This window comes from Conger conger, chromosome 5 (genome assembly GCF_963514075.1).
Source record: "Conger conger chromosome 5, fConCon1.1, whole genome shotgun sequence".
Taxonomy (NCBI): domain Eukaryota; kingdom Metazoa; phylum Chordata; class Actinopteri; order Anguilliformes; family Congridae; genus Conger; species Conger conger.
In genome coordinates this window covers 36960283-37022704 of record NC_083764.1, presented here as the reverse complement: position 1 = coordinate 37022704, position 62422 = coordinate 36960283, and the positions used below count along the sequence as shown (strand labels likewise).

The 62422-nt window shown below is 40.5% G+C and overlaps 2 protein-coding genes across 3 annotated transcripts; one reads left to right on the top strand and one right to left on the bottom strand.

The window, feature by feature from the left end:
• The first annotated feature begins 8266 nt into the window (after positions 1-8266).
• On the top strand, positions 8267-14634 carry rsph9 (radial spoke head component 9). 2 transcript variants are annotated; one of them, XM_061243962.1, is made up of 5 exons: positions 8267-8824; positions 9223-9391; positions 9518-9647; positions 10932-11078; positions 14389-14634. In XM_061243962.1, the coding sequence occupies exons 1-5, from the start codon at positions 8598-8600 to the stop codon at positions 14544-14546; spliced, it is 831 nt and encodes a 276-aa protein (XP_061099946.1). In that variant the 5' UTR covers positions 8267-8597; the 3' UTR covers positions 14547-14634. The 2 variants fall into 2 exon arrangements, with proteins under 2 accessions (XP_061099946.1, XP_061099947.1); XM_061243963.1 differs by having other exon boundaries at positions 8647-8824; positions 9267-9391.
• Positions 14635-14683: 49 nt separating this feature from the next.
• Positions 14684-26663, bottom strand: mrps18a (mitochondrial ribosomal protein S18A). The gene is made up of 6 exons (XM_061243964.1): positions 26337-26663; positions 25812-25843; positions 21171-21275; positions 19215-19338; positions 19045-19117; positions 14684-14906 (listed from the first exon to the last, which is right to left on the bottom strand). The coding sequence occupies exons 1-6, from the start codon at positions 26497-26499 to the stop codon at positions 14762-14764; spliced, it is 642 nt and encodes a 213-aa protein (XP_061099948.1). The 5' UTR covers positions 26500-26663; the 3' UTR covers positions 14684-14761.
• Positions 26664-62422: the final 35759 nt, after the last annotated feature.

The window sequence follows — 62422 nt, the reverse complement described above, 5'->3', positions numbered from 1 at the left end:
TTCACTATCAACCAAAAACCTGAACTTTGGAACGCTAGTACATAAAATAAACTGCATTTGGAATTGTTTTTCACTCTGGATCACACAGTAGTCATGAATGAGAGTTCACAGGTAAGTTGTCCTGGTTTCATCATCTTGTGAGTTGGGTGTGCTGTTAAGGGGGTTAGGGGCATGTTGGGTGAGTGTAACTGCACCATTATGAGGCCGTGGGGGTAGTTTGGCAATGTCCTGACAGTGATCGATGGTTCTGACTCCATGAAAGGGTTTTACTGGAAGAGCCTATCAGAAGCCAGGGTTGAGGAGGCACAGTGCCCTGTTCCCACATCATATCCCCCTCTCATGTTCTCCAGGATTAACTCCTTTGTCTGTCTCTGACAAGACTGCAAGAGTGCTAAGTGACTCCAGAGTTTCCCAGCCTGGTACACAACAGAACGAAAACCAGTGCCAAGTAGTGTAGGAGGGGCTGGCCCGGGTGAGTTGTGACCAAAAACCAAATTAAGAGGTCAGGCTTAAGAAAACCTGAGCCATCTCTTTTATCTTTCTCCCTCATCTCCATCTCTTCATAGCATGAGCATGTTGTGTCCACATAGATCTGTACCCAGCAATACCATAGATACATTTGTTATGTCATGTCTTAAGCCCAGTGGGGAGTGATGCTACAGGAAACTGAGGATTGTATTTGTTTGGGAGTGGCCATATGAGCAACTCTGTACTCGTGCATGTCATGTACAGTATGCATATGTGTTTGTTCAAGCATTCCTTGTGAAATTCACTCCAGCAATGAGTGGCTGTCCTCAAAGCTCTCTATTCCAGTTTTACTTCACTGCAAGGACAATGCACCCCTCGTGTACACAATCAATATTGTCCCTATATGGAGCTCTTGCCTGTCTGTGTATGTGCCTTTGTATGACTCATCCAGAATACTTAAACTGTGATCTTTAAAAATATATATTTATATATATTTTTTAAGATTCAGGAGTTTAGAGAACGATATGCCTTCTACCAGCTGCAACCATGGCTCTATTGTATACGGTGATCCCACAGCCCCTGCCGAGTCCCTCCCCCAATCCTCGGAGCGGCAAGCCAATTATGCCGCTGCCAGCCAACCTCGGATTTGGCAGGACAAGGGCGTGAACCCTTGTCTTTGGTGTGCAACTGCAACTAACTGATGCCTGCGCCAAGGTCCATTGCTTTAGCCATGCGCTGCCACAGCACTCACGTAAAAATATAAAATCGAGCCAGGTCCAATCATATTTCCTGTTGGTCCTCCATGTTCTTCTTTGTGGGTGCATCAGCTGTAACGATGCAAATGAAGTGGTGACAAAAATGTTGTGAACGTTAGGTTTATTGACTGTTCCTAAGCCCCAAACACTCTAGCAGCCTCAGTCAAAACATTCCTAATAGCATTGCCCATACTATTAAGTCAGCTACCGAAAGCAATAATAGATTGTGACTGGATGCCAAAGTCAGTTCAACAGCATGACTGTTCAACAGTAAGACTTGCCGTCAACTTGATGAAATGGTATCTGATCTCCAGCGACAAAGTGCTTTGATAATGACAACATACATTTCAATAGTGAATAAAAATAACTACTTGGAAGAAATAGTGAACAAAGTAACATTATGGTATGACTGAATAGGCCTGGAAATTGAATGTCTGCTTTTGGCTGAAATTTCAAATGTCTAAGTAATTGGACGAACTAAATAGATTGAGAGACTGAATCAAAAAAGTTTTTTTTTTAAAGTTTTAAACTTGAGGCTCTCTAACTGATGCCCCTCTCAAATTTGCAAATGGTTTAGTCCATCCCTGCATGCACAATTTTGTCCGACACATGGGTAATGACAGTTAGAATGCCCCCTTTTCTCATTTGAACTGAGTGTTACTAAACATGTGTATAAATAGCCTGTCTAAACTATGTCCAATCAATTCAATTTGCCACAGGTGGACTCCAATCAAATTCTAAACACATCCCAAGGATAATTAAAGCAAACAGGATGCATCTGACCACAATTTGAAGTGCCACAACAAAGGGTCTGAATACTTATGTAAATGAGAGATTTCAGTTTTAAATTTTTAATAAATTTGCTAAATAATCACTCTGTCATTATGGATTATTAAGCGTAGATTGATGGGCAAAAAATGGCAATTTTATCAATTTAAAATGAAATCTCCCAACATAGTAAAGTGTGCAAATATAGAAGGGTCTGAATACTTTCTGAAGCCACAGTATTTGTTATGCTCAATACAGACCCTGTCTGACCTGCAGGGGATGCTGTTGATCTACAGATTTTATGTCTGAAAGCCTCGTGTCAAGTGCCTAAGTAATCAGTCATAGACCTCAAGAAGTAGCTGCATCAGAAAGGGACCAAAGGCCAAAACGCGTCTGTTTTCATATGAAGGAAAATAAAATTTGAGGGCAGCAAAAACATGGCATATTGCTCAATGTTCCCGACATTTATCTTGTATGGCAGGGGGTGAGTTCTGTTCCAGGACACTCATTGGTCAAACAGCGAGAGCTAGAGCACTAGAGGAAAGCTGATAGGAATTGCACAACAAACTTTGGCTAAAGTTCAACACAATTAAAAATGTATCATATAATGAAGTGGGTCAAACTTGTGCAACTGAGTAGCTGCGCTTGAGTTCACAGAACTGGCCCCCTTACAGGCCTTGGTGGTCAAGAGTAAAATGTAAAACCCCCCTCCCCCTTCATCTCTCTATCCCATTTCCTCTATCCCCCTTGCATTTCTTTTTTCTCTTGCTCACTTTACATAAATACAGAATTTTACAAATATAGTAAAACATTTGACATATAATAAACAATTTGTAAATCTTGATCTGAGATAGACTTGAAATAACATATACAACCGTGAGAAGAACAGTCTATAGGCCTTGATATTACAGTTTCTTAACCACGTTTTAATCCAGAAAAAGCTCACTATGGGACCATAACAAAATATATGTTGAATAGATATGAATAGATTTCATCTTGGCATAATCTACATACTGGAGATCCTTCAGTACCCCAGCATTGTAACATTTCTTTGGTGGCAAAAATTCTAGACAATAGTTTCAACTGGAAGGCTCGCATAAAGGAATCACTATTCATCTTATATATAGATTCATTTATCACATTCTATGGGAGGGGTGCATCATAAAGCTGTTCCCATTTGTATTGAATTTGGTATATCAAATTCACATTTATTTTTTCTGTAAAAAGATTTAAAAACTTTATAAATATTACATCATTTATAATTTTTTATACAGGGTCTGCAGACCATTAATTTTCCAAATGAACCAGTTCCCTTTCCCAATTCTGTAGTAGGGATGAATGTAATTGATTATAACTTTGCATAGAACCAACCTGTCCATAAGTAGTTTCATCATATGACATAATTTTACCTTCTTCTTCATTTAAAATATCCTTTAAAAACATAATTCTATTCTCAAACCATTGTTTCATAAATGTTAATATACTTGTATCGAACCATATAACCTGTTGGGATATTAGGTGAACTGTGTCTGGTGGATGATATTGGAATTGTATCCAGCTTTGTATGAATTCACCAAGAGATTCAGACAAATTGAAATGCATTTGTTTTTGCATTTCTGAGGCCTCCTTCCTGTTCCTGCGCATCCTGGCTCTAGGAACCCTGGGAAGGTGTCTCTGGCATACAGTATATACAGTCCCCTCAAAAAATATTGGAACAGCAAGGCCAATTTTTTTGTTCATGCTATACACTGAAGACAATTGAGTTTGAAGTCAAAAGATGTACATGAGATGACAGGTTTAATCTAGATTTGTTAAACAACTTAGAAAATATAACCTTTTGGGAGTGTCTCGGTGGCGCAGCCTGTAGAGCACTGACCGCATGCTCATTGTGAGCCGCGACGTCGATGGTTCGAATCCGACCGTCTGACATTTGTCGCATGTCTTTCCCTCTCTCTCGCTCCCATTCTTCCTGTCTCTCTATACTATACTGTCCAATAAAGCTGAAAAAAAGAAAATATAACCTTTTGTATCAGACCACCCAATTTTTAGGTGGGCAAAAGTATTGGAACATGTGACTAACAGGTGTTTCTTGTTGCCCAGATGTGTCCTGTTAATGTGCCCAAATCTATTGGTTAAATAATAAATAGTTTGGAATGTCTACTCTTGGTTTTAGCCTTGGGTTTTGCCTGCAAAGACTGCATTTGTGTTAGAAAAGATAAACCAACATGAAGACCAGAGAGCTGTCTTTGGGAGAAAAGCAAACAAAAAAAACAAGCTTAAAAAAGAAAGGAAATTGATCAGAGCCATTGGCTGAACATTGAACAGGTCAACCAAGGACAACAACAGCAGTTGAAACATTGTGAGAGCTGTGAAGAAAAACCACAAAACATTAGTCAGTCACATCACAAACAATCTCCACAGGGCAGGGGTGAAGGTATCTCAATCAACTAAGAAGAAGATTTAGAGAGCAGCAATATAGAGGCTATACCACAACATGCAAATCACTCATCAGGAAGGCAAGATTACAATTTGCAAAGAAGTAGAGATGAGTTTTATGGACTGATGGGACCAAGATTAACCTCTACCAAAGTGATGGAAAAGCCAAAGTGTGGAGAATTAAGGGATCTGCTCATGATCCAATATATACAATCTGTGCTTCACAGATGAGGAAGTGTCATGGCTTTGGCTTGTGTGGCTGCTTCTGGAGTGGTTTCACTAATCTTTATTGATGATGTAACTCATGATGGTAGCAGCAGTATGATTTCAGAGGTCTACAAAAACATTCTGTCTGCCAATTTACTGAGAATTGTGTCCAAACTAATTGGGAGGAACGACATCATGCAGCAAGACCAAAGACACACTGCCAACACAACAAAGGACTTCATTAGGGAGAAAAAGTGGAAGATTTTAGACTGGCCAAGTCAATCAGACAGACCTTAACCCAACTGACCAATTGAACCCCCCCCCCCCCCCCCCCCCCCAAAAAAAACAAAAAACAAACAACAACTGAAAGAGACAGCCGAAAAAACCTGGAAAAGCATCACAAAAGAACAGTTTGATGATGTCAATGGGTCTGTGCAGCTCACTCATTACATTTAGTTGGAGTGCATGCTGTGGAGTGCTGCTTAGAGGCTAGGAGTTATTGTGACACATACAGTCTATAATTTTTACTCATTATCAACCCATCGATGGGGTATGATCTTTTGCAGTACTGATGTTAACATTGACATGATGTTAAAGTCTTTGTCAACAACACGATGGAATGCCAGAGCTGACTAGAATTTCAAATATAGAAACCGAAAAAAGGGAAACAAAAAATGAAGTGATGGTATTGTGTGCCAAGTTAGACACACTCGAGATTAGGGGTGATCCGAGTATTCGCTTCATCCGAGTACTCATAACGAATATCAACTTTTTTCCGAATATGATTGTTTTACAAGTAATTGGATTCATTATCCGTAATGGGAGAATTGGCCTGCTTTATTTATTTATTTTTTAAATTGTCTGCAGTAGCTGTACATCAGTGATGAATCCGGAACATAAAATGAACACTGTGCACCGATTTTCTTCAATTTATTGTGTTATTAGAAAATAACTTCAGGGACACATCAGGGACAAATTACGTTGCTCTCTCTCACACGCAAATGGAGGAGTTGCATCGGCTTCATACCTACCTGTCTGTAGTCTGAAAAAAATTGTCTGCATTCTGAGACGTTTTTATCCAGCCTCTTTGCTTTCTTAAGCGACACTGGGTCCACTGAATTCCGATGCCGCTTTCCAACAAAAATAATTATTTTGCTAGCCAAAAAGCTTGCAGCACCGCACATATTTTCTGCATTGCAGCTTGTGGTTCCATGAGAAGGGTTCCTAGCTAAGCCAATGTGACCGTCAGCCAGCAAAGAAATTAATAATAATAATAATAATAATAATAATAATAATAATAATACATTTTATTTATAGATGCTTTTCAAGGTACTCAAAGACGCTTTACATAAAAGTGTTACAATGATTAAAATTGTGGTACAACAAAAAAAGAAAAGAAAATTACAATCAAAGAATAATCAGAGACATTAAATCAGGCAAATTCAAAGCAACTTTTCAAATAACTTAAGGACATTACCAAAGAGAACACCAACTATGATAAGAATGAAGACTTATGTTAAGATTAACCAGATAAAGATTTATTAGAGATTTACCAGCAAAACTGTATTAGTTCTGCTTCAGGTGAAAGTCTTGGTTTCAATGTACTACAAATCGGAATGTAGTACGGGGGACTGTTTAATCGACACTTGTCACACCCACCTCCGGGTTACGTCATGTCCACTTCCGGGTTAAGTCACGCCCACTTCTGAGTACAAGTAAAGGATAGGGATACAAGGAATTTAATTGGTTTAACGGATACGGAAACGAATACAAGTAATGCACTACTCACTCACCCCTACTCGAGATTAGATTATTGTCGAACTTCTGGAATGCAATTGTAGAGAGTTTCAGAACCACTAGTTTGGAATTGCAGAACAATGATGTGAATTTGCTGACTGCAGTGTGATGCTAGATTGTTGAGTGCACTAGCGATAAGAGCAGTTTAGGTCCTTATCAGCCTCTTATTTGCAAAGCATCTCCAGCCGCCCCCTCACCAGGCTCACATTTTATAACCCACACCTCGCCAGACTCAGACAATAAAAGGCATATTCTAACAATCCTTGATACCATTTCTCTACACCATTACATTACATTACATTATTGGCATTTGGCAGACGCTCTTATCCAGAGCGACGTACAACAAAGTGCATACCCATAACCAGGGATAAGTTCGCTGAAAGACCCTAGAGGTAAGTACAATTTCAACTGCTACCTGTACAACAAAGATAAGGACAAGGGCCATTTTTTTTTTTTTTTTTTTTTTGAACAAACAAACAAACAGAGCAAAAGTCACCAAAGTTAACTATCCAAACACTGCTTACCTAGCCAACTAAAATACTGATACACAAGTCACAGAGACAACAATTAAGGTTCACAGGGAGGTAGGGAGGGATGGGGAGAGGTGCTGTTTGAAGAGGTGTGTCTTCAGCTTGCGCTTGAAGGTGGGGAGGGATTCTATAGTTCTGACCTCAACGGGGAGTTCGTTCCACCACCGTGGAGCCAGAACAGACAGTAGTCGTGAGCGTGAGGTGGAGGTTCTGAGAGGGGGAGGTGCCAAGCGGCCTGTGGAGGCTGAACGAAGAGGTCTGGCAGGGGTGTAGGGTCTGATGATTTACACCAAAAATAAAGTTAAAGGTTTTAATATTGTGGCTCATCAGTGTATCTTAAATTTAGTTTATTTCAACAAATATGTATTCTATATTTCAGACAGAAGAATTCTCTCCATAATAAAGAAAAATCCCCAAACACCTGTCTGACAGATCAGAAACACTCTTCAGGAGTCAGGTGTGGATTTGTCAATGACCACTGTCTGCAGAAGGCTTCATGAACAGAAATACAGAGGATACACTGCAACATGCAAACCTTAGCTGCAAAAACATGATGGCCAGGTTACATTTGCCAAGAAGTACTTAAAAGAGCAACTATAGTTCTGGAAAAAGGTGATGTGGACAGATGAGATGAAAGATTAACATATCAAAGTGATGGCAAGAGCAAAGTATGAAATAGAGAAAGAACTACTCAAGATCCAAAGCATACCACCTCAACTGTGAGATACAGTGGCGGGGGTGTTATGGCCCTTATCTTCATTGATGACATAACTGCTGATGGTAGTAGCAAAATGAATTCTGAAGTGTATAGACACATCCTATCTGCACAAGCAAATGTCTCAAAACTCATTGGCTGGCGGTTCATTGTACAGCAAGACAATGATCCCAAACATACTGCTAAAGCAACAAAGGAGTTTTTCAATTAAAAAATGGTTAATGTTGGTCCATGAATCAGACTTCAAGCAGTCATTGCATGCAAAGGATATGCAACAAAATACTAAACATGACTACTTTCATTTACATAATATTGCTGTGTCTCAAAACACATTGCTGTAATTTCTATATGGTGAAATGTATAAAAATGCCCTTTATTAAAATCTGACAATGTGCGCTTTAGCCACGTGTAATTTTTTTTTTTTTATTTATGACAAATGTCAAATTGTGGAGTACGCCAGCGTACAAATCGGGCAGACCCACTTTAACTGGCCCGTAACAGTGACCACGTAACTTACGCAAACATATTGTAGCTAGCTCACATCTAGCCAGGTAGACATGGCCACAACTCATTCCCACAAGGAAATGTAAATTAGCCTAGCTACACGGCTTAGGAAGTAGACTCCTTTTAAACTTTTTTATTTCGTGTTGCAAATAATGTTGAAAACCTCTCTTACGTCAAATGATTCACCAGGTTTCCAGGGTGTTGCACTTTGATGCGAGTCCTATCGTTCACGATTCACACCAACCAATCACGGATGCTTCCGTATGTATTGTGCGGTTTTGGTTATAGTTGTTATGGTAACGTTTCATTTGTTTAGGTCTCTAGCCTTACAGGTCGCGTCGCAAATAGCGGTAGCTAAATTACGTGTTACTTATTAAATTCAATTTTATGTCTTGTGTTTGCGAGCAAGTAAATTAAATGGATTCGAATACATTATACTACTCATTGGATTTGGCATCGGGCCACGGTTTAAGGTTGAGCAATGAGCAGAAGGCTGCTTTGCAGACGTCCTTAGTAATTCTACAAAGAAACTACCGATTTAGTCGTGTGCTATTGTGGGGCAAGATTTTTGGTGTAAGGGGCGATTATTTTATCGCACAGGGTGTTACAGAAGATGAGCTTAAAGACAAAAAGGCATTGTACAGGTGAGGATTGATCACATTGCGATTCCCAAGGTAGACCTGGTTCGGACAACTAATTTACGTAACTTATATTTATATTTCGACTACTCATGGTGTAGTTACCGTACGTGTATTCCCACTATGCAACTAGCTGTCTGTATTTAACGTTTTTTTCAACAAGATAAGTTAAGTTTTGTGGATGTTTACCCACCGCTGGACTATATTTGAAAACATAGTCTGAAATGATTATGAAATCCATGCAACGTTAATCAATGAAGCTGGTTATCACTATCGAGCTAAACCACATTCATCATCTACATTTTCCACGAGTTTCCAAATACTCCTGGTGGTAGGTGATTGATAGATGTTCACAATCTGTTGTGTGTGCAAATCTGAGACTTGTTTCGCTCCTCCTTCTTTAGCTTAAACTGCATTGACTGGCACCTGCTTCCCCTCCCCACACCAGTCTTGCTGGCAGAAGTAGCAGCAGTGGCGAAGGGGCGTTTCGTAGGGGACCCCTCCTTTGAGTATGAGCTCACAGAGACGCGGCAGCAGGGGGAGGGGGATGAGGCCGTCAAGGAGGAGTTCACGGTGAGGGTCTGAATGTCAGTATTTCCTGATTTATCTGCAAATTCACTGCTGCATAATGCCGATGTATGTTGAAGTTTGGGTTGCAATGATTGTGACAGGCTTCATTGTGGTGTTGGTGTGTTGCAGATGAAAGTGACTGAAGAGAAGAGGCTGGCAGCCACAGTGTTCAACATTGAAAAGGACGTATCTGTGGTGCCACGGGGTGCTTTCATCAGGACCCCCCATGACACAGTGCAGGTCAACCACAGCTTCCAAGGTTTGCGGCCAGGCCTATATCTGTGTGTGTGAGAGACACTTCTTAGAGGCAAATCCCTCTTTCCAGATATCAGCGTTTTTGCGTGACTACTTGTGACACAAACCCGTGTGTGACTTACAGCGGGAGTTCTGGAGTGCCAGACTGTGAGCTGGATTTACCACAATAATAATGACCTTAATTTTAGTTTTCTGACAGTTCTATACATTACACTGAAGAACAGTACAAACTTGCAGTGTGTGGCTGTAGCTGGTGCATATGTCCGATCAAGATCTGATTTAGCGAATTAAATAATTAAGAGCAGAAATTGGGACAATTAGAGACAGAGATCTGGGCCGGTATGTATAAAGCAGATCAGAGTAAAACTTTGGTCTCAAGTGTGTCGGAATTCTAAGAGTGATGCAATCTTAATTGTAATAAGTGTAAAAAGAGTAAGTGCATTGTATAAAAATTCTTGTGTGTCTAAAATGGTCTTATTATTTAAGAGAGTTTGGGAGCTGTCTTAACTCAGTTAAGAGTTACCGTCAGATGGCTGTGGTGCGAGGTGAAGACCAGAAAGGACGTATTTCAAATGTCTGATGAGACGGAATTGTTGAAAAAGTATCGTCTTGATTGTGTTTGTCACAGATCTTGTAAGATATGTATATCATGACAGTATGGTTCCTGGCGACTGAAAAATAAAACGATGCACAAGTGATGACTTGAGCCCACTACAGTCATGAATAGTTTGGAAGATTTCTTGCCATGCCTTTACATTCTTCTGTTTCAATACTCCACTTGAAGTAACTTACAATTTCTTGCTGCGTCCAGTTAGATTTTTGCCTTGTTGAATCCATTAACCCTGCATTGCTCCAGGGGAGGATTGTCTCTTGCTTAGTCTAATCAACTGTACGTCACTTTGGATTAAAGCGTCTGCCAAATGCCATTAATGTAATGTAATGAAAACAGATTTTAAACCTCGGTGAAAATACATTTTGTGTCTCTAAATTCTTAATGAATGGAGGCACAAGCGAATTGGTAATCATTCCAGTTCATGCAACAAGCTGTTCTATGAAGGTCTGTTATTGGCTGATTCCTGGGCACCATCATTTTAGTTCCTCTTTTTACGGCACAGTGCTGTGAGTTAAACTGAAATCAGCACCTAAGAACAGTTCCTACTTTTTGGTGAGAATTCTTTAACCCCTAAATCAAAGTTTAGGCCATTCTTAGGAGTAATTCTGAGCGGCTTAATACACATGGCCCCTGGATTTTGACTTGTATGTGGTTGTATATCTGCCTCTAACACAGGGCTGTCCACTTTGGAAGCTCGGAATCTTGGCAACTACCTGCACTTCACTGAGCCGCAACAACTGAAGAAGAAATCAATTCTGGAGATGGCTGACCTGGACCCCTCCATTGACTTCTTGGACCCCCTGAGTGAGGACATCCTGAAAGGTGAATATTCCTTCTCTTCCTCTGCCAGGGAATGTCCTGACAGTAACTTTGTTTAAGGAATAGTTCAAAGCAGCAGAGCAACATACACCCCTGTAATAAACTTCTCAACTGTCACCAGTCCCCTTGATGTTGTGTTCGCTCTTGAGTACATTATTCTGTAATAATATTTGAGTAGTTATTGCCATTTCAGTCTGAGAAATTTAAACCCCACTTGTGGATTTTAAGTAAAAACGGGAGAACATGAAATGGGATCTGAACATGAAATTGTTACCGTTTTTTTCTGTTACTGTAAGCCAGCCTCTGAACCTGGCCATCTTCCCAGAACTCCGATTTGATGTAATCTGTAAGCAGTCACAGTCCTGCTGGCAGAAATTGGAATCTGTCCATGTCTGAGTGCTGATGAGGCCTTCCAGGGTGAACGAACTAGGACAGTAGTCAATTGTTCAATCTGATTTTACTTACTTCAATGGCATTAATGGCACTTGGTAGACGCTCTTATCCAGAGCGACAAACAGTTGATTAGACTAAGCAGGAGACAATCCTCCTGACCTTGCGGGTCCCAGTCATGTACCTTAACCACTATTGCTGTTACAGTATTAAGGCAGCTCAGATGAAGGTCAGCAACAATAAAATCTGAGCTTTGCTGCTGATGTCTGGTCTATTCCCTTCCAAGTATTCTTTATACTACTTAATAGGGATGTAACACCTTGCCATTATCTGTATCTGTATTGCAGAATTATCTGTATCTGTATTCGGGAATATTGGGAACTGGAATGTTTGTGGTTTGACCAGAAGTTGGCGTGGTTTGATTGGAAGTGACTAAATGCATCGACTTTCTGTTTTTAATGGTTTACTACTGCCATGCACACGTTCCTAATAGTTAAATCCAATATTCTGATCTATTCATCAATTGATTACAAAATATCTAAAATATACAAATTGTCCTTGCAATGATTAGAATTACAATTCACTAATAATAATAATAATAATAATAATAATAACAATAATAATATATGTAAATATCACTTCCAAATTCAAACTTCCATCTATCACCCGCAAAAAATGTAATGCAATGTAATACAGCTGTCCTCAAGCAAGTGTAGTCTCCCTGCTCTGATAATGATCATTCCAATCCTCTGACATTTAAATACAGTCAAGTGCAGTAGCTTAATCTGTCTCAAAAAAAAAAAAAAAGGTTTCTGATTGGCTGGAATAAAAACCAGCAAACACACATCCCTCCATCACAGTTTGAGACCACTGCTGTAACTGAATACTGTTGTGGTGCCTTGTCCTGTGGCTGTAGGGGAGTCATACGTACATAGTTCCCATGGGCAGCCCCCGCTCTTCCGCTGTCTTCATTGTTGGCAGCTCCCAATAGTCAGTTGCAGCAGTTTATTTATGACAAATTCGATTCTCCTTGTTCATGTTTCTGAGGGATCTCAGAATGAGTAAGACCACCAACTGCAGCGATAGTGACCTGTGAGTGGGTTCAGTGTCTCCAGTAAAATGTATATATGCAGTGCAGCCGCCCCTCTGTGCAGCTGCTAGATTTATTTGTTGATGTGCCGCCAGAGTGTGGTTTTCTCACACGAACATTCATCTCATACATCTGTTTCCGTGACCAGATAACGCTATGTCTAGACTGAATGTTCACAGCCAACCCCCTTAGCAGCCACTGAAAAGTGACCGAGTTCTCAAGTCCTGGCCTGCCCAGGTCACAGGGCCCTGCCAAGCATTGGCTTCTACCCCAAGCCCCCTACACGCACCCTTAATGCTTTTTCACAGATTCACCCATTTAGTCATAAGTTGTTACCCTTAGATGGGGGGGGGGGGGGTTCTAGGAAGGGGACATCAGGGACCACTAAGACTCTCAATAGTGATCTCCTCAGTCTGAACACAGTGCATGTGTGTTATGGTGCTATCAGTAATGAAGATATTTTGTAATATACGCCTGTAGCTAAGTGGTTAAGGCACATAACTGGGACCCGCAAGGTCGGTGGTTCGAATCCCCACTGTAGCCACAATTAGATCCACACAGCCGTTGGACCCTTGAGCAAGGCCCTCAACCATGCATTGCTCCAGGGGAGGATTGTCTCCTGCTTAGTCTAATCAACTGTACATCACTCTGGATAAGAGCGTCTGCCAAATGCCATTAATGTAATGTTATCATTTACATTCTCCAGGTTAGGGATCAGTACTTGATGATATATTGACATGTAACATTGCTGAAATGTAGGCAGTGTGCTTGTGCACCATGTTTTGAATGTGCTATACAAATACAGATTCATAATATTATAGTAAAGTAAGCACCCATCTTTTGTTCAACATAAAAGCCATTCTGAATGGACTACATGTCAGCCTGGAAAAGGGAGCATATTAATCAACAATATCAAGAATTATACAGTTTCGGTGTGCTGCAATAAAAAAAGACAAGGACAAAACATTGAGTACTATTCAAAGTGACAGGATGAAAGTTTATGAAGACGTTTTATGAACTCTGCTAAGCTCCGCTAACTTGTAAATAATGAAAATGTTGGTGCTGCACTCTGCAAGTCTGCGTACAGCCCTTGATGTGGACTGCATGGAAACTTTGTGACATTCCAGTTACGTATGAACTTTATTTTTTTATCACAGTCTACCTCTCATCTTATACCTGTGGTGTGCTGTTCCAAAGAAGTGGTGTATATGCATCTCACTACTCATCTCACTACCGTCTAACCAACATACGTAGGACCAGAGCATGTGAATGTGAATGTATACCTGGGTATCTCCAAACTCAAGGTCTTTTTCAGTATAAAGACTGAACAATGGGAAATAACATTTAACTATCTTAAAATGGGCTTACCATGTGTAAGATCTGTGATTGGCTATGGGAATATTTGTGGGCTCTGGAAAAAGTAAAGCTTATTAAAGGGCTATTTCTTCAACATATGATGACGGCAAAGCCGATAAGCTTGTCCCGATTCTCTTCACTCCCACTGGTTCTCTCCTTTGCTCTCCTTTGCAATGGGACGCACCCTCAGGGGTCACACCAATCCTTTCGTATCCTTTCCGCACTCCTTAGTTCCCAACGGAGGACACAAGGAAAGGACACAAGGACAAAGGAATCGAGGAAACAAGGTCCTCATTCTGTCAAGTGTCAATTTGAAGACGTGGCAGATGGGGAAATTATTTTTGAACATGTACTTTAATACGTGTTTGTTTGGTTATGAAGAATTTACTAAATTGAGGAAAAAGTGAATTTAGAGGACAGATAAAATAAGCAATTGGAATAATGCCCGTCTCTCACTGTCTCTCTCCTTGGTCCCAGGGTCTTGGAGCCTGCAGATGGAGGGCAGCAGTATGTGTGTGTTGCGCAGTCTGCTGTGGCTGGGGCTGACCTTTTTCCATGTTCCTGCTACCCCTCAACATGGCTACATCTACATGGGTGATGGGCTGAAAAATCTGGACCTGCCCTTCATGCTGTAGCAGGTTTCCTTACATAATCCAAATTCTGGACTTAGCTTTCATGCTGCAGCATGTTTCCTTTCATAATAAAAAATGTACATGCACTTTATGCTGTAGCAATTTCTTTTCATAAAAAAACCTGATACCCAAGTCACGGATTGATGGTCATGGATGGGAAATGTTTTATTTACAGAACCGGGATCAAGAGGGACAGGAAAGGACAGGCAGCCTGTCCCTCAGTGCTTCAGGTAATAAGGCTTCTTTCCATAGTTTACATTGTTCTCCAGTGCAGGGTGTCCCACTGGCATTCGAACCTTGCACCACTTCAGGCCTTTCTTCAAAATGGGCTTTACCGTGTTGATGGACCAGCGTGTCAGGTACCTGCGATGGAATTTCAGATGAGTGTGAGCAGACAGAATCATATAATATTCTCAGAAACACAGTAACTAACAGGCTCAGTGCCCCATACGACAGAGCAGTTGAACATAATGCTCCAGTGCCAAATAGCAGTTACAAACTCAATGACCTTCATAAATACACTTAGTGACCACTTTGTTAGGTTGAATAACAAAACGGGTCAAATAAATAAAAGAATGGACTACTTAAGACAAAGCTATGGTAAAAAGGTACAGTCAGATACAGAGTGCAAACACTTTATTTTGATAAAAAGGGTTATATACACTTCAGTAAGCAAAATACAGTATTTTACATGCAGCTCAGGCTGCTCCAGGCAGTGCCCACTCTGGAGAGGGCAGCGGCCCCATCTGGTTGGATGATGTGAGCTGTTCTGGAAGGGCGGCCTGTAGCGTAGTGGTTAAGGTAAATGACTGGCATACACAAGGTCGGTGGTTCTAAGGTAAGTAAGGCCCTTAACCCTGCATTGCTCCAGGGGAGGATTGTCTCCTGCTAAGTCGAATCAACTGTACGTCGCTCTGGATAAGAGCGTCTGCCAAATGCCAATAATGTAATGTAATATAATGTATATGACCCATAATGTCATTTAGTTTCCATGTGTCCTTTTGGGAAACTGCCTAGAGATATCTTAGAAAAAACACATGCTCATTTCTTGTGATATTGTCATCAAATTTGAAAGGGGATTTCAAAGTGTGCCAGACACCACCACAATAATCTGTATCCACTAAAAAAGAGAAAATCTTTTCATTGAGAGAAAAAAAAATCTACTTCCACTGTGTTTGAGCTTCTGTAACTTTAGTAATTCTGACTCTTGGAAAACAAACCCCAAAGGGTGACCTTTCAGAAGGCACCAGGATCATGCCTGTAGTCAAAAGGGTTCAAAAATATTAGGCATTTTATTTTGGGTATGTCATTGTCATGCTTGTGTTAAGAAAAGGGGTGATACTTAAGGGGTTAAGATTGACTGAGAAAAATCTACCATATTATGTGTACCGTCGGCCACGTTGAATCTCCAAAAAATGAAATGGTTCATCATCCGCTTTTATTATTTTATGTATTTATTCATTTACAGTGCTAAAAATATATATAGCCTACAAATTCATTCACACATTTTTTACTTTTAATGATTTTGAGAGACAGCAGTGAACTTGCAGACTTGGGAAAGTCCAGGGTCTGGTGTGAATGGCAAAAACCTGGGACATTCCCAGGACTATTGTGTGGTGTGAATGGGTCAATCCTAGGTTCAATATCCCATATTTATACAGGGTTTTCTGTGAAAAAGGGGCATTAGTCATCGTTATATTGTCCAGCTGGACAATGACTCCAAACTAGTGCGGAGGGATTAGTGTTTTTTGAGTTTGGTTCGATTCAGTTTGGAAAACAATCACGGTTTTCAATTTTAAATGTCTTTCTTTTTATACACCAAGTGAGCACTTTATTACTTCTTTTTTAGACTTTACTGCTGTAGCCTATCCACTTAGAGTTATGATGTGTTGTATGTTCTGAGACACTCTTTTGCATGTGTGGATATTTGCATTACTGTCACCTATGACCAGTCTGGCCATTCTGTCTCCTCTGACGTCTCTCATTAACTCTGTCTGCAGAACTTACTTTTTTTTTTTTGCACCATTCTTTGCAAACTATAGAGACTAGTGTCCGTGAAAATCCCAGGAGATCAGCAGTTTTTGAGATACTCAAATCACCCTGTCTGGCACCAACAATCATTCCACCATCAAAGTCACTTGGATCACATTTTTTCCCCCATTCTGATGTTTGATGTGAACATTAACTGAAGCTCCTGACCCGTATCTATATGACTGTATGCATTGCACTGCTGCCACACAATTGGCTAATTAGATTATTACACCTATTCATTCATGTGATTAAATAAAAATGTTCCTAATAAAGTGCTTGTTGAGTGTATATGAATATACCATGAAATAACAAATGTTATTATTTTATTGACATTTGAAATACTAACTTTATTAAAAAGAGCTTTAAACCCATTTTCAAAGGTTCCAATGTTAGCAAATGACTTGCCTAAATGATCAATTTAGTCGGTCCCCTCCAAGTACTGGAACAGCAAGGCCAAATCCTTTGTTTTTGCAATACACTGAATACATTTGGGGTTGAGATTAAAAAGATTAAATGTGATGTCAAGGACTGATGTTTTGGTGTTTTATTCATAGGTCTCAATGTTCAACTGCTGTTGTTTTCCTTGATCAACCTGTTCAATGTCTGTTGCTCAGTACGCCAGCAGTTTCTTTCTTTTTCAGGACATTCAAAGTTGTTGTTCAAGCTATCCCCAATGCTTGTGCAATGGCTGTGACTGATTTCCCCTCTTTATTAAGCTTCAAAATGGCTTGCTTTTCACCCAAAGACAGCACTGTGGTCTTCATGTTGCTTTATCTTTTCTAACACAAATGCACTATTCACATGCAAAACCCAAGGCTAAAACCAAGAGCAGACGTTCAGAACTATTTATGGTTTAACCAATCAATCTAACAGGACACAATAATTTTGCTCACGTAAAAATTGGGTGGTCTGATAAACAACTTAGAACATATCACTTTTTGTAACAAATCTAGATAAAAATACCAGGAAATAAAAGCAGAAATTTGGATCTCTTGTACATATGTTGACTTCAAACTCAATTGTCTTCAATGTACTGGTTGAAAACTTAGCTCATATCTGTAGGCACAAAGGATTATGGTCATTGTAGTTATTGCATTCTAACTGGGTTGAGTAGCTGGCTTTTAAAAACAAAAAAATGAGCTCAGAGAGCTGTTTATCCACCGAAGTAATTCAATTCAAATATCAATTTAGATTTTCAATTTCACCAAAAAACAGCAAAATGTCAGTTAATCACTCAGCAGTACTCCACACATACATCCACACAGAAATGTTAAGTGAAAAAGGCATCCTTGTTCTGCAATGACCATTTATGTCTCCAGCCTTACATCATAAAACCCAAAACCCTGCGGTTTGAACTGAAGAGGGGCGGGCGGACGGGCGGGGTGCAAACCCAAGGATATCAATCTCGATCTTGAAAAGTTTGTAAACGTTTACTCTAACCGTATCACAAATGATAGGACTCTCAGCTGTCATCTTTACCAGGGGTGTTTGCAGGGTGAAACTGGTTTATTTTACTTTGGTTGATTCCACTGAATCATTAAAAAAGCATATTAAAAAATAAAGCTTATGTCATTAACTAGCCTATTTTTACATTTACAGTATTTTTGTGCATTTATCAAGCGTACCAATAACTCTGGAGGCCACTATATCTACACAACCAATCATGTGGCAGCAAATAAATACATAAAAGAATGTAGACATGGTCAAGAGGTTCAGAACGTCACATTAACCGTGGAATGATTTTTGGTGCACTCTTTTTGTGCCAAAACTGCTGATCTGGGATTTTTCACACAGAACAGCCTCTGAAGAATACAAACAATGTTGCAAAAAATAATAAACAAGCAGCAGTTCTCTGGGCAAAAATGGCTTGTTAATGAGAGGTCAGAGGAGAATGGCCAGACTGGTTGAAAAGTAATTCAAATAACCTCAGATTCAGGAGCATGGTTTTCTAGCAAACAAGTTAACATGCACAGTTAACATGCAGTCCTAATGGCATTTATTGGTTTCGGTAGCAGCTAGGGCATTTCAGCAATAATAAAATTTGATGGCATAGTTTTTTGTTTATAAACACAAGACTATTCAATTGGGCCAATCCAGTCAACATAAAAGCACAGCTCAGTCCATCTATCCTTCTAGTAATTGATGAAAGGCTGGTGAAAACTAAGCAAACACATAGCCATTTCAGTTACTTAAATTGCTGCAGCTTGCAGTCATCTGCAAAGAACAATAGCCTAATCATACTTTAAGACAATTCTCCAGCTTGATATAGTGTCATTATTTAACACAAGTTGCTGGAATGCTGTCTATATGCAAATTAAATATACACTATGGCTAAATTCCCATCATTATAGTCGTAGACACTATACATATAGGCCTATAATCCATTATGGCATGCTCAGTCAATTTCAATATTCTACACTTTCCTATTCAGCCTGGCAACAAGCATTGTGCTCCCTTCCCACGTGCTTACCTGTTAAGCGGTTGTTGGGTTCTCTTTGATGTGTGACCATCTGGGAGGGGGGGCTTGTGGTCCGGGAGAAGACCTGTGAAAGGAAATGGGCGTGATCACATCGGCAAAGGCACGCTTGCAATGATACGACACCCGCCGTCTCACCTGGGGGGTGTGGGGGGGGGGGTTACCTGCGCGGTGGGCCATCTGGACACAGATGGAAACTTTCTTGTGTTCTACGGCACAGAGTCCCGTGACCCTGCGTGGCAGCATTCCTCCATCTGAGCGGATGAACTGCCTGAGCAGGAGAACATCCTGAGTAGGAGAGACAAAGGGGGGAGGGTTTTATGTTTAATTTGGTGCTTCTGCCTTTGCATACTTTAGTTCTGCCACAGTAACTACTTGTTGTTTGCACATCCACCACCAGGTGGCAAATGAGTGCACTCTAATCCAGAGAGGTCTGAAATAGGTGCAATGTTCAGACAGTGTCGTATTTCTAATATAATAAATAATAAATTACATGCTTAAATATAGACATATACTTCCGCTTTTCACAACAACAAAATGTGTGACATTTAGGGCTGATTGTCTACAGTTGATCATTTGTTCATAAACAAACCGTATTTGTTCAAAATCTGTGAACGCCATTTTGCGCTAGCATTAGCAACCAAATACATACAATGGATACATTGTTAGCAACCGGGTCCCTCAAAAGGCAAACTAGAGGCTGGTCCATCTACAAGCTACAAACATCAGTGTGTGACACTAAAATAAAAAAAATAAAAAGCAGAAACCAAATGAAGAAAATACAGCAGGGTTCTGTGTTCAGATGTCTTGTCGATGAGCCATTGAAACAGACTAAACTACATTGCCACCTAGAGACCAAACATGGAGAGTTTGTGTCGAAGCCTATTGCCGATTGAAACTGTTGATTGAAATCGGGGAGCTGAACGGTTGAAGAATCCTATCGTGTAGTGCAGCTTATAGCAAAGTCTGGAGAGCCACATACAATTGGCGAGAATTTGATTCAACCAACTACCAAGGAAATAGTTGGGGTGGTGACGGTAGATTTTGACACATTTACACCTGCATCGAGGAGAGTATTTTTCTATTGTGGTCATCCACTACAGTCTTCCTTAGTCTACTGGGTCTTTTAACATAATTGAGTTCACCAGTAGTTTTTTCTTGCTAGTAATGAACCAAACTGTTGACTTGGGCATGCCCTGGGTTTTTAACAATATTTAATTTCATTTCCTTATGACGGCCAGCTTAATTTACATTAACAGTGCTGTCTACCTCAATCTACAATGGCAATTTCAAAGTCTAGAATTAAGACTAGACATCAGAGACCACAGGACCAAAATAACAAAACATTTTATGTCCTATGAATTATGGTGCTCACTGTTTATTACAATATCTAATATATACAGAGATAGTGTATTTTATTCACCTTATTAGATTGATGCATGTACAAATGTCATTTCACATTAGAACAACGGGTTAGTTTGTACTATGTGTAGCAATTAGAGTGATACCAAAACAAAAAGACCCAATTAAATGATTATTTTGTTTAAGTTGATCAAGGATGTGTGCAGCTATAGATTACACCCCCTTTACCCTTTTAAAAATAGTCCACAGAGGCTATACTGCGAACATGCAGTCACAATCCACCTTCGATAATAGCAGTGTTACGATAAGTACAATAAGTATGCGAAGATATATGAAGTGAGCACAGTTGGAAGTGTTGACCAAACAAAAACAGAGAGGACCAAAGCTAAATCTTTCTAGAAAAGTTGATTAAGGATGTGACATCAACATATCTAAAGTAGAGTGTCAGGTGAAATTTCCGATGTTGCTTTCTGGGCAGGTCTAAATGTATCAAAATGGTCCACGTATTTACACAATGACAAAGCCCTCTTAGATGACTCGTTTACAACAAAAATAAGACAAAAGCAAAAAAAAGGCAAAAATTCTCAGAATTACAGCGTTTCCTTACAAAGCTATGACCCTCTAAAAATCACATTTTGTGTTTTTCATTGTGACACCATGTCTCTACTGGGTGTATGAAGAGTTCTCATCATTATCTACCATTATCTACCAATACAGACAAATATCTAATTTACTTGTTATGTAGTAGTCTTACTCACAGTGTAGTTGTATTTATGATTAAGGTTCCACTGGCAGATGGGACAGTCTCCTTCAGGGTTGGGAGGTTGGGGCCTCTCAGCGGTCGCTAGGATTGTACCCTCCATCTGCAAAGCACCCACTTATGTCAGAGGTCTCAGCCAATCAGCTTTCAGACAGAAACATCAGTTTATGGTTTCTATTGAAGCCGGAAAGGAATGTATGTAAAGAAGGGTATTCTAAGGTTGGCATGGCAGCTGGGTAGAGAACTGATTGAGGCAACGTAGGTGAGAGTACGTGGATGGAAGGCTTGAGATTTTGAATATTGTTTGATGGATTCTTTGGTTTAAGTTTTTACTTCCCACCGCCCAACCACCTGTCCTCTTGACCCCATCCCCTCTCCCCTCCTACAATCTATATCTGATGACATTCTCCCTTTTCTCTCCTCTCTAATCAACACCTCCCTCTCTTCCGGCACCATGCCCTCTTCCCTGAAGAGGGCCAGAGTCACTCCCCTGCTCAAAAAACCTACTCTTGACCCCTCTGCCCTGAACAACTACCGGCCTGTCTCTCTTCTTCCCTTTCTCGCTAAAACTCTGGAACGGGCGGTCTGCTCCCAACTGTCCACTTATCTTCTCCAGAACAATCTCCATGACCCCAACCAGTCTGGCTTCAAGAGCGGCCACTCCACTGAAACCGCCCTGCTCGCGGTCACTGAGGCACTCCGCTCTGCTAAAGCAAAATCCCTCTCCTCTGTCCTCATCTTCCTCGACCTGTCGGCCGCCTTCGATACAGTCAACCATGACATTCTGCTCTCATCGCTGTCTGGGATGGGTGTCACAGGTTTTGCACTCGCTTGGTTGTCCTCCTACCTCTCTGGTCGCTCCTACCAGGTGACTTGGAGGGGCTCAGTCTCCGACCCTCACCCCCTACGAACTGGAGTCCCGCAGGGCTTGGTTCTTGGGCCTCTCCTCTTCTCGCTATACACCATGTCTCTTGGTTCTGTTATCTCTTCCCACGGCTTTTCTTATCATTCCTACGGTGATGACACCCAACTCTTCATTTCCTTCCCCCCCCCCCGACACCCAAATCACCACACGGATCTCTGCCTGCTTGGCTGATATCTCTGCGTGGATGACTTCCCATCACCTGAAGCTCAACCTTGCTAAAACTGAGCTTCTCTACATCCCTGCTAAGTCCTCTCCGTCAATCGACCTCTCATTGACTGTTGAGGACTTTGTAGTTTCCTCCTCCAGCTGGTCCATAATGCTGCAGCCCGCCTGATCACCAGTCAGCCCAGGTCGGCTCATGTCACCCCGCTTCTCACTGGCCTCCACTGGCGTCCTATTGCCGCACGCATCCGTTTCAAGGCCCTAGTGTTGGCATTTCAGGCTGCTAAGGGGACTGCCCCACCTTACATACAATCCCTGATCACTCCCTACTCCCCAGCTAGACCACTCCGGTCTGCCAGCTCTGGTCGCCTTACGGTTCCCTCTCTACGTGCACCTGGCGGTCGAGCTGCACGTTCACGCCTGTTTTCCGTTCTGGTTCCTCAGCGGTGGAATGACTTGCCTACCACTGTCAGAACAGCAGAATCCCTCCCCCTATTTCGACGCAGACTCAAAACCCACCTTTTCAAACTCTACCTTAGTCCTCCCTCCTGATTTCCCCTGCCCCTCCTTTCTGATATCCCTATCCTTGTCTAACCCCCCCCCCCCCCCCCCAATTTTTTTTTAAAAAAAATAAAAAATTCACTTCTGATGACAACTAGGTTTAGAACAGCATTTCATGTGTATTTTGCTAGTTTCTGGATGTGATGCTTTGACTTATGGTAGAACCTATGCACTTGTAAGTCGCTTTGGATTAAAAGCGTCTGCCAAATGACTAAAATGTAAAATGTAAAAATGCATGTTTTTTTTAGAAAGAAAGAGTTTAGAAAGAAAGAGATAGGATTACAGATGAATGTCATCCTAACTCTTATACTTGTACTATGAGTATGTCAAGTGGCTGAACGTGCTTAGAAAGGAATTTAAAAATAATCGCGATCCCCAAAAATGAGGGAAGGGTGCTACAGAAAGTAAGTATGGGTGTTAGTATGTGGACGGTATGTGAATGGGTTTGATGTTGGGTCCATGAGATACATTTTGGAGGTAAAACAGAGTGTGTGGATATGTGTATGGATGCGTGAGTGGCACTAATTAACCAATTAAACTGTAAGTTTAGGCAACTTATGATGGGTGTCAATGAAGTTGATGAAGTTTTCAAGTTGATTCTTTAAAGCCAATATTTTTTCATATGTATTCTGAGAGAAGGTTCAACCATTGCATAGTTGTTGATGCAATGGCATGTGGAATTTATTGTTGAATTTATTGTCGATAGGTGTCCAAGTAGTCAGAGGGAGGGAGATAGTGGAATGCTGCAACCCAAGAAACTGGATAATGTTTAAGTGACTGCGCGGCAAAAAGGTTTTTTGGATGGGTGGGTATAGTCAAGTAGTGTGGAAATCATTGTCCGGGGTGTTTAGAGTGCAGCGTGAGCATATGCAAGTGTCTGCTGTTTATACATCTTGTGCAGAGTAATCTCTGTGGAGATATAATAAATTAATAAATAGTAAGTTAGTGTTGTTAGTCATTGTGAATGTGTTGGTGCATATTTGCTTCCAGAAGTCGGCGCTGGGAGAGACGGCCAAGTCTAGTTCCCGTCTTGTGATGGGGAGTGTATTGTAGAGTCCATGTGTTAGTAGTTTGTATAATTCAGAGAGAATTTTCTTTGGAGATGTTATTTAATTGAGTTCAGTTATGAGTAATCGTTGCTGCCAGTCAGCTTTTAGTTGAAGATATTGAAGGTATTGGTCTGTCCCGACACTATCTCTGGATTAGATCTTTAAAAGAGATTAAAGTGTTCTCTTGAAAAATGTGGTGGAGACATGTAATACCTTTTTGTTTCCATGTGGTTTAATGAAGAAATCATTCCCAAATAAATTATTACATACATTCAGTCGGTGGTGGCAATTGTAGACTTACTTATGTACAAGTTGATCTGCTTTTAAGCTGCAAATGTTTAATTCAAAAATTACATCTTTCCACTACATAGCTTTCTTAACAGAGCATTTTAATGACTCACTATCTTTGGTACATTCGATTTACTTCTGTCCCTTCTTTATATCAAAGTGTTTATTTTCCCACAGTATATTGCAGTAGTATGAAAACACTTTGTTTCGCTGATGGCATTTGACATTTTCTCTCAGCCTGTGACTATTATGCACCATTAACCCGCCAGAAGCGTTGTCTATTACATTTCAACCCGGACTCCAAGGGTTGAAGTTTCCCCGTTATCCATGGCATGTGCATTTAAATCTCTAATTCTATACCATGCATAGTGTCATTTCAGTGTAGTAAAATAGCGCACACAATTCAAGACGTTGCAATGCAATTCAATATTGAGATTGCTAGACAGTTATCAATATCATTGTATTCAGACAATGCAATGGATAAAAAAAAAGTAGAACAGAGGTAGGCAATGAGCGCCGTATCCGTTTCGGGTTTTCATGCCAACTGCTGGTCTTCATTACTCAATTGGTTCCAACATTTACTTCATCGTACATTTTAGCTACATTTCTTGATGAATGCATTAATAACAGTCAAAGACTGTGCTTGTGTCCCTGTATGATATGGTTTTACTGCGCTCTAATTTCAGTGAACTAGTGCTTTACATTTACATTTACATTTTTGTCATTTAGCAGACGCTTTTAATCCAAAGCGACTTACAAGTGCATAGGTTCTTCCACAAGTTAAAGCATCACATCCATAACTAGTAAAATACACATGAAGTGTGTTCTAAACATACAGTCATCATAAGTACAATTACTTCATGGGACAGGGATATCAGAAAGGGGGCGGGGGAAATCAGGAGGGAGGACTAAGGTACAGTTTGAAAAGGTGTGTTTTCAGTCTGCGTCGAAATAGGGGGAGGGATTCTGCTGTCCTGACAGTGGTAGGTAAGTCATTCCACCACTGAGGAACCAGAGCAGAAAACAGGCGTGAACGTGCAGCTCGACCGCCAGGTGCTCGTAGAGAGGGAACCATAAGGCAACCAGAGCTGGCAGACCGGAGTGGTCTAGCTGGGGAGTAGGGAGCGATTTAGGATTGTATGTAAGCTGGGGCAGTCCCCTTAGCAGCCTGAAATGCCAACACTAGGGCCTTGAATTGGATGCGTGCGGCAATAGGAAGCCAGTGGAGGCCAATGAGGAGCGGGGTGATATGAGCCGACCTGGGCTGACTGGTGATCAGGCGGGCTGCAGCATTCTGGACCAGCTGGAGCTGGGAGACCGGCTAGGAGGGAGTTGCAGTAATCCAGGCGGGAAATGACGAGCTGGATGGCTTTCTCCGTCAGTAGATGACGGATACGGCGTATATTGTAGAGAAAGAACCTGCAGGTTCTGGCAGTGGAGGAAACTAGTGTTGGTGTATACGGCCAATTAGCTCATTTAGCCAGAGTAATTGGTGGAAACAATAATCTGCATACACACCGTCCCTCCAGGACTGGAATTGCCCACCCGTGATGAGGAAGAACTAGTCAAACTGAAACTTAGTTTGAAGTCTGAAGGGACTGAAAGTTGCTGCATAAGACATGGGACGTTTGATAATTTAATAAAATGTACTTACAACAGTTGTGTCACCTTCTCTCTTCTCCACGACTACAGAAATGGAAGAAGAAAAAAAAGCATTGCAGTACAATTCCCCATTACAATGCCTCCATGGCTCCTTTCATACGGACAAAACACATCATGTCATAACGCTGGTACGCATGCCGCCACCGCCAAAAATAAAACGCATTTAAGTGGAAAGCTAGCTACATTTTGAACAGTTAACTTTAGCTAATGATAGAAGTCTTAAGTCAGGTAAGTTATACTTTGCTAAGCAAGGGTTCATAACTCTTCATAAACGTCTAGATAGCTGTCTAGCCGGCATTAGCTATGATTTGGGATCAGTTTAGCCGATGTTGACAGATTAACGTTAGCTACATCCCGAAATCGTCACGACCGCAAGTTAGCAACATGCATGGTAGCAATATCTTTATTGATTATAATAGGTTGCAAGTAATTAACTCAGTAAACTAAAGAAAAATGTTACGTTAGCCAGCTAGCGACTCCACATGCTATTATCCTAAGTACGTGATCCACGACTCACCTTGTCGTAAACCTCGACTTTGAACATTCCCAAAGGCAGAAAACATAGGCGTTGTAATTATCCTATTAAAAATGATGTTGTTTGAGTTGGCGAAAACCAGGCGCTGTACACTTGATAGTGACATAGACCTCCAGACGGACCCCAAAATGTAGCGCGCTGCCATTTTGATTTCGACTTCGACTTCTTCTTGTGGCTTTCCGCAGACAAGATGCTAACATGCGTATTACTGACATCCACTGGTCAAACAAGCAATAGTAGAGACAATGAAGGAGCGAGACGGCAAACTCAACCAACAGGGTCTGGCGGCGGACTGAGGACGGCTCCAACTCCTCCCACCCCCTCCTACTCCCACTTTCAAGCGTTATCTCTAAGAAATTGAACGGCAATGCGTGCTCTCATCGAGATATATGGGTGTACAAGACACTCGCAGCAAAGAGCTTAGAAGGGAGAACGAGGGTATGGTTCCAGCCATTGAACTGTTCTATTTCAGTTCCAGTAAAATTAATGGGAGGAGATGTCATCATAATTGCACTTCCCACTGGAAATGCAATATACATCTGCCTCAAGGTGTATATTCCTGTTAATATTCCACACATTTCTTAGTTCCTAGTGGCTCGGTGAATCTGTAGTATTTATTCTTCGTGCAATGCATTGCTATTTCTCACATCATGTGGCAGATATTTTAGCTACAATTGTGAGATGATGTAATACAACCCAGCCCCAGGATGAGCTCTGGCTCTGGAGTATGCTTGTAATGTTGGATTTAATTCCATCTGTTACTTCAAATCAAGTATAAAATGCCATCAATTGTTGGTATTTATTAACATCTACTGAGAGATGGCTGCTGAAAGTATAGACAGCTGGCCACACTATTTGTGGATAATGTAGAGTTCAAAGGAAAACTTAAAAAAGATTGACAGTTTTCTGTGCTTCATTTGAAATCTGTGGAAATGAAATTCAGAATCACAAAGGGTACTTCAGCAGCATGTTTGGGAACCGCTGACTGAATGCTAGGATTTTCAGGCTGAGTTCTATGGAAAAGGTAAGGCCTTCCAAACCTTGGGAACATAAGTCCACCAGTCCCCCAGCCCTGAGGGGGAGGGTACAGAACCCCTGCTCAGTTCTAGCACCTGTCAATCAGTGCCCTCCCGGCCTCCCCTTCAGGCGTGTTCTTGAGCTGCTCTTCCATTTTAGTCATTTGGCAGACCACCACCACCATCACACTGTGCTTCATATGGTCCCCCATCTCCTGCCTTTAAAGGAACACACAGCTCCCAGAGCCAGTGTGAGGACCAGTGTGTACATAATGCTTCATCACATGCTTTGGAAATCTCCCCCATAGCTTTCATTTATATATTTTGCCTGAAATCTAAAATCTGAACTTCCATCCTATTCATTGTATTGTACATCTGTAGCTTCTCCTATCTGGTCTTTTAAATCATAGATAACTCTGTATGCTATAAATAACACTGTATAAAAGGCGAAGTTCAATTTTGTGTTCAATTTTGTGTTTATATTCAGAGAAGTGGCCATTCACTTTTTTTTGTTCGATCCAAAAATAGCTTTGGTTAACATGCACATGTTGCTTTTGTGTTAATATTTGGATACAATTCTGCACCAACCAGATTTCACCTGTAAAAAAAACAACATCAAGAGCTGTGACACATCATTCTGTATTCCAATCTGTGTTGTCCAATTAATTCCTTTTTTGTATCCACTCTGATCACTTTATTAGGAATTAATTAGGCTTTTTTTATTTTACTTATTGGTATTCTGTTGCTGTAATCCATCTTCAAGGTTCGACGTGTTGTGTGTTCAGAGATGCTCTTCTGCATACCACTTTTGTAACGTGGTTATTTGAGTTCTTGTTGCCTTCCTGTCTGCTTCAACCTATTTGCCTCAGATGTCTCATTAACGAGGCATTTTCACCTTGTTCTTCATGGCATGGATTCAAGAAAGTGCTGGAAGAGACATGTTCCTGTTGACATGATGGTATCACACATGAACGGCTGCCCATTCATCCTGCAAATCTCCCATTCGCCAACATTCCAAAGATGCTCTGAGTGTCCATATATAGTATATATATTGTTCTGCATATGTGCCAGTGTAATTTGCTCAGATGAGGCCAGGGCTCATACAATTACACACAAGGTAACAGGCTATACTGTTGACCTCAGATTTAGTATAACAGTACCAGTGTGTGATGATAGTATATGATTGAGAGGTCAATTAATTATTTGCTATACTGTGGTATTTGTCTTATCCCCCTCTCGTAAATATTGAAAATGAATAATTGTAACCTGAGGGATTTCCGAAAACACTGGCCTGTTCAGGAAATTACAGTAGCTCTGATTTAATTACTCAAATCAGCAATGCTTTAAGAGTAATGTAGCCAGCATATTTATCACCAACTGAATCATGTACTAAATTGTCACTGGGTTAACAAAGTGTAGCATTTAAAATAGTCTATAAAAATGAAAATGTTTACTAAACAGTGCAAATATTAATTGAAATGCATTTTACTCAGATCAGCTATTTTTAAATGGATAGTTAAATAGTTTTATAGTGAAAGCTGCAAAGTATGTGTGTTGCATGCCACAAGACAATTTCATACTGATCTTTTCAAGTCTGAATTGCTTTATGTATTCTTATTGTAAGTATTCTGTCTGTTTAATGAGCTGGCAGTCAGAAATACACTTTGGGTGAAATCTGTGCCTTTTCAGTCCTCTCTCTTCAGTTAGAAATGTATATAAACATGAAATTATTTCGATATAAATGTTGTTACATTTAGAAAATGTATGCATATTTGTCTTGTGGCCAGGAACTTTAAATATAAGAGGAATTTGCACAGGGTCCTGATAAGTGTACAGGACTAACGAAGTATTTCATGCTTAGAACGGAATTTATTAGTTCAAAAGTGGGAAGAAACTAAAATACAGTTGGTGGAATGTATAGTAATATGTTTATATTTTTAAGCATACTGTATTGTGTTCCCTTTAGCCTAGAGGTGTCCAATCTCATCCTAAAAGGGCCGGCGTGGGTGCAGATTTTTGTTTTAACCCAGCAGTAACACACCTGATTATACTAATGAACTAATCATGGTCTTTAATCAAGACCTTGATGAGTAGAATCAGCTGTCTTAGTCCTGTGCTAAAACAACAGCCTGCACACACACCGGCCCTTTCTGGATAAGATTGGACACCCCTGCTTCAGCCTGTGCCCATTCAGTAATTGCAGATAGCCAGGATAGGGCCAGGTACCACAGGCTCTACAAAGTAAAAGAGCAACAACTAGACAACAGACAGGTTGTCATTCTCTTTTGGTAATTTGAACACATGCATAAAAGTGGTATTTTATTATTTGAAGGTGGCAGCACTTCTTTCTACATTGTTATGCTTCCCCCCTTGCCTACTAATCGGCTAAAGAACGTAGCTCCATTCTTTTCATATTTATTTGTGAAAATAGAATGCCAATGTAATTCTTGAACATTGAACATCTTGTAAGCTTCAGCAACTATCCTTCATCTAATAACTATTAGGTAAATTCATATTAATTGCAAAAAACTTGTTAATTTTATGTTAAAATGCAAAATTAAAACCACAAGACAATGTCACCCATATGATAATTTTTCCTGCTGTTCTGTAATGCAGAACCTGTCTTAATATACCAGCCATTCAGAACAACAGACAGTAGATACCACACAGGGATAGGCTGTATCCATATTACAAAGCACTCACAAGTGCATGTTGTTTATTATAATGTTAGGGTTGGTAAGACTGCTTCCTCAGTCAAAATAACTTGTAAATTTTGTGTATTCTAGTGTTAGGGCCAGTGTTCCTGCTTTGTCAGTGGAATAGGAGACAGGATGTCTTGTTTGTCTTTCATGATCACTTTCCCATTCCTGGTCCTAGGTATCCTATGGCACAGTTGGGAGCCTTCATAGTTTTCCTCCCTGGCGCAGTTTGTGTAGGCTACCTATCTCATACTTGTCTTACCTTACACCCACCGTAATCAGTAAGATGAGTGGTTGAGTTTTCATATTGTTTATCATTTCCTCTCTGGTTTCAGATTAAACATGGCGACTGGTTTTAATAGGTTATTTTCTTCCTTGGCTAATTGCCAGGGAGTTATTAAGTCCCTTTATTATTTACCCCTTCCTCCTGTGGGGTGCCATCGGAGCTTCACACTGTTTTACTGGCAGGAACGGTAACTCCTGCCAGTAAAACGCACTATATATACACTTGCGTATATATATTCAGTGTATAGTGTAAAAAATATAAGTACCTTGGCCTAAAAGGCTTATGCAGAAGTAACCCAACTCCATAATCTGCCAAGGGAATCTCCGATCTAGATCCCCAACCTATAGGGCGTGCGCAGAGGTCTCTAGTATGGATGTTACAGTGGCAAATTGCTACTTAGTGCTGTATATCCCATGACAGACAAAGACAACAACAAATGCATTTAGAAAGTAACGAAACACCTCGCTATACTAAAGTAAACTTCAGGCAGCTGCCAAACTGGGAAACCGCACACTACGGGAAAAAGACACACAATGACGCCAAGAATAAGAGTGTGAACCAGTCTTAATTACCAGAGGGTCTCAGTACTCCAGGGTCCGCTCAGCCTAAAACCTTTTATTCTAAAACTAAAAATGTAAAATTTAAATTTGATCATAAAAAAAACAAATACATTTAAGTTGTCCTAGCATCCTGAACGATACAATTATTTTATTTTAAAAAATACATAAAAAAGAAACTGGGTTGCCTGGGTTCATTTGGAACCATGTTGTGCATTCTAGGGTTAAGCCACTAGGTCCAGCCCTTTTGAAACTTGCAGTTTACTTTACAGTTGAACTACCTGCCATGAAACTAGGAATAGTCCATCTGACCACACCCTAAATGGACTTATAGACTCTGCATTAAGACCATGAAAATTGAGCCCCTTGATTAATTTCCAGGTCAGTCAAGTAACAATGAGACAAGTCAGGATAAAGTAAGAAATTGAAATGAGCTCTGGTTATTGTAGGGCCACCTGTAGGGCAGGTGGATTTTGGATCCCAACAGCTTCATTATGCTCTGTCACTAATAAAAAATATATATCACTGAGCTGCAGTGGCGCAACAGGCTAAGATGCAGCAGACTTGCGGTTGCAGTGTCGTGTCTAGGAAACGAGTCAAAATCTTCAATTTGTCGAAAAACATCTTCACGAGGGAAAAGACGACACCACGGCAGAAAGTTCTTCAGGAAAATCAGACTTTATTAGCACACGTACATAAAGCCGGATCAGTTCTCCAGAACTGAACCCCGACTGTCATTTTTACACCCATTTTATACACAGTTACACCACCTACAACTCCTCCTCAAACCTCATTCTGGCAAATCACCCACACTGTTCTTATCGTAACTCCTCCCAACGCTCCTCCCACAACGTCATTGTGGCAAATTGCCAATGGTCCTTATGCTCTGCCAACTCTGTACAAAGTTCAGGGCGTTCTGCCAACTACGAACAAAGTTCAGGACTCCCCCTGTCCTCACTTCACCCCGCACCTGCTCTTGGCAAACTACCAGACCTCATAAAGTTCTGGATGCCACCCCTCTAACACACACGTCATCCATACACGTCACTCTGTATCTTTCGCTTTTATAAGACGAACTAAGCAGCAGTAATCATTGAAAATATACAGACAAACTAAACATTGAATTAATATTCACTTCTAATATACTTTTCTAATATACAGACATACTAAATATTTGATTAATTATTCAGGGATTATTAAGGGAGTAAATGTACGTTTCATTCTTTGCATTCTTTACTCTCATTTCAACAGTTTTCACTGTGGTTTCTTATGTTGTTATAAGCCCAGCTATAAATAATGTTCTAGGTCAAATAGATACACTTCTGGCATAAAACATCGAGAGTCCCGGAGAAATCAGCTGTAAAGTCATATCTTGCTTTGCCCGTGTCCTTGACAGTTCGAGACGCCTCCCCCCCAGCTGGCTGCTGTATATTCCAACACAATTTAGCAGTTAATCAGTTTGAAACTATACAGGGTACATATCATACTTTTATATGGTTATATTGATACACTTTTAGCATATATCGTCGAGAGTTTTGGAGGAACCAGCCTGCTCACTAAGGTGGAGTCTGATTTTGACTTGGTTATCATGCCACCGAGGGACGGGCCCATGAAGATCAGAAAAAGTAGAGTACTGCTCTACCATTGTATTATATTGCATTTATTGGAAGAATTTTAGCTTGTTTGGAGTAACATATAGATTCATTTTTCAACAAAGATTGTACATTGACACCATACTTTTCATGCAAGCAATGCAAGCAATGAAACATTTCACTTAATTAAAATCTGATCGTGCAATGGTAATTTGGCAGGTATTAATGGAAGGCAATTCACTGTTCATAGATACAAGAAAGAAAGAGTTGCTTGTGGGGAAGAAAATGAAGTGGGAAAAAAACCCCACAAAATTGAGTTTGGGGGAAGAAAATTGAAGGCCTAATTTTGGATAAAAAAGTATCAGAGTAATTGCAGGAAAGTACTGACTTATCCAAAACAGCTTCACAGTGATTTCATTGGACTCACAGACAAAACGTTAATAGATTACCTCATTGCAGCTAATGTCGTAATATAAATAGAACATAATTATCATTCATAAGTCATTTTCAGAGCCCTGAAGTCTCTCTTTCTGGCTACGTTGCGCCGACAGTCATTAGCTCTTATTTGAGGATTTAACCCTCAGGAATCCATTGACAGTTGAGGTGTGAGGAAAAATCCCAGTGTGTAACGTGTAAATACTCTGTAATCTGTAAATAAAGATTGGGGTTGTGATTTAATGTGTGCTACAGAATCAGGCCAAGTTGGAACTGAATTCAGTGTACTTTCACATACACAATCAACTGTTGCAAATATATAAAGTCACATTAAGTCAGTCATTCCGTGTTTCTGTTGTTGTCCCTGATTTTATATATTATTCCCCATTCCATAATTCTGTCAAGGAGGACTCATTCATTTGGAATTAACAGTAACTTTCACCATACAATTGAGCACTGTATTAGGAACATTTTTACCTTATTACACCCACTTAAGCAACCGCTTCAACCAGAAGTTAACGTCCATAAACTGGTATTTTTGATGAATGTAATCTATGATTAATTGGACCAATATGTATAGAGAAAAGGACAAATAACTGTTGGGAAGACTGTGTAAGCTCACGAAGGTCTTGACACCTATTCACTCTGCCTATAAACGTGCCCAATTCATATTCTCTTGTTAGCAACAGCTTCACCACCACAATGGTGGATCACCATTACTGTGTCGCTGTATGTTAAAATGGTATGAGTCACACACACAATCAAAGTTTTTAATGAAAACGGAAGGATTTAGACCAAAGCTGATCTGGAAGTAATTTTTTATTTATTCAGCATGAAAGTTGCACTGCTCTGAACACCAAGTTAACTCACTGTTTGCTGAGTTTCTTACACATTTTAGCAGTATTGCATTGTCAGCTTGTTGTCCATGTACAGCAGCTAATCGTAGTTTGATTTATAAAATACACTGGCGAGTAGATGGGGTCACTAAGTCTAGGCCTATTTTTTTATTTTTTATTTTTAAAAAAAATAGAGAATTGAGTTGAATGTGCGGCACTTTTTATGTCTTAAGAGTGGCTCCACTTTTAGAAGGATCGCAACTGGTGGTCGATACACGTCGCAGCATTGAACTGAATTGGTAAACAAGCCACCTGCGCGTGGCTCCCTCGGAATATAACCCAGTCTAGTTGCGGAATTGATTTAACATTCATTACCCCTCTTTTAGACAGCATTCATTGATGCCACTTGTTGCCCTGTTGTAGCCTAGCCAATTAATCCGAGGAACATAAAACTAAAGCAATATTAGTATTTTTTGGATTGCGCCCAGTAAGCGACTCTGGGTCGGATCTGGCCCAAAGTCAGCTGGTACCGGCACGGATCCAGTCCGGAGTGACTTACTTTGCGGACATCTGGTCAATAAATTGAACATCTGTTTAATTATGCTTTGCAGAATGGATAATACTGCACAAAAGCCATCTGCTTAGTAGCCAAAATAATACATCAGCTATGAATAGCATTAATAAACATTTTTATTTTCCAAGGCTTCATTTAAGGTTGAAATATATTATTGCAGCCTACACATAGCTAGCTACATTTGAATATATTACCTACAAAAATAAAATTACATGATGTAGCCTATGTTGTGGTCTTTGCAAAATCATTAATCACTTTTATTGCATAGCCTAGCAGACTATATTACAGAGAATATAGTCAACGTGATTTAGCTAAATATCGTCTGTGATATCCTAACTGGCTCAGTGGTTCTTTCGTTCGTTCACTCCTTTCTGATGTACTAAAATTGATGTAGAGCAATTTGTTTTATTTGGAGCATTTTTGAGAGAGAGAGAGGTGAAGGTGTGAAGATGCCAGCAACATGCGAAGGGGAATAAACTGGAACATGACACCACTGTAGTTTGAATACAAATTCATTGTCCGATTTCATATCAGTCACAATAGCCGAATCGCACCAATCTTCAACATCTTCATCACTAGGCCCATTGCAGCAGATGCATTTTGAGTGCTTTCAACAGCGTTATTGCACAATTAGCTTCAACGCGTCGGCCATTACATTGCTGAATAGCATAGCCTACCCATTCGACCCTAAAAATGCAGAAACTGTCTTCATTTCTTTTATGAGTCAAGTTTTTTCATTTGAAAAACACAAGTATTCAGGAAAAACCATGGAAGGAGGAGGGCATTGCATTCATTGTGTGGCAATCCATACAATGAAGGGATATGAGAAGAATTTCAGGTATTGTGGCCTAAGTCATTTTTGTCATGTAGGCTGCAGCCTAAATTAGATTCACTTTGTTCCGAACAGAACACAGGAAAGTGGCTGATTACATAATAAACTGTAGATTGGATCATTAACTTTTTTCTTTTTTTTAACTAAATATCATAGCACTAGTGCAAGCAGGGCGACATCCAACCTATTTCATATCCGCCAAAATAATGGATAACAAGGGCATTTTCTTTTACAGAGCTAGGTACAGAGTGCTACCAATATTGTGGACAGCACTTTGTGACTGGACACCCAAATGAAGAGTTCAACAGCGTAATGTAAGGCAGTCAGCTTGAAGAAATGGTATCTGATCTCCAGCAACAAACTATTATTTCTTGCGGTAGCTGGCTTAATGGAATTATTTTCCAAACAGTGCAACATGACAAATAAATACAAAAATACTTCAATATCAGATTTGGTTTTTGTGTGAGTAAAGTACCTCCGTTCTCATAAAAACTTGGTAAGAGTGACATACCTTGCCCTGAAAAGGACTCTGACATTGCCTTATTTCATGTAGTATTACAAGTAGAATTTCCGAAGTGCAGTGAAGACGAGGTCCTCCCATGCTTGTTTTGCTACCCTCATGTTACAAAATAAGGAACAGTTGTTGCTAAATAAATGGCATTCTATGAGACTTAAGGTTAATATGGTTATAGAGCCACATTCACCTTCACTTTTGGGGGTACAAAGCAAGATTTGAAAAAAAAAAAACCTGGTTACTTTGCATCGGCAGGTATCCCAAAATGCCTTGTCGGCATGAAAACTCAGCTCCCATTGGAAATGAATGGGGGTGATGTCCTCGTCAGAGGATGTGTTGCTTCAGCCTTCTGCTCACAAGCCAAATCTGATGACGCACATGGCGATGGATCAAACCCCCTAGTCTTTTTATGGGTGATTCTGTAGGTGGATTCTGTCATATACATGGCTCCATGGGATAAGTACAAAGAGGGACACTGTCGGCAATTGATTGGATAGCACTGCGTTCGTTTGTTTTGCCAAAACAGAACAATATGGTGGACTATTTCTAAACTTTCTCTTCGCTGGATCAATTAATTGGCATGGGCAGATCACCATATGCAAATACAGAACCGTTGAACTTGCACAGCACTCAGTGGACTATGAAAATCACACATCCGTAGAAAATGAATGAAATGCATTGCGTGCCAGATTCGTTGTGCACATACCTTGAGCCCTTTGCTATAGACTTCTGGAAATTTCTTCTCATAATGGTTGTAAAGTCTCCTTTGTTGAGCTCCAGTCACCAGGTGCAATTGACAAAGCAACGGGGCTGCAATTGCCTGTTGGCCGACACAACACTGCCTGCACAGATCAACAGTCAGGAGGCTGTGAAAAATGTAACAATTTTTTTAAATGTCTGAATATAGAGAGGCCTGTGCGAGATGCAAATGTGCCTTCTAATCACTTCATGAAAGGGGGGAAATTTTGATTACTGTTAGCCCCCCAACAAAGAGCACATTGTGCCTCCAATCCACTCCCTCCATCGTAGACACATTAGCAGTCACAATTCCTGAAAGAAGCTGAAGAAATGGGATTTAAAATGTCTGGCCACCTTCTTCGGGGCCTTTGATATTCAAATGAAACATGGTACTATACAAACAGAGTCTGCCACTGGGAGCAGAGGATAAACCGTGAGGAATTTCTAGCAGATGAAAAGAATGGCCTGACATTTCACAGCGAGTGATGTTAAGGGGGACAATGGGGTGATGTTGGTTTAATGGGGTGGAGGGAAGTCCTGCCCTCCGTAGACATACAGCAGTAGCAGGGTAGATTCCACACCATGAGTGTTGAGAAAAGCATTGGATTCTGGGGAAAAAAAGCCCTCCTGGCCAGACCTGTTAGAAATCATTTGTAAAACATAAAAAGGTGCTCAAAAGGCAAAGTGCACAAAACTGAAAAAAGGTTACATTGTATTCCTAGTGCTTTCATTGGAAATAAAGCAAGCGGTTTTGGGATATAAGGGTTGCACTACTTTATTGTGATAAATGATTTGCCATTCAGGAGAGAGCAGAGGGAATATATTTCCCTGTGATAGACAGGGCAAGGCCCAGAATGTTGGCATGCTAACAAATACAGCAGCAATGTAGGGCAGTTCTGGGAGAAAAAAATCATATTGGTCTCTTAATCCCTTTTTATTATGAGTGCATAGTGTTATGCATATTATGTGAAATATCAAATTGTGATTTATAATAGCAGCTGGGAAACAGTGGAATAACAGAAAAAAATTGGCTTTGTGTAAAACAGATAATCTGATGAACTGAAACTGCATCTACATGCTACCAAGGTTATGTGGCTGGAACAGGTGGGGAGTCCAGTTGGAATCAGTCACAATATCGTGTGTAATAGATCCAAGTAGAACCAATGGACTGCTTCATCTGTGTTTATTTTTCTCCAATGTATTCATTCAGCACCTCTGTGTTTCATACAAGTGAACTGGACTGATGAAAAAATTCACCCTATACAGACAAAATACCTGAATGTGCCTTTATCTGCATACACAGATGGATATAATGACCTATCATGCTCTGTGGCATGTATAACATTTCTGAGCAGGCCCAGTTGACTTCGATTTTGGATCAAGATTTTTTACATTACATTACAAAGCATTTAGCAGATGCTCTTATCCAGAGTAAAGTACAACGAAGTGCAGATCAAACACAGGAACAAGTGTGAAGAGGACCCTAGAGGACAGTACGGTTCCGAGTCCTAGCGTGGCCATACAGATTCAATTGGAACCCTTGAAGAATACATCAACTTACGAAATGGCATACCATGGTTGGCAGCTACAATGCAGGATGTAATCAGACTGTGTCAGCAAGAACAGTCCGTCAACAGCTACAGTCCCCTCCAAAAGTAATGAACAGCAAGGCCAATCAATGTTTTTGCAATACACTGAATACATTTGGGGTTGAGATAAAAAAATGAACAGAATTCCAGCTTTTATTTCCTGGTATTAAAGGTAGTAAGCAGGGGGGTGACGTGCGAGTATTTGGGAAGGTTGAAGACCAGACGAGCTGCTGCATTCTGGATAAGTTGGAGGGGTCTGATGGCGGATGCTGGGAGGCCAGCCAAGAGGGAATTGCAGTAGTCGAGGCGGGACAGAACCATCGCTTGGACCAGGAGCTGGGTCGAGTAGGGGGTGAGAAAGGGGCGGATTCTCCGTATGTTGTATAGGAAGAACCTGCAAGACCGGGTCACCGCCGCAATGTTCTCGGAAAGGGACAGTCTGCTGTCCATCACCACGCCGAGGTTCCTTGCACTGGGTGACGGCGTGAGTGTGGTATCCCCGAGGGAAATGGAGAGATCCAGATGGGGAGAGGTATTAGTAGGGATGAATATCATTTCAGTCTTGCCTGGGTTGAGCTTTAGATGGTGGTTGTCCATCCAGCTCTGGATGTCCTTCAGGCAAGCAGAGATACGGGCTGAAACCTGCGTATCAGACGGCGGGAACGAGACGAAGAGTTGGGTATCGTCCGCGTAGCAGTGATAGGATAGCCCATGTGCAGTGATCACAGGGCCAAGGGAGCGAGTGTAAAGAGAAAAAAGAAGCGGGCCTAGGACTGAGCCCTGGGGAACTCCTGTGGCGAGGGGCCGAGGTGTCAATACCGAACCAGCCCAGGCAACCTGGAAGGAGCGACCAGAGAGGTAGGACTCAATCCAGTCCAGGGCTGTGCCACAGATGCCCGTTGCTGACAGGGCAGACAGGAGGATGGAGTGATCCACAGTATCGAAGGCAGCAGAGAGATCTAGAAGAATGAGGACAGAGGAGAGGGAGGCTGCTCCTGCTATTGCTGCCATAGTCTCATTATGCTTTCTACTGAGTTCCTGCTGTTGCTGTTGTATCTCATCAACCATTGTGATTGAGTCTTTAATCTGCATCCTAACAGGTAAAGGATACACAGTTGTTTTAAGCTGGAGACAGTCTCTGGCAGACTGTAACTCAGTAGGGAGTTGATTCAGGGTGCAACAGGGCCTGTTGACTGTCTGGCAAAGGACCCCCCTTGGACTTGACAGCAGTCTGGTCCTCGTCCAGCAGTCTATTCGGCCGCAACTTCTCACAACGGCCTGGTCCCTGGACCTCCACAACGCCAGGCACCCAGGCCGAACTGGTCTTCACCACAACTGTATTTCATTTAAAACTAAAACTCGACTCCTAACATTCAGATACCCTACTCCTGGTACCATCCTTTGAAAATAATACATAATCTCACTACAACACTTTTTATAAAGATATCTAAAGTGATTAGATAGTGTTTGCAAACCTTATTTTACAGGATTTATGCACAGTGATGAATATTTACCACGTTTGTAGATACTGCACTCCCTAATACTGTCATGAGTCCTCCTATCTTTGCGCAGACTCCCTCTAGATGTTGCACTAACATGACATCACTACCCACAGTTGGGTTTTAGTGATGCAGAGACTTTATGGGTATTGAACAAGAATATACTTTTTAACCACTTGGCTACATTCGCATAGTCTACAAAAAATGAAAGCTGACACTTTTCTTTTTTTTATGCATATGCTTCCACCCATCTGAAAAAGCTTTCTGCATGCTGTTCACATGTCACTATGAACTATAGTAAGTATCAACAAGCTAGATTTGCAAAGCATAATGTGCACAAGTATCTAAGCTAATTATCCAAGTATTAAAAATTGGGGATGTTTCCTCAATAACTAGTACACACTGCGTTCTTGGAGGAGTTAGCACTTGAAAAAAGAATGATCCTACCCTTTCACCAGTCAGTCACAACGTACAGGGGATGGACCAGGAGTGGACAAGCAGACAAAGGATACTATTAGTCAAACAACCACTCATTCACATAATTTACCAGTGAATTTACTTGTGAACAAAAAGTCGTATGGCCAAGCCATACTTAAGAAAAGTTGTATGGCGAATGCTATACTGGCCTTGTTGCATTGATTTACTAAGCCTATCTACAGTACTGAAATTGCACAAATTACCATAGGCCTACTAAAGGAGCGATGCTGGGTGCATTATAGACAATTTTTCTCAGAAAATAATTAATGTCTTTGTCATTAGTTAACTATATAACACCTTCGCTTTGCAGTGGAAGTAATTAAATGAAACAGAATTGGCCGCATTGTCAGCATTTTTCTTTTTTTTAATGTGAAAATTGGGGTAAGACGAGAGTCAAGCAATGATTGTGTTATATTCAAAATCACGGTGTTGGTGCCACAAATTATTGTTGGGTTTTACTTTGTTCAGAATTACTATCATTTCCTTGTGGCCCAGTAGAAGATGTCCTGGTGTTTGTTAGGACAAAGTTGTGTGTGATTCACACTGCTGCTGAACAGATTAAGATATATTTATGACACTGAAACTGAACCATGTGGCAATGACCCCCAGAAGCTCATTCAGTAGCTCTCGGGCGGTCCCAACCCCCAAATTTGGAGCCTCTGCTCTAGCAAATCATGGATCACACACTATGTCAACCTGTCATATGGCACATGAGTCATACAGATGGTGTTGAAAAGAGTAGCCCAACAAATGAAAAATGACTGCACTTAAGATAAGGTAGTGCAGGTAAAGATGAGACATCTTGCTGTCTCTTTGGCCCTCTGAGAGAATATGTTCAGAGAATACCAAGAGGCAGTGAGAGGGCAGATTGAGAGACTACATTCAAGCAAATGTTGTGTCCAGGATGGCCAGCAGGGGGCAGTGATCCTATTGCTGTCTTGGGCAGCTGCGGTATGCAGTGGGGCCAGCAGGGTGCAGGCATGCTTTGGGGCTGTAAATGGCGTGCCCAGCAAGTGGCCACTCTCTTGGGCAGGTACTGTGTGCGGTGGAGCCAGCAGAGGGTGGTGCTGCTGCTTAGGTGGAGGCCTGCTGTTGTAGGATTGAGGCAGCCCTGAGGTCAGCTGAGCTTCCTGCAGCTGGTCAAACGTCACACAGTCAGCCTAGCCTTGTCGAGCTGGAATAGGGCCAGGGATGGGGCAAAGGAGAGGGTAGCAGAGGGTCAGACTCTGAGAAAACACCTGAGAGGGTCAGCAGTACTGGGATTCTCTTATTTTTATGCTCTGGGAAAAAATCTATTTCACTGCTATCAGAAATGTAAACTTATGACAATAAAAAGTAGGAAGATCTTTTGCCGTTTACATCGCTATTCCTGGAAATCTAGAGCCAGGCAATTTTGTTACATTGTTAGTAGGTTAGTCGAATAAAAGCAGAGCTTTACACAAAATGGCCATTTATTTTTTTCTACTGTCCCTATCCTAAAAACTAATGTTGAAAAAGTGGAAGAGTACATCAAAATTGTGTTCTTTTTTAAAGAACTCCTATACAGAGTGGGTAAGATTTATATACACCAGTGGTAGACCTGTACCAACTTGTTAATGCAAATATTTAATCAGCCAATCATGTGGCATGCATACAAGTGACTTTAACCATGTTGGTGCCAGACAGAGTGACAGTAAGAAAATAACCACACATTGAAACAATGTATGTAGAAGAGCATCTCTGAACACACAACGTCTCAAACCTCTTAAGGGGATAAGCTACAGCAGCAGAAGACCAGTTTGTATAAAAAATAAGTCTAATAAACACCTAATAAAGTGCTCATTGAGTATACATTGTTGATCATTCTAAGAGTAGGGAATGCTTTTAGAACAAGCAATATAACAAGGAATGAAAACCAAAAATCATCATCAAAAGAAACATTGGTCCCTTTCTCCCATTTTAAAATGAAACCCTCTCAAAGTAGCCTGCTTCCTCCAGCTGGAGAGCACTTCAGTCATTCTCTTGAAAGCTTTGTTCATTTTACTTCTGGGGCCTTGTCTGTGAAAAGCTCCAGAAGAAGCCATTCTGTTCTTTTCTCATTAGCATTCATTCATTTTATCAACTTGAGATTGCTTCTTTTTTACCACCATCCTCAAGGGCTGAGGACTTTTAACACTGATTTATAATGGTACCTGTAGCACAGGGGGACAGAGAGAGGAGAAATCCTGTTAGTCAAGAACTTGTCTAAGTCTGAAATACTGGCCTAATGAGGGGCTATGTCTCCCACAAAAATACAAAAGAAAAAGTCTGAAAGGAGCATATCTGACTCCTCCTACTAAGCAGTCATGGAAATGTACAGTAAACTTCCATCAGTAAAGTGCTACGTTCAGGAACAAAATGCACTTACTGTGGATGGAGCGATTAATTTGTTGGGAAACCACAGACAGATGTAGGCAAATTACTCATTCTAGTTGTCAATGAAAACAATATGAAAATACTCTTTGAGTCAGATAACTTCAGTGATTGTATTAATATGTGTGCAATGGAAGGCGGCACGGATGGTGCAGTGGGTAGCACTGCCACCTCACAGCAAGGAGGTCCTGGGTTCGAATCCCCGTCGGCCGGGGCCTCTCTGTGCGGAGTTTGCATGTTCTCCCCGTGTCTGCGTGGGTTTCCTCCGGGTACTCCGGTTTCCTCCCACAGTCCAAAGACATGCATGTTAGGCTGATTGGAGAGTCTAAATTGCCCATAGGTATGAGTGTGTGAGTGAATGGTGTGTGTGCCCTGCGATGGACTGGCGACCTGTCCAGGGTGTATTCCTGCCTTTCGCCCAATGTATGCTGGGATAGGCTCCAGCCCCCCTGTGACCCTGTTCAGGATAAGCGGGTTCAGATAATGGATGGATGGATGGATGGATGGATGTGTGCAATGGTACAATGACAAAATCTTAAAAAGTAAATTCAAACATCTGAAATGTTGTATACGTGCCACTCATCTGTGTTCTACTTTGCCTTAAGATAAAAAGGTAAGAGCTCGAATTAACCTGCTTTTTTTCCTTGGCTTGTATCTTACAATAGCACTTACAATAGATGACAATAGATGACAGTACTTATGGTTATTATAGCCTTGTTAGCTTTTGGGTCAGAGTGAGAACATTTTCATCCAAATCACAAATGTACAAACAGAACCCCCTGTTTATATTCAATGAAAAGTACTGATCTGCTTCACATAAATATTTGAGTTGGAAGCAGTATCTTGCTGAAATGACAACATCCCAATTGATATAGACTGACATTGTCATTTTGAGGCTTATAGTTTCTGGAATTAAACTATCATTTAACATGAGAATACCCTTCAATCTTTTTTCACAACAAAATATCACTGACCAAGTACTGTTAAAAAGCAAATTGTAAGGGGTTAATGCTATTGGCTTATGCTACTAACCTCATATGGGAACCAGTAATGGCACTTACTACTTGTAAGTTTTATCACCACTGTGAAGTAAAAAAGTGGACAAACTGTTTTCTGTGAGAAATGTATTTTTCAGTTCACGTGCAGACACAGCGGTCTACATTTTAAAGCTGAATTTTGGCATCCCTACATGAAGTAACAAACTTTATGATATATTGCTTGTAACGTTACATCCCTGCCTGGCTTTAGAAGCGAATATCAACAGCTAACTTCTATGTTTAAAAAACATTTGTTTACTGAATTTTAAACAAATGTTTAAATTGCAGTCTGGACCAGCTCCACCCTGCACCACACGTTTCCAATTTGATATGACTTTCAGAAAGAGGCTCAGCTAACTCATAACCAGTACCAGCCTTCTTGTAGCAAAGCGAAGCTGTAAACTGTTACTTATGGCCTCCTTCACCATCATCTTACCTTCCGTGGGGATAATATGCACTTGTGTCCTCTTCCTGGCCAGTTTTCAACCATTCCATATGTTTTGCTACTTTTTATTATTGCCCTTACAGTGCTTGGTGGTATGTATATCCGTTTATGTATTTTTTTGTACCCATTACCAGAGTTTTACCATCTGTGTACCAACCCTCAAACAATGGTGAGAAAAAACTCCCTGATAAATGAAAACATTGAAACATGACAGAAAATGTTTTGAAATAAATGTATATACACCAATGAGCCAAAGCATTATTACCATTCACAGATTGACTGAATAATTGTGATTATCTGATAACAAGGGCACATGTCAATGTCTGGGATATAGTAGGCAGTAAGCGAACAGTGGCAGGAATGTGTCACAACACATTGCACCCTGCTGCATATGGTGCTGCGTAGCTGCACACCAGTTAGAGTGCCCATGCTAACCCCTGTCGACCGTCGAAAGCACTGACAAGATGGCATGCAAGTATCAGAACTGGACCTTGGAACAATGGAAGGTCGCCTGTCCAATGAGTCCCATTTTCTATGACATCATGTGGATGGCCGGGTGCATGTTCTCCGTTTATTTGGGGAAGAGATGGCTCTAGGATGTACAGTGGGAAGACGACAAGTCGGTGGAGGGAGTGTGATGCTCTGAGAAATGTTCTGCTGGGAAACCCTAGGTCTGGGTATTCATGTGGATATCAATCTGACACGTGCAACCTACCTAAACATCTTTGCGGACCAGGTTCACCCCTCAATAGCAATGCTATTCCCCAATGGCAGTGGCCTCTTTCAGCAGGATAATGTGCCATGCCACATTGTTCAGGAATGGTTTGAGGAACATGATGAAGAGCTGTTTTGGCGGTATGCAGAGGAGCAACAGCATATTAGGTAGGTGGTCATAATGTCCATTGGTGTAGTTTTCCCATATGTATGAACATAACATATAGATCATTATCCATGTTGTTTATTATATGCAGTCTTTTCTCTCCATTTTTATTAAGGGTGCCACTGTAGAACCCAATAATCCAAAATTGTCAAACCTGTGAGTACCTGACACCCAAAACCTTGCTAAATTAACTTCTGCCTGACTGTGCTGAACCATCTCCCTGGTGTGTATGCTCAGTTTTCTACAGCAACAGTCTGCTCTCCCTTTCCTTTGGGAAAAGGAAAAGCTATGCGGTCAAGTGAGTGACTAAATGGCAACCAGATGTTTCCGATTTCTGTGTGTGCGCATTTTTTTTTTTTAGCTTTGAGCGGATGGGCAGAGTGAGGAGGTCAGCCAAACAGCAGGCCCAGCAACAGGGCTGATGGAAGACTCAGGACCCAGCAGGGCAAAGCCAACATAATATCCAGTCATAACTTTAGAACAGCGAGGACACAATCAGCGCAGGAATGAGTGAGATGTATACTGTACAGACTGTATCGTAGCAGTTTATTTTCTATTATGAATTCTATTCTAACATGGTCAGAGAGGGTCAATGGTCTCAACATTGACATAGTGCTGTGGGCAGTTAATACAAGAATTGAAGTAAAAAGGCTCTAGTTCACATAAAATAGAAACAATCAATATGTAATATTTGAGACATTTGAGACATTTACCATTTGAGGCATGTACAGTACACAGTGCAGAGGGCTACATAGTCCCACATGACAGTGTTTTATAAAGTCTAGTATCACAGTACTTTTATGTAAACTCACTCCAGAGGAACAGGCTACCTGCATACACACACACCCACATGCAGTGCAGTCCGTAAGTAGTTTGACAGTGATAAATGTTGTTGTTGTTTTGGCTCTGTAATCTAGCACACTGAATTTGAAAGAAAACAATGACTATTTTAAAGTCCAGATTTTTAGCATTGAGGGTTTTTACATCCATATTGGGTGAACAGTGGAGGAATTGTAGTCGTTTTTACACATAGATATATACACTCTGTGAGCACTTTAGTAGGTATTTTTATGCATAGATATATATTAGGTTTGTATTAGACGTATTGGTCTTTTGCTGCTGTAGCCTGAAGAGGTGTTGTGGTTATTTGAGTTACTGTCACCTCCCTGTCACATTTGACCAGTCTGGTCCCTTCTCCACTGATCCCTCTCATTAACTAGGCGTTTTTGCCCACAGAAGTGCTGCTCGCACGATTATCTGCAACTCTAGAGACTGTTGTGCATGGAAATCCCATGAGATCAGCAGTTTCTGAGATATTCAAACCACCCTGTCTGGCACCAACTATCATTCCACAGTCAAAGACACTTAGATCACATTTCTTCCCCATTCTGACATTTGGTCTAAAAACAATCTGGTGTATAGGTCTACTTAATAAAATACTCTGTGAGTGTATATAGACATTTTTAGGTGATCAAAAGTAACTGGACAATTGGCTGCTCAAATGTAACCTGCTCTATCAAAATCAGTCGTATAGACCCCAACACATATTTTGAGTTTTAGAATGTAAGCTTTTTAACGATTCTAAAGTTATCTCTCTACTCCAGAAATCAAGTGAGTCCCATTTAATTTCATTTTTTAGAAAGCGGCTTAAAGGTTTTGCCGTGAGAATTCCATGAGGCTGGGGGACTACCAACACTGGGCTAACAGAACCCCTGGGCTATAACTTGTCACCTTATGTATGAACCCATTAAAACTATATTTTTACTCTTAACATTTACTCTTGACATTAATACATACAGACCATGAAAGGAAATACATTAACATGTAGCCACAAATGCATGATGATATTGTTCTACAAAATTAAGATGAAAACTTCAATAAAATAAAAAGAATTACATAAACATTGATTTATGTGAAAATGGCCATCACAAATTATGACTGATTATAAATAGAACAGGTCACAAATGTTTCTTGGACAAGTGTCTTAAGTTTCATTGTTAGTTCATGCAAAAGGTTGAGAGCTGATTCTGGGAGTGCCATCTGCATTTGGAGTCTGTTGTATCTCAAAATGAGGACCAAAGAAGTATCAATGCTTTGAGCTGAAAAATCAGAATAAATCAATCAGAGACATAAACTGTTTGGTACATTGAGACGAAGTAAGAATGCACTGGTGAGCTCAGCAATGGCGAATGACCTGGGAGACCACGGAAGACCAGTGTAGTGGATGACAGAAGAATCCTTATCTGTAGTGTTATGGCTTGGGCATGTATGGCTGCTGATGGAACTGGCTCACTTGTGTTAATTGATGATGTCACTGCAGTAGGCAGCAGCAGGAGGAAGTATACAGAAACATCTTGTCTGCTCAGATCCAAGCAAATGCATATGAAAATGCTTCACTGGCCAAGTCAATCACCTGACCTCAATCCAATTGAGCATGCATTTCACTTGCTGAAGACCAGGGCAAATAGCCCCCGAAACAAGCAGGAACTGAAGATGGCTACAGTACAGGGCTAGCAGAGCATCACTAGGGATAGATACCCAGCAGCTGGAGATGTTTATGGGTTGTAGACTTGTAGACTGGGTTGTAGTTGTAGAGGTTGTAGACTTCAGGCAGTCATTGATTGCAACAAAAAATTGAATATGATGACTTTATTTCGGTTTGTGTTCATTGTGTCCAATTACTTTTGGTCCCCTAAAATTGGTGATACTAAAATAGATCTAAAAGCCCTCAGATTAAACATAACTCCATTAGTTCTTGTGATTTTGTATTTCAGCAAGGTCCATTTGTAAAGGAAAAAGTAATTCTTGCTTTTAATTGTTTGTCAAGTTAAGGACAACGTTTGTTTGAATCTCAGTCTAGGTCTCTAGGCAGTATTCATGTGCAGTGGAAAAGCAATATGAAAGGCAGTGTTCCTCTTTTTAGATCAGAGATCTGAAGTCCTGAAGGGCCACAGTGTCAGCAGGCCTTCAAGGCTGCCTTTCAATCAGCAGCCAATTTAGATTTACCATAACACGGTGTTTGGTCTTTAACAAAATAACTTAAATTAGGCCCTTAAGTACTGAAACACACTAGAGCCATCCGGATGTTTAATTTCAGAACCATTTTTTAGATAGTCTGACTGCAGACAGACCCCACTGTTACTGTAAAACACTTACAGATGGAGGGTAAGTGCAGTGGGAGTAGTGGTGGAGTTGGGGGTGTTAGTCCTGGCAGAGTGTTATATTGACAAATCCTTCAGCAGTTTAATAGTTTTCAATAAAATGGTCTTCCATGAAAGCAAAAGCAAAGCTGTTTATGTGGGAGATTCCCAGAATTTAGGCTATCTGCATTTTAGAGTTCAGAATGATAATCCTGGTTTACTTCAAGACCCATCTCCTGTAATGATGTGCAGTATGGGAAAGGAAGCTGATGCCGCTCATGAATCATTTTGTTAATCCCACAATCATCCCACAAGTGTGACATCTCCATGCTGTGTGCGGTAAAGCAGCTGGATGATGGCCAGTCCTGTTTGTGGCATTTTCCGCTCTCACGAATGCACCTGCCTGAGCTGTGGATCCAAGGCTACAGAAACCTCTGGAAGCTAAGGTGATTCTGCTTATAGGGAGAGGATGTAGCGTGTGGTCAGTATTTAATACTCTCACATCACACAAGTGGTTCCCAATGGGTGGCTATTTTGCATTTCCTAGAACACTAAGGACCCCTGACCCTCACCTAACAGCTGGGACATAAGGAAAAAGGAACACAGTTGAAATCTGTTCAGGTGCGGAGGTGAAATAATTGACTGCTCTAAGCCCATTGGTCATGGCTTAGATTTGAAACAGAACATCTAGGGTGGGCACATTCCTGGGATGACCACGTTTACAAAGCAATAAGAACCTACAATTATGGCATGTAGAATCAGATTAACCAATTAAAATGTGGGGGGCGACATGGCTCAGGCAGTAAGAACAGTTGTCTGGCAGTCGGAGGGTTGCCGGTTCGATCCCCCACCCAGGCTGTGTCGAAGTGTCCCTGAGCAAGACACCTAACCCCCAAATGCTCCTGACGAGCTGGTCGGTGCCTTGCATGGCAGCCAATCGCCTTCGGTGTGTGAGTGTGTGTATGAATGGGTGAATGAGAAGCATCAATTGTACAGCGCTTTGGATAAAGGCGCTATATAAATGCCAACCATTTACCATTTAAAATATGCAATGACTAAAATACAGAAAATATGAAAAAATATTGGTTTGCCAGTCAGAAAATTGTGAAGAGATAAACACGGCAAACAATTGAAAGTCCCAGGTACCCGATGAAGTAAAAGCCTTTTTTTCAAAATGCCACTGAGTCAATACGTTGCATGCATCACATGTTCCAAATGCATCAGTGACACAATATTCTTTATTCACTACCGTCAAATGCTGTAGACATAAACTGATAGAATAATTTGGGTGTGACAAGTGATAAAACAAAGATTGGGTGCAAGCAGGGACACAGAGCTACACGCTGTCTACATGCATGTCTTTAGGGTGACAGAAACTTGGACCAGAGAAAGCAGAGCAGCGCTTCTCCAAATGGTAAAATGAGTAGACCTATGCAATGTGATCCCACTGATGTTGGACAGTTTTTTAGTGCCGTACAAATAAACATCGGAAAGGCATAAACTCTTGTGCTCTAGCTTGCAAGCTACAAGCTACTGAGTGCGGTAGAATGTTAAAGTTTACTAATGTTCCATAGCAACTGCCTGGCACCATCTACGCTTGGCACTATATTTTCTTGTAAATTATTCTTGTAATGAAACTGTTCATAAAAACTTTTCATTGGATTTTGTCTATAATATCTATATTATTATGTTTGGTAACCATTTTATAAAAGCAATAACTCCTCCACTGCCCCTTAGCTGTGATAAACTTTCTGTATACCACTGCCTGTTGTGAGTTATTGCTCAATTATTAAACGTAATTGGGGAATAACTCAAAGTGATCCTGCTTTGCATGAGGTTTTTCTTCAATTTCCAAAGTTCAGTTCGACAAGCACCTACCCTGAAGGATCATTTGGTCCGGAGTTAATCTTCCTGCCTCAACGAAGTCTACTTGGTTGCAAAAACCTTTAGGCAATTTCCTGTGTGGAAATTGCAATCATTGTATAAACATTGCATAAACATATGAGATCAGAACAGGGAATGTGCATTATACACTGGCCAAACATGGTAATCCTGATTCCTTGAAAGCTATAGCTATTGAGGTTGTGATGTGCTCCATTAGAGGTGGAAATAAGCTTAAATGTTTGGCACAACGCGTAGTATATTGGATTCATCAATTAAAAGCTGCTACTTTTCCAGGGATCAGTATAGATATTGACTTTTCCTGTTTCTTGTGTCATAAATGTATTCCCTTTTGGTTATTCTATGAGACCTGTTCTATCTCAATCTATCAGGTCAAGTCTGTCCCAACAGCCATTTTCACATAAATCAATGTTCATGTAAAATTTATATCTTCATTTGTCTTCTTGTGTTCAGAGTAAAAATAGAGTTTTTAAGCTTTTAAATACAAGATGTCAAAGTGAAAGTAACACTGGAGTTGTGCGTTGTTTGGAGACTAGCCACTGCAGACAGCTTATCACCGCAGAGTAAGAGACCCAATTTTTGTGAATGGAAAGGAGAAACTCCACTTGGATCAGTTTCAGTCCTCATGAAGAAACATGTTTGGCTACTTCATTACAAAAGCTGCCCTGACCACTGCCCACAAACACATTCCAGGGCTCTTGGATCAGTTAGGACTATTATGAACAATTTCTCTGTACTACTTAGTTACATTGTGGGGTTTTTTAGGGTTTTTTTGGGGGGATTGGGAAATTAACACATTCTCTGTGAAGGCAATTTGAGAAATATAATTTAGCATATCAGAACTGTCTGCTTGTTAAAGTAACACAAAACATTACATGTTATAACTGTCACAACTTCCTGGATGGTGAACTGTTACAAGATGAGGCTTTCCTTCCTGTTCGTCACCAGCCACACTTCCTTCAAGTCTAAAATTGCAGTTCTGGCATTGCTATGAGATTAATTTTCACATTTCCTGCCAGTTGTCAGTTGTGAAAACATTTAATTATATTAGAGTTAAAATCTCTAGGAGAGGGAACTTTGATACACAATAGTGTTCAGTTTAAAATAGTATATAGAATAATCCTCTATTACCATGTATGGCAGGACATTTCTTCTAGGGTTTCCGTTTCCTCATTTTCCGACAGCTCAAACACACCTAAACAATGTTACCCCTTCATCACCTTTCTTATTTCCCCTTTTCCCTCATTTATCTTTCTGTGTCTGGTTTCTCATCTCTTCTTCGCCTATTCTTCTCTCACCTCCCTCCCATTGCTCTTAGTTCTCATTCATTGTTCTCAACTCATGTTTCTCAGCCTTCTGTCACCCTTATTTCTCATTCACATCACGCATTTTTCATACTTGTTTCACTCTTCCTGCTTCTTTTCCACCCTCTCATGCTACCCTCCTTTATTACTGTTACCTCTTTTTTCTCTGTCTCCCTCAATCTGCCCCCCCCCCCCCCCCCCCACAGTTCCACCCCTTGACCCATAGTGTGAGTAAGGATGTTTCCAGCTGTCACGGTTTGATCTACAAGGAAACTGTAGGAAATTAAATGACCCCGAACATACCCAACTCAGTGGAGACCTACACAGAGACACTAAGAGCAGCAACAATGAAGCACTGGGAAAGAACAAGGGCTTTATCTGCCCTGCAGTCAGTGAGCCATATGTACCTACTGTGGGGAAAAATAACAAAAACATCAAAAGGCTTTCACTTCACTTTTAGATGAGATCATAGTATTCTCCCTTTAAATGTTTGTAACCTTACAACTGTTGAAAAGGCAAGTGGTTCTCTGTATTTGCAGTACAAGCCTGAATATTTTAAGCTTAATCTCTCACTTAGCACTAATGTTAACCATCTGGTTAAATTTGGGGGGTCAAGGTGAGAGTGTTGGATCAGAGTTCATTTACCACTTCGGTTCAGTTTGTTTTGAAAGGTGTGACATGGTACACCATAAAACATAAATGCCTCAAAGTGAAAATTAACTGCATTATGTTTTCAGATTGAAATTAAATGAAAAACGTGTTGCGATCTGGCTGTCGTAGCAATATGCCCTTATTTCAACTCAAGGATTATACAAAACAAAAATACTGCACATAATCACCTGATTTCTTGCAATCCACTTAAAGTTGAACAGCGGGAACTGTAAGGTATTTCACATTCTGCACATAAAACTTCTTTGCCTTAGTTTATGTTGTCAGGTTTGTTCCTCTAGTCTAGATATAAGCCTGCTGAAAGTAGAACAATTCAGTCCAATAAACTAGCCCATTTCAGGATGTAACCAATATTTCCAACCAATTACATCATCTCAGTGAGGGCAGATTCAAAAATCGGCCACAATCTTGGTAGCAGGTGCTGGGACCAAAGAACGATGACAGATGATCAGAAACAGAACAGAAATCGGGGCACACAAAGGGAGTCAAAACATGGAACAGGCACGCAGAAAACCACTGGAGAGCATGTTCGGAAAACATAACAATCTGGCAAAGAAACAGCGAAACTAGGTGGGTATAAACATACTGACAAATTAACTGAGATGACAAACAGGTGTGAGTTCACCTGTTTCTCGGAAATAGGTAATGACACACAGGTGAATGAAAGACTACAGAAAGTGAGCATGGACACGAAACACAAAAACAAAGGCAGGAAATAGAAAACGCTATGACACAGGAGCACAGAGTGTGAGACCTGGGCCGCATTTCCTCTTTTTTGAGTCTCTTAGCGTCTCGAAAGGTATACCTTACAAAAGTTTTTTACTTTTCTAGTTGTGTTCCCCAAACTATCAGTTAGCCGGTTGCTTAAGGGATAGCTTCTACATGCGATGTTACTAGGCCCATCAACGGCTCCAGGATAAATTATTCACTCCATGCAGCGACTGCTTGACTGCGTTATGAGAGAAAGTATTCTTTATGAATAAAAAACTGCAGGAATACTTGGAAAAATATGGCATTCATTATGACTGGTGGGAACTTCTTAATAAAATAAAAAACTTACAAAGTGAATATATAGTTTTTGCCAAATGGGTGCAAGAACCCGGCACCTCTGATTGTGGTATCATACATCCTGCTACGCCTCCTGACAATATGCCTTCTTTGGTATGTCATGTTTTAGTCACATTATTTTAATATCTTTGTCATGGTGACTTTGCAATCAGGGTTGATTTGCGAGAAGCACCATCACATTACTGGTGTAATTCACTATTTTCTCTGATTGGCTGATATTTTTAATAAAAGCGCACCAACAAGCAAAACGCACCAACATGAGAACAATTTTATTTATTTTTAACAGAGAAAGAAGTGATCCCACAGCTTCATAGCAAACAAAATGGAGACATTGTTCACTGGATCAGAAAAGAACATTACCCTGATTTGTCTATCTTAAGCAGAGAATGTGAGCCAACGACAATGATGTTATAAAATTGTTCATACAGATCAAACCATGAGTTTCCAAGGCTTCCAAACAGTGTACGATGTGACTATATTGCTTGAAAATTGCACTGTGAAAATGGGAACAAATGCAAAAAGGGTAAAAGGAATTAAGGTGGTAATATGTACGTTTGTTTTTGGTTGTTTTAGTGACATCTGTGTTGTTAAGTGTCAGTAACAAATAATAGAATCCAGTTTAGAAAAAAAAGGTTGAAAATGCAAATACATTTTACCCTGATTCAAATGATATTTAGTTTGATGGGTTCAGGTTTGTTCTGTATGCATAGTTACAAATGTGATGTACATGAACACAACCTATTTATGTCATCCTGTAAGAAAGAGATAGACCCTCACAGATAAGATGGACATGTGCATCAAGTAGGCTTGTTAAATCGTCCCCAAACCTGTATTGTTTGATCGCACTCCCCTAGTGATTGCCGATAGGTGATTCAATCAGCTGCGGGCATAAAAAGCTTTCTTTACACATCTACATTGCCAACTATTAACCATTTTCCATTAGGATTATGAAGATTTGTAGTGATGCACAACAACTGTAATGCCTTTCCAATGCCATGTCTGAAAGTGGTTCAGTCCAGCCAAAGCGTTTACAACCATAACGGAACAAACGTTCATGCTCTTTTAGTGGTTAAATTACGTCATGCCATCAGTATCGTATTATTACAGCTGAAAATTGAGGACTTGGTAAAAAAGAATGGACTTGCTTGTAGTGGAAAATGACAATGTTTTTAGTTCTGTCCTAAAACTCATTTCAGGCTCATTGTTTTCAAAATAAACCTAACCAGTTTGACAGGTGTGTCATCATGAACAAACGGAATCCACTAGAGGGTATTTTAATGAAACTTGCCGCCCTAAGTAGTTGTTGATTATTCTTGAAGCAATTGCTTGAGGTGACTCCTAAATCTTTTTTGAAAAGGAACAGAGTGGATGTGACGTGTTGAATGTTACTCTGTTTTGAAAGCCAATGATGTCATGATCTGGGTTTCTCGTTTCTCTCATCATCTCTTCTATTTAAACCTGTCTGCTTGTTGCCAGATCGTAATGTGCTCCTGCCATTCACTCCTGCGTTTATGCTGTCTGATTTACCTGTGTTCTGACATGTTTTGTGTACCTCTACTACCGCCTTTTGGATTCTCCTTCTGTTCGTATTTGCGCAGTGGAGTGGGCAGGGCCCATCCCACACATATTTTATGTTTAGGGGATGTTTAAGCAACATCCATTTTTTTTTTTCACCGAGCACTGCCTGATGTGTTGACTCAACCCCAAAGTCTACAGTCTTAGGTGATTCAGTTTGTTCACAATTTTCTTATTTCATCTCCTAATGAAGAGACCTACAAAAATCAAAAATACATTTTGAATAATGTGAAAATGTGTAAAAATTGGCAATTTCATTGGCACCCACTGTACTGGCAAATGGACAAACAATATGATTACTGAGATAAACTCAAAATGCCAAACATGAAAAATACTGTAGTTTATTAACGTTTCAATGGAACCAACCAAAATGAAGCATTCATTTAATAAAAAATAGATTTCACCAAAATCAAGGTTCCATAAATTTTGGCATCTTTGTTCCAATGGCAAACATATCAATGCTGTATCTGACCAGAGCATTACAATTTTCTCTCATTAAGTCATAAAACATTTTGGCTGAAAATCTGGTTTTCTCATATAAGTTTTTATGCATTGCCAGGCAGGTGCCAATAATTCTGTAGCCCACTGTATGGGAAATGTATGATGAATGTATTTTCAATGCATTTATCAAACACACTTCTAAATAGTATTCCAAACAGTTGGTGTTGGAATGTGAGAAAAATTGGCAATTACATATATTCAGAAATGTATGTGAGAAAGCAAAACTGTGTGCATTCCCAGGATTTGGCTGCCGGATTGGGGAAAACAATATTTGAGGGGCCGGGAAATACAGTAATCCTGTCTTATTCCTTAATGGCCTATGATTGAAGTGTATCATTCCTTGTAACATGTCACAGTGCATGTGACGTGGTGGCACAGCAAACTATGGGTAAACATTCACAAGTATATGTACGGAGGTGTCTTACCGATGTGCAATGTAATCCTGAGCCATTAAGACTAAAATGAGATTGAACCAGGTGTTCGCGCAGTTGTGCAACTGTTTTTATGGGACCTTTAATTGACTTTAAATTTGGGCCGGTGATGATTGATGATTAGGTGGAGGCATTTTCAGTTGCAAATACAACAGCCACAGAGGTGGGATAGCAATGAAGACAGCATGTAAAGTATTAGGGATGAAACAAAAGTTTGTATCATCCACAGAAGAGCAGAATGGCCAAGCAGGCCAACGGAACACTGAAAACGAACCAAATAATTCTCTACTGCAGGGAAGTACTGGGTGACACAGCTGCCAGCTGTACTTCTTTCAATGAGAGCAGGACCAACTAACCCAAATGAATGATTCCTTACCCAGAAGCACACTGGGCTCAGAGAAATGCACTCTGTTAATGGACACGTGAAAGTGACGTTTTGACATTAAACAACGTCTTCCTCAGAGTGAAAAACAGCTAATCTATCTGTCCTGGTTGTAGAACAACATTTTGTAGCTGGCTTGTAGTGTGTTGGGTATTTCCCTTCCTTACCCAAATTAACTTTATTCCTCTGAACTTATAACAGGCCTTCCCATAAAGACAGAGTTTTATGCCTCACAGGCATGTCATCGGAGATAAGTAGGTAGAGTATGCGGGTGCCTGTCACAATGTGTTACATAAGATCCAAGGACTGAGCCGGACGCTTTAGAGGAGGAAGACGAGGAGTGGAACCAGGGGATCGGGTTCTGGGAAAAGCTTTCCAGAAGAAGTCACTTGAACCAAACTGGATCAGGCCACACACAGTTCTGCTGACCACACAATCAGCGGAACGGGTTTCAGAAAATCCAGCGTGGGTTCATTTGTCAAGTTTATGGAAATGCAAAGGTGAGGCTCAAGATGGGGCACAGTAATTCCCCACCCACCCTGGTTGTTTTTTTGAGTTTGTTCTGGCCCCGAAAGAAGAGCGCCTCCCACCCCTTGTGGGAGTATCACGCCAACACTCATGTATAAGATACATGTGGCTGAAAATGTGCTCTGAATATGGTATTTAGAAAAAATGATTCAAATATAAGTGTCTAAAATGTTGTAGAGATTATTAATAATATAGTAATATAATCCAGCAACAAGACAAATTCTGAAAATTTGTTGGCAGATGGAATGGTGTCAGTGGCTTCTTTCTAACCAGGCTATGCACCATCTGGCTTCTGCTACTCGGAGAAGCTATCTCTGTTATGCTGCACCATTTAAGAACGTAACCAACTCTTTGAAAATGCACTACTTTGGGAGAATGCTTGCACCCACAGAGAAGAGGGGTGTTGTTATTGGGCTGGAATTCAGTTCAGCATGGAAGGGACAGTCCTGATAGGAAACCTGATGGCGTCCCAGGTGCCAGGCTGAGTGAGAATTACGGTTCTAGCTGCCCAGAAAACAGCATTATCAATGATGGCCAGGGAGGGGTCCCTATCGGCAATAGGGCTTTGCCAGGAGGATAACATGATTAAAGGGGAAGTCCTCATCCCAGTGGGACAGGTACATCCACTTTTTTCATTATATTGTGTCATTCCATTGCTTCCTGTTTCACTAGAGTAGAATGTTACAACCCAGAGCAGGTCATAGTACCTCCTGGTTGTTGTTTTTTATGTTGCAGTTGCAGGCGCTGGCCAGTAGGTGGGCAGGGGCTACCCTTAGCTGGGGCTTGATTGATTTTTTTCTCCATTATGCAGGGTTAATTTCCTTTTTCTTAATACATTCACTTTTTGTGCAGACAACAGGTGAAAATTCAATGTGCTTTGCAAAAAATTGAAATATCCACATACTAATACAATGGCAACAGCAACAATAATGAGAGCAACAACAATATAAAATAAAAAATTGAAATAAGCAATTACATATCAATTACATCACAAGCAAATGAAGAGTGCCTCCTTATCATTTAACCTTAACCCAATTGAGCATGCATTTCACCTCCTGAAGAGGAAATTGAAATAAACAACAACGGAAAGAGGCTGCAGTAAGATCCTGGAAAAGCATCACACGGATCGAGTTAAGCTTGATGTTAAGTTAAGGGATATGCTACAAAATATTAAGTGTTATTTACTTTCATTTACTTAAATACTCTCTGTTCCAATACTTTTTCTCACCTAAAAATTGGGTGGTCTGATACCAAAGGTGCTAAGTAGTTTAACACATCTAGGTGTAAATACCAGGAAATAAAAGCTGTAAATTCTGAACTCTTGTCTCGTTATAAATCTTTTTTATAAATGTTTTATCAATCTTTTTATCTCAACCCCAAATGAATTCAGTGTATAGCGAAAACAAAGGAATTTGCTGTTCCAATACTTGAGAGATGCTTGAGAGCGGCTGCATGACAAAAAAAGAAAACAAATGTAGGTTCCGAAATAATTGTTATGTGACTGAGATGAACCCCTTGAGTATTGCCCCTTTTTGGACACAAGCTAAAAAATTACATACCCAAAATGAAATTGAAAATGAAGTTACTATTCTTGAATCCCTTTGACTACAGACGTAATCCTGATCTCTTCTGAAAGGTAACCTGTTGGGGTTTGTTTTCTAAGAGTTACTCCAAATATTACTAATGCAAAGTTACAGAAGGTGAAAGTGGAAGCTTTTTTTCCCACTGAAAAGATTTTCTGTTTAACAGATTATTGCAGGTGTGGCTGGTGTGCTTAGAAACTGAATGGAGCCATTTTACAAGACTGGGCAAATCCCCTTTCAAATGTGAGGACAATATCATGAAAAATGAGTATTCTGCATTGTTTTTTCTAATCTATGTCTAGGCAGTTTTCCAAAAGGATATTTGGAGACTCCAAAAGGACACATGGAAACTAAATCATAATATGGGTCTTATGAAGGGTAAAATATTGCATCTTGCTTCCTAAACTATACAAGACCTTTTATACTGTGTTTGCACTTCCCCCCGCCTGAACATTCACTGAGACGAGAGATTCCTTGGAACACCTCCAAAAGAAGTCCCCCTGTTTAGATGTAGGCATCGCAAAATAACCTTTTTTGGCATAAAATCCCAAGAACAGTTTTTGTCAATGTGCAAAAAAAATACTAGTTTTGTTACACAGGCAAGAAAATGCTGTGTTGTATTATGCAAGCCTGACAAATTATGCACTGTTGGAAACTTAATGTCATTAGCTAAAATGCTTTTCCTGTAGTCGGTTCTTTGATGAGCTGAAGTTATACAGAATTTGCTTACACATGGATGAGAGATTACAAATAGGTTACAAATAGTGGTCAGAGACGGTTGTATTTGTGCTCATCGTTTTCGAGAGAGCCCATACAAAACATAGATAATAGCATTTCTATGTACGAGTACTTTTGTAGAGGTATACAACAGCAAAACCGACAACAATGATAATTGCTCCAGATAAATTCTAAGTAAACAATGGACATTCTATCAACGTTTCTCTGAATTAGCACATTTTTAGAATTAGAAACTATTTTGCATTTGGTCCACTGGACACTTACCTTATTTCTTGTAGTATGTGGAATTTCCAAAATGCAGAGAAGGTGAGGTCCTCCCACACTTGTTTTACCACCGACATGTTTCAAAATAAGGAAATGTTGTCGCTAAAGCAATGGCATCTTAAAATAGGTTATATAGATAGAACTGTGAGTTTTAATACTTTCAAACAGTATACTCTGTCACCATAGTGATTGAGAATTGGGTGACATGGGTCATTGATTTGGGTCTGAAAATATGGATTTCCGTCACACCCCGGCTAATAAATGATGTTCCAAACCGTTCACCTTGGTAAGCCTATTGGTTGGCTTATGTCTCTGGCTGTTTTTCCTTATTTCTCAGCCTCATAATGGCTTCCTTGACTGTCATTAGCTGCAATTCTGGTCCTCTGGTTCTCATGTTGTCAAATGCCAATAACAGGCTCCAAAGGCAATCCAAAGCCTAGAATCAAGACTAGACTTAGTTATACCACTAGATAAGTTTTCTTATACCTGTACTAAGGGGGTGATTGAATATACCTAATAATAATCAGAAGTAATCAGAAACAGTTGAGAATCCAGCTGTTCAATTACATTTGGTCCCCTAAATTTGGGTGACTATGAATAAAAAGGCATATTCCTGCACGGGTCACCCAATATGGATGTGAATACACTCAAATTTAAGGCTGACAGTCTGCACTTTAGCCTGATTTCCATTATTTTATTTCAAATGCAATGTGCTGGAGTAAAGACCCAAAAGAACAGAAATGGTACCACTGTGCAAATACTCACGGACTGCACTTTATGCGTCTCAGAACATACATTTTGGGGTTTTCTGCCAGTAATTGCTCATCCACTGTAGTTGCTGTTTCTTGTTGCAAGATCTGCGAACAATGAAATCCAGTATACAATATTGTAGTACACTGTTTTACTCTGTGCTTGGTTTTGACTGTTTGTGCATCCATGTTTCACTTCTTACAAACCTATCCTAAGTTGTATTAATGACATTGTATTATTTTGCACTGATGAACACCAAAATACCCCCATATTGTATAAAAAGTCAAGTGTCTGTGTGAATTGTTAAACTATTGTTATTATATTACTATTTGAAGTATATACATATACACCCAAAGGATAACTGCTGAAAGTCAACCTGATGGCCCAGATGGATTCTTTCTACATGGTAAAAACCTGTAAAATGCTTGGTCATTATATTCTATTATGTATTGTATCATATACATTATCATACATATCACATGTATCTATGCTTGTCACATAAACTTGCACATGAACAACTTAATACAGTCCATATTCCTTAAATGGAATCAAAGATATAAGTTCATATATGGGGGATATAATTATTTTCGGTGTGGGCTAGGTTTGGTCTTGGGAAAAGTACAGTGAGAGTGGATTGTGCAGCTGGAGGGCTGAAGCATCTGGTTTCCATCAGGATATCGCACACACAGCACTGCGACAGGAAACACAGAAACAAAGGAGACAGTTGTTTATAGCTGTCAGACCCATCCCTGACCGTGAGGCCCAGAACCCTTCATTACCCTGCACTGAATCAGACTGCTTTCCTTCGGACCTAGCCCAGCCTGTTCGGCCTGATCGGTCCATAATGTGAACAAGAACCCAGTCACCTCGTGGAGATCCAGTCTCATTAAGCCTCCTATTAATCAAGCTTACCATTACACACATGCCACACATTGACTCTCAATCATGCTTGCTATTACATGCACTGCACATTTACTAGTTATCACATTACTGATACATACATCACACATTCACTGTTAATCATGATTACTATTGCACATGCCAGACATATACTTTTAATCATAATAACGGTTACATACATCTTACAGTAGCAGCTGGCTGTACACACCATTAGAGATTGTACATGCTAGGTTGACTGGAATACCTAGAGGATATGGTACTGATGAAGTGAGGGTATGAAGGAATCTGGGTCAAACTGGGAAAATAAACAAGAAATGATGGAAAATGACTTTTTTAATAATATACACTCCGTGAGCACTTCATTAGGAACACCTGTACCCCGACTTATGTATGCAATTATCTAATCATCAATCGTGTGCCAGTAGTGCAATGCATAAAATCACACAGATACGGGTCAGGGGTTTCAGTTAATGTCCATATCAAACATCAGAATGGGGAAAAATGTGATCTCAGTGATTTCGACCGTGCCAAGATTGTTGGTTTGAGTATTTCCGTAACTGCTGATCTCCTGAGATTTTCTTCCACAGCAGTCTCTAGAGTTTACTCAGAATGTTGCGAAAAATAAAGATCATCCAGTGAGCCACAGTTCTGCGCACAATAATGGCTTGTTGATGAGAGAGGTCAATGAAGGATGGCCAGACCGGTTTCGAGCTGACAGAAAGGCTATGCTAACTCAAGCATCTCAGAATGTGCAACCTTGAGGCAGATGGGATACAACAGCAAAAGACCAGGTTCAGTCAGGTTCCACTTCTGTCAGCCAAGATCAGAAAGCTGAGGTGGCAGTGGGCACAGGCTCACCAAAACTGGACAGTTGCCTAGTCTGATGAATCTCGATTTCTGATGAGGCATACAGATGGTAGTCAGAATTTGGTGGCAACAGCACTGCCTTGTGTCGACAGTCCAGGCAAGTGACGGTGGTGTAATGGTGTGGGGAATGTTTTCTTGGCACACTTTGGGCTCGTTAATACCAATCAATCATCATTTGAATGCCACAGCCCATTTCCGTATTGTTGCTGTCTATGTGCAATCCCTTCATGACCACAATGTACCCATCTTCTAATGGCTACTTCCAGCATGATAATGCACCATGTCACAAAGCAAAAGTCGTCTAAAACTGGTTTCATGAACATGACAATGAGTTCAGTGTTCTTCAGTGGCCTTCCCAGTCACTGGATCTGAGTCCAATAGAACACCTTTGGGATGTGGTTGAACAGGGGATTCGCAGCATGAATGTGCAGCTGACAAATCTGCAGAAATTTCATGATGCAATCATGTCAACAGAATCTCAAAGGAATGTTTTCAACATCATGTGGAATCCATGCCATAAAGAATTAAGGCTGTATTAGTATTAGTATAGTGTTCCTAATAAAGTGCTCAGTGAATGTATACAATATCATATATTTTCTGGATATTGTATATCAATGCCACCATCTACTCTCTTAAACTATCAAGTTCTCATATTAATCTCATACTAGTCTCACCTATGAACATTTTATTATTATTCTTGGATTCTTACCTGCTGTTTAATCCATTACTGTTTTGCAAATCAAAACAAAGTTCAAAAACAGCTGATAGGCTTTGAGACATGAACATAATCACTATGGAGTATAGTGTGGAACTGGGGGTTGGGAGGGGGGGTGGTGTTGAGGGGCTCTCCATCTGGATCATTCATTACAGAACCGTGGACAGGGACACATCCAAATGTAGAAATATCAAAAATAGGAAGTAACATAGTAAAGATATAACACTCTGGAGAAGGGAGAGGTTCAGCCATTTAATTTCTGTGGAGAAAGCTGACTGCTCTTGAAAAATGGTTGCTCTCTAAGGATCTCCCTTCACTTACATTTAACGGAATAATCACAGAAATACTGTTTGC

What these genes read in the sequence shown, in the direction of transcription:
- rsph9 (XM_061243962.1), top strand. Translation starts at nt 8,598, where the DNA reads ATGGATTCGAATACATTATACTACTCATTGGATTTGGCATCGGGCCAC. An exon ending in GGTCAACCACAGCTTCCAAG is followed by an intron (nt 9,648 to 10,931) that starts GTTTGCGGCCAG and finishes CCTCTAACACAG; the next exon opens with GGCTGTCCACTTTGGAAGCT. An exon ending in GAGTGAGGACATCCTGAAAG is followed by an intron (nt 11,079 to 14,388) that starts GTGAATATTCCT and finishes CCTTGGTCCCAG; the next exon opens with GGTCTTGGAGCCTGCAGATG.
- mrps18a (XM_061243964.1), bottom strand. Translation starts at nt 26,499, where the DNA reads ATGGCAGCGCGCTACATTTTGGGGTCCGTCTGGAGGTCTATGTCACTA. An exon ending in CCAGATGGCCCACCGCGCAG is followed by an intron (nt 19,118 to 19,214) that starts GTAACCCCCCCC and finishes TTCCTTTCACAG; the next exon opens with GTCTTCTCCCGGACCACAAG. An exon ending in ACCCAACAACCGCTTAACAG is followed by an intron (nt 14,907 to 19,044) that starts GTAAGCACGTGG and finishes ATTCCATCGCAG; the next exon opens with GTACCTGACACGCTGGTCCA.